At 41.4% G+C, this 58,586-nt stretch overlaps 1 protein-coding gene and 1 long non-coding RNA gene across 9 annotated transcripts in view; one reads left to right on the plus strand and one right to left on the minus strand.

The window, feature by feature from the left end:
- Positions 1-6,709: 6,709 nt before the first annotated feature.
- LOC308596637 lies at positions 6,710-26,589 on the minus strand. Its single transcript, XR_014012591.1, has 3 exons — positions 26,424-26,589; positions 18,565-18,613; positions 6,710-7,472 (listed from the first exon to the last, which is right to left on the minus strand). It is a non-coding gene; the product is annotated as an uncharacterized lncRNA (long non-coding RNA).
- Positions 26,590-55,057: 28,468 nt separating this feature from the next.
- Positions 55,058-58,586, plus strand: part of FOXP2 (forkhead box P2) — a 334,596-nt gene continuing 331,067 nt past the window's right edge. For 3 of the 8 annotated variants that reach the window (XR_014012537.1, XM_081211588.1, XM_081211595.1), the window contains exon 1: positions 55,059-55,310. The gene's annotated coding sequence lies outside the window, so the exon portion shown is untranslated. Of the gene's footprint in view, positions 55,311-58,586 lie in introns of all 8 variants that reach the window. The other 5 variants (XM_081211591.1, XM_081211589.1, XM_081211590.1 and 2 more) reach the window with 3 other exon arrangements.

Below are 58,586 nucleotides of genomic sequence, written 5' to 3' on the forward strand. Positions count from 1 at the left end.
ACACGCATGGATAGGATTGCTCGTGGGTGTTGCCTTTTCTTAAAAAAAAAAAAAAAATCAAAGCAGTCATGAGTTGAATGATTTGGATTGAGGCTGCAGCATTGAGGGATGGAGAATGAACCATTTCTGCTCTGCTGTCCTCCTCCCCATGCTGGTATTTGTCACATTCAGCGCCTCTCCAAACCTCAGCAATCAGAGGGAGCTAAGTGGGGCTGTAGAGTCCTGTATCTCCCCTTGTGGCTGTTTTGCACGCTCTGTTCCTCCCTTTTTGTCACCCAGTGATGAATGCACATGTGTGAAGACACCTTAAATGGTACAAAAGATATGAAGGTTCCCCATCGTCAGTGCAAAGCACAGCAAGAAAAGATTGCAGAAGTCCAATGAACAGGGAATTCAATGCACTGAAAGCACAAACTCTCTGGCCTAATGGAACCCTCTGGGGCGCTTCATGTATCGCAGGTTTCACGCATGCACAGAAAACCAGGGTCATTCATGCAGCAGGCACAGCTTTGCAAGCACACAAATTAAACGTCGACAAGCTGGCATTGGACACAGTTTCCTTGCCACCATGGCATGGACTCATGATGGTAAGCATGTAAAGTCTGCAAAGCAACCCTAATTATGTGGTATTCGGGGGGGCGTATATCTGAACTGTGCACATATGGGAAAACAGTGTGTTTTCATTATTAGTTTCAAAGTGTTTAATTTAAATATTGAGAATGACCTAAAACAGATGCCGTTAAACCAGTTCAATAACCTATTAACCACTAGGTGGCACCAAATAGCTATTATTGATAGAATGTCCTTCAAAGGTTTAAGGTATACATTGTACATACATACATGGTGTCATCCCTGAAGATTCATTTATATTCATATTTCACTTACAATCAAAGCCTACTTTTTATTTTAAAATGCATCAAGTTGGAAACAACTGACAATCACATGAGCACATATTAGTGTAGATATCTGCTTTGAGATTCTTTTCTTAAAAATATGAACTGGTTTAGACATAATAATGACAATAATATTAGCGTGCATTAGTATACATTGCAAAGAAACAGAAGATTATGTGCATTCTATTGTTGAAAATCATATGAGAATAGTTGTGCATCATATTTTTAAAGATAACTTGAAGTCATATATTTTTAAAAAAACACATTCCACAGGCAAATACTGCTCTCCATTATTATTATTATTATTATTATTATTATTATTATTATTATTATTATGCAATTGTAGTATTTTGGTGACTGAAATTAAGGAGTTACATTAAATAAACAAAACAGAAGCTACAAAAAAAGTCCAAAGTCCAATGCCAGCTATATCTACTCAAAAGTAAGTCCCACTGTGTCCAATTGGGCTTACACACTAGTAACTGTCTTTAGGACTGAAGCCTAACAGTGTGGTTTTCTACAGCACTAGTGGGGAAACCTTTCTCAGTGCCCAGAAATTTTGAGAAGTGTTGTGTTGGTGGGGAATATACTTTGAGTGTACTTCAGAGGTATCGTGTGCACACAGCCTAGCCTCTGAATACATGTACATAAAATTGTAGCCTAAATCTGATTGATCTGTTGTAAGTGTTTTCTGCCGTAATTAACTTTGTAATTATTGCAGGTTTCAGCAAAGTTATGGCATGCCATTATATTCAGCAGTTTATAACACAGTTTGCAAATATCAAGTGATCTTTTGGGGGAGGGAGTGGATTATCCTTCTCATTGAAACGGCGGGGGTTGTTTTTAATTGTCATATAGCTTTTATGAAATAAGTAAATAATACATTGGGAAGCATCAGAAAGGAAGGACAAAGCTCTCTGAAACATGAGATACAACATGGTGGGAAGGTTTTAATGTGGCTGTGACATATACATTGTATATTGTAAACTTTGGAAAGTTGGGAAACTTAGAAGAGTGGAACTAAAAAGTGCTGTCACCGAATGACAAGTCAGTTCATAATAAATTCTCTCTTCTCCATGACTTAATGGTGAATGAGGAGGCTTGCCTGACACTGACCTAGGTGAGTTGGTCTCTTCCAGCTGTGCCAATCTGGATGGCCTCTTCAGCACCAGCTTAGACTCAGAAGGAGTAGGTGGATGAAGTCTTTAGGAATTCAATTTGACTGGCGAAGCTGGGATGGCTCAGGACTTCACGGCTTGCCATGGCAACCACAGAGTTGCTCTTGATTTGGTTTACTAGGGAAAAAATAAGTTGGCCTGAAAATAGAGGATTTCACATCTCTTTTCTTGTCATGATTACTCAGAGTGTTTCCTACTGGTGTCTAGGTTCACAGTTACTGTTCTCTCTAAGGATGGAGGACCTATTAGAATGGTCCACCCCTGGAAGCTAGTGGATTTCTGAGGGCTCTGAGGGATTTTCCAGGTGATATGACCATACAATGCAGAAATGACTCCGGCGGTTGACAAGGTTGCATCCAACTGCTCTCACCCACTGAGCAGAGTCCATTCTTCTGTGCTGAGGAAAGTAAACTTAGAATGCAAGCAGAGAAAATCTTGCAATCAGTCTGATCAAAGACACAAGGAATATCATTCTAGTGCCGTGTTTCACTTATTTTGCATTGTGTTTTAAACTGCTATTTCTTTTCTGAGATGGGCCCAGATATATCATTGTTCTAGGGAAGCCTATAAATAGTGTGTGTGTGTGTGTGTGTGTGTGTGTGTGTGTGTGTGTATGAGTGGGGGAGAGGTAAACTTTCGCACGAACCTTTTTTTACTTTCTGTTATATTACTTTACATTTACTGCAACTATAAATCAGAGCCTTTGGGAGTGAGTAGGATTTAAAAACACAAAGAAACGTAAAAAGCTGATTGTGGTATTATTGCCATGCTGCATTCGAGAAATATCTCCAGCTGTTTATGGTCATTTCTCATGTAGCCTTCCTTCATTTTCACCTCACTTGCTCTCTGGTGTTTCTGTGTCTGTCTTGAACCTCTCCAATTCCTTGGGTGCTAATTACTTTTGGTTATGCAGAAGAAGTGGTGGTGCTAATTATGAGCCACTCTGAATGTTCAGAAGAAGCACAGAGGTGGGGGAGCACCAGTGACTCACATTCATTTCTCTCTCTCTCTCTCTCTCTCTCCATTTGAGTGTTATCCAAAACAGGAAGATGCTCAGTTTTCCTTTAGGAGCTGCTAGCATTTGAACGGGCAACCTTCATCTCTGCATGCAATTATCCTGTGTGATAAGGCACTGAAGTATATGTTGCAACATCTTTCTAGGGCTGTTTAGTATCTTCTAGCCCACGAATGGCCCTGCTGGGCATTGGATCCTCTTAGTAAGAAACAGCTATATTAGGGATTTTTGTTCCAGTTAAGCTTTTCTTGACCAACAAGGTCTTCCAGAGTTCTTTTATGTTTGGTTATCCTCCAGTCCTTACTTCTGGCTTTGTTCTACGACTTCTGGCTTACAGCAAGTGGCTTCCTGCAGCACAGTTCTCACATCCAGAGAGAAATACTGGGATTCTCCCACCAAAGGAGATGTGTGCTTCTACCCTTCAGCAGAGGTCTAGAACAGGGGTAGGCAAACTAAGGCCCGGGGGCCGGATCCGGCCCAATGCCTTCTCAATCCGGCCCGCGGACGGTCTGGGAATCAGTGTGTTTTTACATGAGTAGAATGTGTCCTTTTATTTAAAACGCATCTCTGGGTTAATTGTGGGGCATAGGAATTCGTTCATATTTCCCCCCCCCAAAAAAAAAAATATAGTCTGGGCCCCCACAGTGTGGTGTAGTGGTTAAGAGCGATAGTCTTGTAATCTGGGGGACCGGGTTCGCTTCCCTGCTCCTCCACATGCAGCTGCTGGGTGACCTTGGGCCAGTCACACTTCTCTGAAGTCTCTCAGCCCCACTCACCTCACAGAGTGTTTGTTGTGGGGGAGGAAGGGAAAGGAGAATGTTAGCCGCTTTGAGTCTCCTTAGGGTAGTGATAAAGCAGGATATCAAATCCAAACTCCTCCTCCTCCTCCTCCTCCTCCTCCTCTTCTTCTTCTTCACAAGGTCTGAGGGACAGTGGACCGGCCCCCTGCTGAAAAAATTTGCTGACCCCTGGCCTAGAACTACCAGAAAAGGAAGTGCAAGTCACTTGCTCATACTCACTTTTGAAGCTCTGGTGGCCACTAGAAACTACCATTCTCTGCATCTTTGTATACCACCTGGAGACATTTTTTGGTCAAGTGCTTTATAAATCTTTTGAATAAAAATAAGGGAAGCATGCAGAACTTCAAATTTTAAATGATACAAATTCCAGAGAAATTGTGCAGCAAAAGGAAGCATAGCTTTCCTAGGGAGTATTTCACCAGCCATCTATTTCAGATATATGTTTTCTGGGAATTATATGGGAGAATGGCCCAGTGACAGCAATGTAACCCATGTATTTGGGGTGGAGGTTGGGGGGTTAGCCAGCAAGTGCAGCGTTCAGTGAGCAAGACAGCATGTTAATAACAGTAACCATAGTAGTGATCATCCAGAGGAGGCTATTCGGTGTACTGTAGTTCTTCTGAGTTCAATAGGACTAAACCATTTACAGACAACTTTTCTAGGCAAGCTAAATCCTAACATTTAACAAAATAAAATCCCCGTTGGACCACTGCCCCTCATAGTGCCTCCCCTTGTCCATTTTAACACACCAAAGGCACTTAGTTGATCAGTCTGTAAGGCACTGGGGATGCCCTTCTGTGCAAAACACTGTTATATTGGTTACAGATGTCAAACCACTGAAACAGAACACTAATTGATAAAGTGGTAAAGGGAGAGATGTAACATTAGATTTCTGCTTTAAAATGGTATGCAAGCACATTACATACAAACTACCTTTCTGAGATGGCTCATATGAACTTCTGTCTGTCCAAATTCACAGACTCACTTTTTAAACGGGCTTTGCCTCAATAAATACTGGCAGTCTTCAAGCCAGTCTTGTTGAGATTTTTGCTGCCATGGACAAATATGGCTAATATTCCACCATTTGCTGTCAAAGTGAACATCCTCAGGTCACAGAGGATGTAGTAAGTTTAGAAGGTGAATGCCGTGTCATAAACTTTGGCAGCTGCTGACTCCCAGTACTTCCCTGTTGCTTCTTTGCCCAAAAGAACAATTTATAAATTACTTGCTTTCATGGCCCACCTTTTACCATATGTTCCCAGGGTAGGTGACGGAAATATAACAATTAAAACTGTACATTTGAAAATCATTTGGAAATAGAAACCACAAAAACAATCAGTGTCAGAAAAAAAGAAAACAGTAGTACAGAGCTGCAGCACAGAGCAATGGAGAAGAATTAAATTCATCTCACACAGCATTCCAATATCGCCAGACCACTTCATAAGGGACAAATTGCCTCCCTGTGCTTGAGCTACATATTCCGTGGCTCTCAAGCCCCAACATTTAATTTCTGTTTGCTTGCTAAATGGTTCCTGCAGACTATCGCCAGCACATAAAGCCAGTGCTCAAAAATCTGCACTGACTGCCCATTTGCAACCAGGCCAGGTTCAAAGTTCTTGTATTAATTTATGAGGCCCTTAACTATTTGGGTCAGGATTCCTCAAGGATTGTCTTATTCCCTATATCCCTGCCCAATAATTGAGACCTTCAGCAGAATCACTGTTAGCAGCCACCCATGGTCTGAGTGCATCACCCAAATCCACCCAGAGCTCTGTGGGCCCAGTTTTATGGAACTCCCTTCCAGGTGATATCAGACAAACAAAATCTAGCAAATGTGCCCTAACAAACGTCTAGTGTCTACTGAAATGATTGTTGTTGTTGTTCCATCAAGCATTTTAACTGAAGTCTGATTTTATAGTGTAACTGATTTTTATTTTAGGTATTGTATCTCTGTAAACCACATAGAGACAAGTAAAGGTAAAGGGACCCCTGACAGTTAAGTCCAGTCACAAACGACTCTTTACAGGCCGAGGGAGTAGGTGTTTGTCCGCTTCCATGGACAGTTTTTTTAGGTCATGTGGCCAGCAGTGGAACACTGACACCAGAGCAGCGCACGGAAAGGTCGTTTACCTTCCTGCAGGAGTGGTATCTATTGATCTACTTGCACTTTTTGGCGTGCTTTTGAACTGCTAGGTTGGCAGGAGCTGGGACTGAGCAACGGGAGTTCACCCTGTTGCAGGGATTCGAACTGCTGACCTTTTGATCGGCAAGCCCAAGGCTCAGTGGTTTAGACCACAGCGCTACACGCGTCCCAAGAGACAAGTAGTTAAATGATATATATGTTATTCAAATAAAATAATAAAATAAATGCACATGTTCCCTATTCTTTAAAAAGATGAATATAAAACACCAGACATTTTAAACTTTGTTAAAGCCATGCCTGAGGTAGCAGTCACCATCATGCTCAGTTTAAAAATAACTTTCATCATGATGCTAAATTGAATACTAGGAGTACATTCTGGCAGTGGTGGCACCAGAAAAAAATGGGGGGGGAGGACAGAAAGGGTAATGTTTCAGAAATGGGGGACAAGTGAGGAGCTGAACCCCTTGTTTTTTGGGGGGGGGTGCTTTTCCATGAAAACTTTGGGATCTAGCAATGAAATCCCACTTTTAATCCAGTACAGAAGATGATGCGATTCAAGTGCTATTGAAAATTCATTTTGAATATTTGCAATCCTTACCTACTTTAATAGGAGGTTTCCTGCACATTAAGGATTTGTGTGGTTAGGCTTTGGTAAGTATAAAATCCACACACCCCTGAAATATTGCTAACATTTAGGAATGTGTTCAATTTATTTCTCAACTGCAATGATCTTTCACAAGTTCTTGACAGCATAATCTCCCCCTTTCCACAAATACTAAGGCACTATTTTTTTAAAAAAATGCAGCAATATGTTTCCCCAAACTTGCAAAGGCCATGCAGTGCAGGAATACTGGATGTGATGGGTAGAATGAGCTAAAGTGAAGCAGCTCTCAATAAGCTGTACAATTGCAGCTATTAAAACATAAGCCCTTTTTGCCCTAAGCAAACATGCTGAATTCGAAGGGAACAACAAAAAGGCACCCCCTTCCCCAGTCTGTGTGGTTAAATTACATTTATCAAACAAACAAGTCAAGGCTCGCTTTGGTGCCTGTTACCACCCAAAAAGCTCAGCCGGAGGAATCTCCACATTGTGAGAGTTGTTGGACCAAAACGTGGTTTGCTTGAGTCTCACTGAAGTATTTCTGTATCTGGCAGAATAAAGGCTTCCTTCCTGAAGCTGTTAAACCACTTGCTCTTCTGCTCCATCTCTCTGAAGCCCTGGTAAGCCCTGCTGAAGCAGCTCAGCTGGAAGCAATACCTCCCAGCACACGGCATCTGGCAGAACTTCTTCTGCTGATCTTGGAGAGATCAGGCTCACACGGAATTCTATACTGGATGAATACCAACCTAGATGCTGATGGTGGAGGAGTGTGCTTGTGAACTGGAGATGCCCACCTTACAAGAAATCCATCCAATCTCAAAAGCCAGGGCACTTATTTGTTTCTGCAAATCAAAACAAAAATTGCAGTGACAGAAAACTGATAGAAGCTTCAGATTCCCAGATAATGGCAGCCCTAATAGGATGTTTGGAAATCTCTTCTTCCTAGCTACCAGCTCATAACTCACTCGACTCCGATTTTAAATTAATTGTCTTGTGTGTTACTTGTTTTTCTGCATTATAAATTGGCTTGATTGCTAATTTTATTCCAGTTGTTATTATTGTCCTAGAGTGTGTTTTGAATGGGGAGGGCTTGCTATATACATTCAAGAACACTTTCGTTATTGCTGTTCTTGTAAGTGTTACAGAGTTTTAAATGCTTTTTTAAAATGTTATTAATGTCTTTAAATGTTCTGAATATGTTTTATTTTATTTTTAATTGTATTGCTTTTACTTCATTGTTGTTTGCTGCCCTGGGCTCCTTTGGAAGGAAGGTCGTGATATAAATGTAATGGTAGCTAGATTAATGGAAAAAATCAAAGAATACACAGCATTCCATGAAACAGATCATTCAAAACCCTTCCAATAAAACTGACAGAATCCTGTGGATCTTTTTGGTGTCTGCCCTTTCCCACCTTCCCTTTTTGATATGTACTGTCAGCTTAGTTAGTGGGATTATGTCAGCCGAAAGCAGGCATGGCCAAACTTGGGACTACAATTCCCATCATCCTGACCACCACTAGTCCTGTTAGCTAGGGATGATGGGAGTTGTAGTCCCCAAACAACTGGAGGGCCAAGTTTGGGCGTGCCTGGCCTAAAGAGATACATTTGTATTATTGTTCGATGATTTCTTTAAAATGTATGAAAATCCCAAAACAATGTAACACCATTTTGGTGTAACTGTTTTCTGGATTGTGTCCTAACATCTGTTGTTGTTTTTTTAAAAAAGGTAGCCTGCATTAAAGTGTTTTGTTTTTTGCCCGGGGGGGGGGGGACGACACCAAACGGACCACATAGAAGCAAGCAAGCCCAGACCATGGAGTACAGTACCATCAGCTCCTGAAAGAACCATCAATAGCCTGAGAGAACTGTTGGGACACCCTCTCCCTCACCTTCCTGGGGGTCACTAAAGGCAGAACTGTGCCTTGAGAGAAGGCAGAACTGAAGAAGCTAAGGTCAGGAGCACATCCCATCAGCTCCTGAAGAGTTCAACAGTCACCCTGAGAGGACTCCGTTGGACTATATTTTACACCATGGAGCAATGGTATAGTCACCAACTGTAGGCAAGGATGCTCTACACTTTGGGGGCCCTACCCCAAAGAAGGTAACTCAGATTTTGAAGTCAAAATATGCCAAATGCAATATCCCCTTTGTTTTCCTTCTGCCCCCCTGTGATGACCTCCAGCAACTTATAGATACACACACACACAAAGTTGTCTGCAATAACAAAACATAATACAGCTATCAACCAATAAACTCTAATACAATAATTCCTTCTTTTAATGCTTTACATTAGAAGTGAAGTCTCCACAGTAAACAAATAGTGTTATGTGCCAGACCAATACTTATATTCAGTAAAAGCCTGGGAGGCAGAGGTGTAACTTGAATAATATATGGGGGGGGGTAGGTAAGCTCCACCAGGTAAACCCTTTCCCTAGGAGTTGGCTCTTATTGCTGGGACGACAGATTTGTTTTTAAGATATGCCCAAACCTAATGTGGTTAGTGCATGCCTAACTGGGGTGGGCGGGCTCTTCTTTATGGTAGGTGCCACCTCTGTAAAGGCCCTCTGACTACCTGGAGACCCTCGGCTGATCAGAGCACTGAACAGCACTCACAGGTTAGATGTTATATATATCTTCAAGTGACAATGAGAGGTTGGACAGAATGCTGTGGACTATGGAAAAGAGAAGCGGGAAATCCTGCAGGATTGTTGCAACTGCAAACCTTTGCAAAATAATTTTGGAGTAAGGTGCCATAGTTGGACTAACTGCTGAGTTAACATTTTTAGGATTGGATTGTCCATTGTGTATTTGAAGAAAAGTAGTAGGCTGTGTGCACAGCACACATAAAGTGCACCCTTTCCCCAGGAACTCTAGTGTTTATCCCTGGCAGAGTTACAATTCCCAGCACCCTAATAATAATAATAATTTTATTACTTATACCCCAGCTACTCTGGGCGGCTTCCAACAGAATATTAAAAACACAATAAAATATCAAACATTAAAACTTCCCTAAACAGGGCTGCCTTCAGATGTCTTCTAAAAGTAGATAGTTGTTTATTTCCTTGACATCTGATGGGAGGGTGTTCCACAGGGTGGGCACCACTGCCAAGAAGGCCCTCTGCCTGGTTCGCTGTAACCTCACTTCTCAGTGAGGGAACCACCAGAAGGCCCTTGGAGCTGGACCTCAGTGTCCGTGTCCGGGCTGAACGATGGGGGTGGAGATGCTCCTTCAGGTACACTGGGCCAAGGCCGTTTAGGGCTTTAAAGGTCAGCACCAACACTTTGAATTGTGCTCAGAAACTTACTGGGAGCCAATGTACGTCTTTCACGACCGGTGTTATATGGCCTTGGTGGCCACTCCCAGTCACCAGTCTAGCTGATGCATTCTGGATTAATTGTAGTTTCTGGGTCACCTTCAAAGGTAGTCCCACGTAGAAAGTACAGCTCCCGGGATTCTTTGGGGAAGATGTGATTTAATCTCGTGGCATTTCAGATGTTGTTGGACTCCAACTCCCATGAGCTCCAGCCAGCACGGTCAGTGGAGAGGTGTGATGAGAGCCGCAGTCCAGCAACAACCCAGAACAAGCAGGAACAGCTCACAGTCTTGGTGAAGGTGGAAGGGATTTGTGGCAGAAAAAAGATGCCCAGCACCATATGCCCGAAGACGGGGCAGATTGCGTAGTACACAGCTGGAACAGCATCAGAATGTTATTACATGAACACCACTAGGAAGCGGAGTTAGAAGCTGAAACAGAGGCTGCATAGCATGACTTCCCCCCCAAGAATCATGGGAAATGTAGTTTGTCACGGGTGCTGGGAATTGCTCTGTGAAGGGTAAACTGCAGTTCCAAATGTCATGTGCTTTACATGTGAGTCTAATTGTCAGGGAAGCATAAGATGGGTAAAGGGGGGGGGTGCCAGCTCTCATTAAGATTTATTATTACGCGAGTTTTGTAGTCCCGAAGCTTAACGACAGATGGTGGTGTAACTCCACCAATTTAGTCACTCCTTTGCTGTTGTTAAGGAAGATTCCCCTTGATTTGATTTCGGTTTTTCAAAGCCGGCGTGTTCTTCCCTTCCCGAACTATCTCCGTTAACAATTGGGGGCGGGCGGGAGAAGTGTGTGCGTGTGTGCGCGCAGAGAGGAATAATCCCATTTTGAAGAACACCCTGTTTATTGTTTTGTTCCTTGCCTTTACAAACAATCATAATGAAAAATGGCAATCTGATCTACACACAGCCGCAAGGAAAAGACATACATTAAATTAATTAAAAGAAGACGTTTGAAATAGGGTTGTTTGAAGCGAGGAATAGAATGCAACTCGGATTGGACTGAAAATATCAAGCCCAAAACAGGAACAAAGGCGGGCGGGGGAAGGACCCAGTTTGTATTTAAAACAGAAAGTGAAAGGGGTAATTCATGCTTAAAAACCGCTTTGATTTCAAAAGTATAAGGACCTTGGGGTGGGGCGAGGGGGGGAATTGTTTTGTGTGTTTTACTGCGTGGTGCACTTTGCCATGCACAAACAACAACAACAATACACTGTGCTCACTCCCTTTTTAGCAGGTCAACTTCAAAGTAAGTTGTTCCCACTGTAAGGAATCCTTACTCCTAAGAAAATGTACTAAAGATCGACCTCCTAATCCAGTTTCAGGAGAAGACGCGCGCGCGCGCGCGCGCACACACACACACACACACACACACAAGCGCACCTCGTCTCGCCAGGTGGGTAGTATCCCCCTTGAGTACAACAAAGCGATTATCTGCGGGAACTGGAGAGATCTGAAAGCTCTCCTTTGAAACAAAAGGCAGTCTAAAAATTCTGAGTTAAAACTAAGGCGAAACGAGGAACTCCAAGAGGCGCGAGATCTGGGACAGGTTTTGAAGCAAGGGGGACGATTCAGTTTGAGCTCCTCTGTCTTTTCAATGGGGGGCGGGCGAGGGTTGGACTCGGCGGCTGCATGTCAGAAATGCACGCTCGGATCAAGCAGCCAAACGAACTTGGCCGCTGTCTGGGCTCCAGGCTTGGGCAGCTCCTGCGCCTTTTTGTCTGGTCCGCGGGCTTAACTCGTCACACGCACAAAAAGGATGGCGAAAGGAAACGGGTGACTCTCGCCCCGCCGCCGAAACTGTGCTCTGGACGTGCCTGCCGGGAGATCGGGACCTTTGGGGATGACATCCCCACGCTGCCCCGGAGCCTTCTCGCCTGGCCTGGGCGCCGCGCTTGGGAAGGAGAGAGAAAACCACTACCTTGCGCCCCAAGGCTGCCGGCTGCGCGTTGCGAGCGAGCGAGCTGCCTGCTTTCCCTGCTCGGTGAATTATTTCGTTTGAAGGTTCACGGGAGTTGTCTGGAGGCACTTAAGATCTGCCCAGAACGGGAGTATTCGTTCTCCGTTCATCTCGCCCCCAGATTCCTCTTGATGTCTGGCGCCCACACTGCTTAGAGAAACTTTTAATTATTATTGTGGTGTCCTCAACTTCGAGGAACCCCCGAGTCGCAGGACTCACGCCCTGATCCTAAACAAATGAGCTTGGCAGTAAACTAAACTAAACTAAACTATAAGTGCCTGAATGGTTTCACGTAATCCCTACCATGTATGCTTAGCGACGCAGCCTAACGCTCCACGGCACATTTACTCGGAAGCAAGTCACGCTGCAATCGCGGCCGAATAAATGCATTTAGGGACGAGGCGTGGGACTACTTAGAACTCCCTTCTTTGAAGTAACAAATAATCAAAGAGGAGGGAAAACAAAACAGAGAGAAAGTGTCCCATTGAAACCAGTGCGCCTTTCCTCCCAAGTAAACGTGCCTCTTAGGCTCGCGGTGCTAACGAGCCATCAAGGTTTATGAGCAACTCGAACAATTAAAGAAGGCGGAGGTAAGACAAAAAGAGTTGCGAGAGGCAAATGAAGATGTTTTACGACCACCCATCAACAAGCACTCCGCGCCTTGCAGCAGTCAATAGCCTGGAGTGCGCGTGTCCTTGGGCTGAACTTTCACCTCTCGAACCCGGTGGAGCCCTATTGGCTGAGAGTTAGCAATCTGGGTAGGAGAGAGCCCTCGGCTCTCCGCAAAACCTGCGTCCTGCGCACCTCCTGCTTTCTGTTCCCCCGCCTCTCAGACCTGAGCAAGGGAGGGGAAGGGTAGTCTCATCTGCTGCCCAGGCGCCTCCAAACACACTCCGAAAAGTATGCCAGAGGAATGGCGGGAATAGCTGCTTTGCAGAACGCACATTTTTTTTAAACCCCACCAATAATTGTCCAAATACGAGACGCACACGGTTCAAATCTTTGCACCTTTTTGCACTTCTCCGGCAGTGGAGCGACTGCAACCCCACAAAAAGGAAAGTTCAGCAAAGTGTGGCCGAGTCCTTTCCGACTTTTGGTTTTTTTCACCCTCTCCTGTTTCTTGGGGGAAATCTTGAACTGGTGGGGGGGGGGGAAACAACCAGGGCAAATTTGCTTTCATCTTATGAGTAAAGATGTGGGCAACGTCCAAATCCCAAGCGAAAGGAAAAATTTGCATAGTAATTCCTTTCTGTCCTTCCCGATACTCTTCCCCACCACTAACAACCGCGCGCGCGCGCGCTTTCCAACCGGTGGTGGGCAACCTATAATAACTGCGTCGCGAGAAACTTTCCCATTTGTGTAACACGCTAAGCTGAAAACAAACACTTCGCATTATTTTTGAGCGACGGTCGTGTTCCATTCAGATCTTCGGTTAATTTAAAAGAACTTTTTGAATTCTCTTTAAAAGCGCTCAAAAAGTCCCACCAACAAATTAAATCCAAGGCAAGTCCGCGAGATTTTTATGTAGGATTTCCTTTTTTACTTCTTAATAAATCACCAACCAAGCACTAGCCTTGCAAAATGATGCAGAAAGATGAAAGCAAGTTGAACGATTAGAAACTTGCGATGCGGGTATTTCATTTTGTTTTACTGTTTTTAGAAACTTTCTCACAGCCAAAAAAAAGCCGGAATACTTGAATTTATTTATCTCGATTGCGCTTCCATATGCTCACGCGGTTTGAAAAATCTGATGTGCGCATGTATTTAAAATTAAAGTACTGCACTGTTGATCAGGCTTCCCTTCCCCTGCTTTTGGGGTGTGGGGCAACAACTGTTTCAGCTGGAAACGCGATCCGTGGCTGAAAGGTGTTGGGAAGGATATGTGGCGGTTGCCTGGCCGTTTTCATGGCTCTGCAAGGCGTGTGTGTAAAGCGCAGCGGGAAACCCCTGGCCAGACCCGAGCAGAAGTTACAATGCACTTTCGGAGTTGTTCGCGTTGCGTGCAGTAAAGCTAGCTAGAGGTGCCACCACCAGACTCTTTAGGCTTTTGTTGACGTTATTAGCCATTGCAACGCAGGAGATGGATGGGCTTTTAATTGCATCTCGTCCAAAAAGTTTCGTCGTCTTTTCTTGAGGAAGGGCGGGCGGGCGCTCGGTGGGCTTTAGTCGTCAGCCTGGAGGCCAGCAACTATGGCGGAAGGGAAGGGGGTTGTCGGTTCTCTAGTGTGCGAAACTGGAGCTCAGCCAAGGAAGCCAGTTTCGCTCTAGCAGCGAGCTCGAACTGGACAGGCGGCCGCACGCGCAAGGCTTTCATTTGCCACAGGCGCGCTCAGGCTCGGAAAGCGCGGGGTTCCAATTAAAACCAAAGTGCCACCGAGCATGTGCAGTGTGCCTCCCTCACACCCTCATTCTCGGGTATACTTACTCGACAACAGACAGCGCTTTCTGACATGGAGTTACTAAATGTCCTTTACGGGAAGCCCACCCCACTCCACTGAACGAATAACTTCTGAGGAGACACGCACAGGGGGACGTTGTAAGTTTACGGTTCTGTGTGCGTTAGCCTAAGCGTAAGCCCCGCTGTGGGACCTACAAACGGGAGGGGGAAAGGGGGGCATCGGAGCGTAGCTGTCAGCCAGGCGTCAGTTCCATTTACCCCCGTCTTTCTCATTCTTTCCCGCCTTTAGAGGAGGAGGAGAAGGAGGAGGACGCAGCAGGCAACCTGCTGGCGCGGGATTTACCACGCTTTTCTTTGCAAGGAGAGCTGGGCTGGGTGTTTAGTGTAGCACGTGTGGGGCCACCCGCTGCCTTTCGCCTTCCTCGCTGTGGGGTGTGCTTGAAGGTCAGAGTTGAGCTCCTGAGTTTTATTGGCATACTAAACCTCCGGAGAGGGAGAGAGAGGCAGGGCGAGAGAGGAGGAGAGGGAGTCTGAAGCGCGCGCGCTTTGACCAAACTCTGAAAAGCGCGGCCCAAGTCTGAGGAGATTTGCACACATACCCCTCCTCCCCCTCCCCCCGTGCCAACGCTTCAAAGCAGCCTTTCTAAAGGGCTCTTGTAGTCCTTCCTGTCCTTCTTCTGAGAAGTCCCCCCCACTTCGCATAAGCCCCCCCCCCCGCTCCTTTGGAGTACTAGCTGAAAAGCTTCTGTGGCGCAACCAATTTGACACGACGCTTTTGTTTTCCCATCTCCCGTTTGCTAGCCTGGTTGTGGCGCGAGGGTGGAGGTGGGGGGAGAGAGAAAGAGAGCGAGAGAGGAGAGCAAACAACTTCTCGGGTGGTTTGTTTACATAGCAGGTGGACCTGACGTCAAGGAGGACGCTTCACTGCGAATCCGAATAATATCCTGCTCCACTAGCAGGACTCCTTGCTCGGGAGAAGGCTGGCAAGCGGGGAGGCTGCAGCATCGGGGGCGAGGGAACCTTGCTAGATTGACCCCGCCACACTTTTATTGGGGGGGGGGGGAGTGCTGGTGGTGGCGGGAAGAAACTCGCAGCCCCTCCCTGGTTTAGAGGAACACAACTTTAGGAACACAACCTAAAGAGTCGTTGTCACCCCCCAAAAAAAGGGGGGGGAACGTGCGTGCACACGCATTTTTCCCCTCCAAAAAAAAAAAAATCTGAATCTTTCCACAAACACACACACGAGAGGCAGCTGCACCCCCTCCATTCAGAGAGAGGGAGCCAGCCCCACACCCAGGGGGAGGGAGAACGCGAGAAGCAGCGCGAGCCTCTGAGAGAACGCGAGACCCCGCGCAGCTGCTGCTCCTGCCTCAGCTTTGGCGGCGGCGGCGGCTGCTGCTGCTGCTGTTCGGTCGGCGACTCCTTTGCTTTGCTTGCTGCCGCCCAGGCCCCGGGAGCCACAGAGCCAGCGCCGCCTGCGGAGGAATATCCAGCCCATTCAGAGACGCTGCTGCTTCTCTCTCTCTCTCTCTCTTGTTGTTGTTCCGTTCGGATTCCCCCTCCCACCCGGCGGCTCCTCTGGCGCGTCCTGGCAGCAGCGGCGGCGGCAGCAGCTCCTCCTGCAAAACACTTTTCCCTCTCCCTCGGTGTGTTTGTATTTGCGTGTGCGTGCGCGCGGCGAGCGAGTGCACCTCCTGCCTCTCTCTCCCTCTCTCTCTCCCCCGCCGTGCCATCTCCTCGGGACTCTGCTCAGTCAGTGTGCGCTCCTGGTAAGTTTTTTTAAAAAAAATATATATAAATACTATTCCCCTCCCTTCTCTCTCTCTCTCTCTCTCTTTCCCCCCACCCCACCCCACCCCACCCCGTCCCTTCAGTCTGGGGTTTGACTAGTTACTTTCCTCCTGCCCTCGCTCTCGGCTCCCCTCCCCCTCCCGCTTTCTCTCCAGCTGCTCCTGGCTGCAAGAAAAGTTTGCCTGCAAGCCGCCGGGAACATGGCGTGTGCATGTGTCCAGGGTGACATGTGTCAAGGTCTGTTCTTAGCAGGTGGCGAGCGCTGTGGCCCACTCCTGCCCCTCTTTTCTTTCTTTCGCCGAAGCAAACGCCCACACGGAGACTTAATTTTGCATGCATCTTTGTTTTTGCAGGAGGGCTTCTTGGCTATAAATTAATCGAGGCAGGGTGTTAACCCCCCCCTCTCATTTTAACGCGCCCGATCTTCGGCTCGGGTAGCAAACACCCCCCCCCCCAAAAAAAAGAGCCTCGTGGCACCTCAAAGACTTAGCAGACTTAATGTGCTTTGAGTTGTAGTGCATTTGATGCAAGATCTTGAGGTGCCACTAGACTTGTGTGGGTGGGTGTTTGCACCTTTGTGCGCGCTTGAAGTACAGGTGATCTTTGCAAACTCTCGAACTTGGCCTGCGCGGACTTTTAACAGTTGCTCACTGCAAGTAAAAGGTGCATTAAAAATCACCTAATTGCCTGCTGTTTTCATTAGATATTGAGAAAACGTGGCGTGGTATTTCAGAGAGGGTGGTGTTGTTTTCTCCCAGCCTGCTCCTCTTGTGTCACTCTCGGGGAGGTGGAAGCGTAGAGTCATGGGACGGGGAGCACGTGTGCCCTTGGGGAGAGCAGCCAGACACCCCACTTCCCTCCATGCCAGACAGACCCTAATGCATGGAGGGGGAAAGGGAAATTGGCAGCAAGAGGAGGTGGAAAGACGGGCCTAGCTGTGACACTTGGGGGGCTGTAGCAGTATTCATTGACTTCTCTTCCTTCCATCAGTTAGTTGCACGTGCATGGTGTTTCGCCTGTACCCTCTCTGGCCAGGACGAGTTACTGCATTCCTTTCATTTATTTATATATTTAGCTAGTTTGCTGCCGTTTGCTTTGGTCTCCTAACACCACCTTTTTCGTAGTGTTTTTTTTTTAAATTTATTTATATATATTGTGCTTGCTGGAGAGAGTGTGTTCACCTTGAACAACAGCAACAGAAAACGTTAGCCTACAACGCTAGATTAATAAATAATAATGGCAGACCTGTATGGAGCTCCGGAGGCATTCTTGGCTGCCTTTGCTGTGGGAGAGTCTTCTCCTGAATTTCACTCTTGAAATTCAAAACGCAAGAAAGTTGTGAAAGTTTAATTTTAAGAGCTTTCGAGATCAAGTAGGTAAATGGCTCTAAGGCATGTTGAGCTTTGTTTGTGGAGTTGTGAGTGTGAGGACAAGGAAGGTGAGGAATAAAACAAAACGCTAGCTGCCCCCCCTTTTTTTTGCTCGAGTTTCTGAGTGATTACCCAAACATAAAAAGGTCTTAGTGTAAGGATGAATAAAAAATAGGGCAGAGTTCCCGGTGAAACCAAGGTAGCTCTTTGATGTAGATTCTGTGTCTAAGTAACTTTGCACTAAAACGTTTTACCAGGCATTTTAATAACTGGACTTAAATACTGTACAACAGCTTTTGCTCCAAATGAAGTTGTGGTCTGCTTTCATTGTCAGAGTGAATTTTCTGCATCTGGGTACCTGTTCTACTGAAAGCAGTTGATTGTGGGATCAAGTTGAAAAGAACCCATACATTTATAACAGATGGCAACAAATGATTAGGAGTGAAGGTAACTGGGCCTTAAGGAAAAGTTACTAAAGTGACTATTCTGCACTCGCAGTGCATTCATAGTGCAGAAGAGAGAGTTCATTTTTGAAGTAGAAAATGAAATATGTTACACAACTGAGTGTAAGAGATTTCAGTGCTCCAGTGATCTTCCTCTTATATAGATAGTTCAATTCCAATCATTTTTCTCATATACATATATGATTATATATATATATATATATATATATATATGTGTGTGTGTGTGTGTGTGTGTGTGTGTATATATATATATATATATAAATTCCTTTTAAATAGTAATGCAGCCCTATGCATATTTACTCTGAAGTAAGTTCCACTTTATTCAGTGGGACTTACTGATGGGTAAGTATGAATAGAATTGCAGCTTGATGCTTGTGTTACTCCACAACTCAGTTCTTGTGGCATAAGTGTTGACCAATTCCACATTCAGGAGTATAGGATCACAGTGTAAAATAATTCATGCCATATTTTTTGTTGTTCCTTTGCTGTTCTAGATCCAGATATTTGATATATACTTGATATACTTCAGTTGGATGGATCAAGTTATTATTCACTCTATAGTGAAATGGGGAAGTGGAAGAGAGCACACTATTAATTGACGACAAATCACAAAAATATTACCTGTAAAGTATTTTGCTGCTGCTTCTCTTCTGCTTCAGATAAATCAAACCTGTCAAGAAAAAAAGTATTGTGCCTAATAATATTACAGTGCATAAATGTTTAAAGTAGTTTTCCTAATGCTACATTAAACATACAAGTGATCTCTTTTTTATAAAGGAGTGACTCTTTAAGGTTAGACTTTAAGTTGCTATACTAGGTATATTAATTTTAAAGAACATACTATAAACTGTTTGTAGTATGCACACAGTTCTTGCTACTGTATGCGCAACTACCATTTTCAAAAGGATCTTGTGGCATGCAAAATTATAATTGATAGTATTTTGCACAAGCAAATCTAGTTATCTGGAATAACTACTTTGTAAAGACTCATTTTCTTTCCTTCACATATTAAAATTTGACATATCCAAAATATGTGACTGCCAACTAAATTTTTAAAAAATGCTGTCTGTATTCTTACAGATTATCTAATATGGGCCCTTAAAACAATTGGTTGTGGTATTACTATTTTGTATAGTAAGCCTCATCTGTTGAAGATCAGTGCATGCTAATGAGAGCTCTATTTGTATTCTTCATTTTGCGGGTGTGCCATACTGGAATCATATGAAAACACATCGGAAACATTGATTTATTATTTGCCAGTTATTATTATTTACTCAGGTTTTTATGATGGTTGCTACTAAAAAATATTGAGGTGACTTAAAGTAGGAAAAATCCACACAGTGCAAAATTAAAACAACATGCATTTAAAATGATAATATATGGATCATATCCTATTCTGTTGCTTGATTTTTTTGAGAAAAGTAGGGAGTGCTTGGTATTTTTTGGTAAAGTTTTATAAAATATTCCAACAAATGACTTGATCTGTCTCTTGGTTAAACTGGAGTAGTTTATTAGACTACGCTGAGTTAAGTGGAGTGGTTTAATTGGGTCTTGGGAGTTCTTTCACTTGTATTTGTAGACTGCTTATGAAATTGCCACATTGTAGACTGCCTGCTTGGGCTTCCTAAATGTAGTTTCTGGAAATAAAGCCTATTAACTTGCCAAGAAGAAGCGGTTATTATGATGTTATTGGTAACTGAAAGAAAATGAATAAATGTGTGACTTGCAGTGCATGTTTACCTCTTGTTTTTTTAAAAAATATATTTTCCCCATATTTTAAAGTAGATAAGATTGCAGAATAGCCATATGTGTAAACGGTTTGTAACTATGTGTCTAAAAAAATAAATGTTTTGTTAAAACACTTTACAGGATGTTATGTTTTGGAATCTTGGTGCTAATTGTTTATTCTCCTTAATCCTAAATACGTTACCAATGTCTGTGAGGCTTAATATACTTGGAAGTAAACCCCATTGATTGTGGTAGAGTATACTTCAAATTTTTGCCTGAGATGTAGGTGCTAGGTAGAATGTGACCATACTTTAATTACCACAAATAGTGGAGGTAGGTGGAGAAGATAAAAAAGTACTGCTAGGCCCACTGAGTGGCAACCAAGGAAAGAAGGGAGGTGGGGCACTGCTGTTAGGGAAGAACACAAACTAGTGTGCCTGTAGGCAGTACTGTTTCCAAGTTCTTTCTAGGAATGTGATATAAAGCTGGTTTATTTAATTGAAAATGAGACTTACATTCAGATATGGTGCATGTTTTTAGGCAGTGTGAAAACCCTATCCATACGTTTGAAAGATGTATGCTACAAGCACTGTTAAAATGTGATGGGTTGACCAGAGTACAGGACTCCTGATTGTTGTGTTGTTTGTGTATGCTACTTAGGCTTTATAACCAAATTAAGCTAAAGCAATTCAGTTTAAACAAATTTACAGCTGTCTTAAAGCATGTTTACCCTGTTCCAGTGAATGAAACTTGTAAGTAAATGGGGTTAGGATTGCTGCCTTGTAAATATGTTTAGGATCAAAGTGATTCAGATTGTAAGTATTTCATCTTAAAATTATGCTATCTGATTGTTGTTGGGCCTGTTGTTCTCTCTTTTTCGAAATTAAGATAATTGCTTCTCAACTTGCTTCTCTGGCACAGCACAGTTAATTTATTAGCATTTGGGAACTAAGTGTTACTGTTTACTAGGTTAATATTGGGGTAGGTTCTTGGTAAGAATTAAATAATGTATCTTTGTGTGTTGTCTGAGTCAAATTATGAATGTGATGTTTACTTTTGTGAACTGAAAATGATTTAGGACACAGGTCACCGAGAAGTACTTTGGTATGATTGTCAGTGGAGAAAATTGCAAATCATAGTTAAACTTGGAATGCTATCAGTTCCATTACAAATATTGAATACTAATTTTGGGGCACTCAAACTGATTACTCTTCTGAGGCTTTTGTCAGTGGCGTGCTAGAAATAATATAAATGATCTATTGTACGAGTCCTGCGGCATACATCTCAACCGTCCTTAACACAAATACACAACACTGAATAGTTTAGATTTAGATTTAGATTGTATCACTGCATAATTCTTATTTTTCATAGATAGTGGTTATATATAAGCTTTTAAAACTGAAATGGTAGAAGTAAACTCATTCTTAAGCAAAGGCCAACTTCAGTCTTAAGCACACATACTTGGGATAGGGGGAGTAAGTCCCATTGAATTTAATGGGGCTTGCTTCTCATTAAACTTCGAGCTGTTACAGTAATCATTGCATGTAATAGTTCACAGTATGCCTAACATACTGTATTGCTAGTGCACTCTATATTATGCTTTTCCATTCACGTGGCAATAATTTTCATGTATAAAATTCATATTGTTTGAAGAAACCCTTACTTAAAAATATGTTAGGTTGGATACGTAATAAGTTTAGTGCCTCTTGAAATCAGCAGGACAAGTTATGTCATGATCCATTACTTAGGTGGGGCCTAATTTCCACTGACATAGGCTGCCGTACCTGAGTGCAAGTCTCATTGAACTCAGTGGGACTTACTTCTGAGTATATGTGTAGGATTGCATTGTGGATCCAATCTGCTTAGGATCAGAGTTCAGATGGAGCTGTAGCTTGGTGGTAGAGCACATGCTTTAGATGCAGAAAATTGCAGCTTCGGTCTCTGGCATTTCCCAGTAGGGTTGGGAAAGTCTCCTATCTGTAACTCTTTAGAACTGTTATCACCCAATGCAGGCAGTACTGAGCTAGCCAAATCAGTATAACAGCTTCGTCTGTTCCTAATCATTCTGACATTTATCTCTGCTTAAGCCCATTGACTTCAATGGGTCTAAATAGGATTGACATTTGACCCATTTTTAAAAAAGAGAATAAAATGACCAAATGCTTTAAGGCGTCAATTTTTTAGATCAAGTTATGAAAAATAGGATGATGCTGATCACCAAACCTATCACGTAGTAGAAGACTAGAATTCAGCGCTTCCTTGGCGCCTTTACAGAACACTGCGCTAAACTATGCTTAGGCCTTCTTTCTCCCCAAAGTAAATACAAAGGACTCTGTAATAATCCTGACTGCTGGGCACTTGTAATCTGTAGGATACGAGGGTCTGAGCACCTCTGAGTTTGTACTGAGTCCTTGGGCTAATAACTCTTCCTCAGAGTGGTCTGTGATATTCCCAGGGAGCCTCACAATGGTCTATCCATGGGTGTTAACTATGGTCAGTCTTTCAGCTACTCCATTGAGTGCAGATTTCCCTTAAAATATCTGCTGCCATCACCTAGTGAACTTGGAAAGAGCGACAAGATTCTCCCTTTCTATTGTTACTCAAGTACAGACACATGGGGCTAGATATAGTTACCTAAGCATCCACCCACACACCAAGACAGTCAAACATAAGCATAATTTTAATTAAGGAACATAACATTCAGCTCAGTAAGTCTTTTTCTATCCAGATACCTTTTAGTTCTGGTTTCCAGATCTAACATACTGTCTGCCTTAAGTTTCATAATAACGGTTTAAACACAATAACAGAATTGTCAGATTCAACATATGAGTGTGAGTTGCCCAGAAGGTCCAACAATGGTCACATTTCACTTCAGAAGAAGAAACTTCTCAAAGATGAGGGGCTTTGTTAAAAGGAAATTGAAAGGGAGAGTGAAGAGGGCAAAAAATCTTCCGGATGCTTGGAGGTTATTTAAAACCACAATAGCAGCTCAGATAGAATATATAATTTAGATTAGGGAAGGTGCAGGAAAGTCCAAAAGAAAACTGGTGTGGCTAACAAGCAAGAGTCAAGCAAGCTATAAAAGGCAATAAGGCATACTTTAAAAAGTGTAAATCCTGACATGAGGAAAATATAAAAGATCACAAATTCTGCCCAATTTGGTAGGGGTCGTTTAGCAGCTTGAAAGTGTCAATTGTGAGGTTGTTTCAGAATTTATTTTAATTTCTGTATTACAGTGGTACCTCAGGTTAAGAACTTAATTCGTTCTGGAGGTCCGTTCTTAACCTGAAACTGTTCTTAACCTAAGGTATCACTTTAGCTAATGGGGCCTCCCACAGCCACTGCACAATTTCTGTTCTCATCCTGAAGCAAAGTTCTTAACCTGAAGTATTTCTGGGTTAGCGGAGTCTGTAACCTGAAGAGTCTGTAACACGAGATACCACTGTATTTTAAATTGAGATGCTGTTGTTTTGCTTCAGGGGCAAGAATATGGTAACAATAAAAGAATAATATTTTAGAAGCCTTAAAACAAATAGTGTAAGCCTCTAACCATCCCAGGAAGATGTTGGACTAGTCCATAACAAAGGTATGAAAGGATTATTGGAGGATAGGGAGACTGCAGAGAATTTGAACAAATACTTAGCATTAATCTTTGCTATTGAAGATACTGGATCGAGATAGGTGGGTTTGAACTGTGTGTGCTTTCTGGGAGGGTGTCGGAAGAATGGCCAAATTAAAGTGATGAGAGATGAAGTTGTAGGGCAAATAGACAAATTAAAATCATCAAGCCACGCTGTCTGAATGGCATATACCCTAATGTGAAGATCTTCTAACAAAAATATGCAACTTGTCACTAAAATCAGTTTCTGTGCTGGAGGATTGGAAAGTAGCCAGCATAAACACCAATCTTTAAAAAAGGATCCAGGGGGAGCTGGGAAATTACAAGTCCATTAGCATAACATCTGTCTTGGGTAAATTGGTAGAGAAGCATAATTAAAGCCAGAGTTGTTAAACATAGAAGAATAAGGTTGCTGTGGTAGAATTGGTGTGGCTTCTGCAATAGGAAGTTCCGCACATTTGAGAATACTTTTTGAAGGTATTCTCAAATATATACATATATTCTCATAAGCATTATATACTTTAATTTCATGTTATGGACAAATTATCCCTGAATAAACTTAAATGCTCATAGAGTAAGAAGCAGGCCTTTTATGCATTAATGACTGATTAGAGAACAGAAACCTGAGGATATAAATAAATCAAACAGTTTCAAAATAGGGGACATGACTCATAGGGGTACCCAAGGATCTATAATAGGACTAGTTCTGTCTAACTTGTTCATGAGTTGATCTGGAATTAGGCAGTGAGCTGCTCAGGTTTGTGGATAACTTCAAATTATCCATTGTGGTGAAAACCCAAGTAGACTGTGATGAACACCAAAAGTATCCTTCCAAACTGGATGAATGTTGATGAACATGCTAAATGAAGTTCAATTTAAAATTTTAAAGTGGTGCACACCTGGGCAAAAGCTCCTAACTTCAGAAACATTGATAGCACCTGAAGTGATTGTGAATACGCAGGAAATGGGTCTTGGGATTGTGGTGGTAATATTATATGCTACAGCATTGAGGAAGGCTAATACCGTAATCAGGTTTATTGGTTAATTGACTGAAAACAAAATTGCCAATATTATAATGCTGTTGTATAAATCTGTAGTGTGGTTATGAGAGAGCAACCCAAATAATTTGTCTCAAAAAGGATGTAGAGTTGGAGAAGGTGCATAAAAGAGCAACCAAAATGATTGAATTAGGAGCTCTTTCTCTATGGGAAAAGGCTAGCCTGTTTGAGGGCTTTTTGTTTAGTAGAAAAGATAAGAGGGTATGAGATAGATTTATAAAAAACTACATAAGTGGAATTTTTTTCCCCTTTCTGATAATACTAGAATTTGGGGTCAACTACTTTACACAGTAGGGATGCGGGTGGCGCTGTGGTCTAAACCACAGAGCCTAGGGCTTGCCAATCAGAAGATGAGCGGTTCGAATCCCCGCGACGGGGTGAGCTCCCGTTGTTTGGTCCCAGCTCATGCCCACCTAGCAGTTTGAAAGCACTTCAAAGTGCAAGTAGATAAATAGGTACCGCTCTGGCGGGAAGGTAAACAGCGTTTCCATGCGCTGCTCTGGCTCGCCAGAAGTGGCTTAGTCATGCTGGCCACATGACCCGGAAGCTCCCTGTGGACAAACTCCAGCTCCCTCGGTCTATAGAGCAAGATGAGCATGCAACCCCAGATTGGACCTATCGGTCAGTGGTATCTTTATCTTTACCTTTACTTTACATGATGCATGATTGATTTATAGAATTAACTGCCACCGGATGTGTTTATGGCCACGGCCTTTGGTGCCGTTAAAATGGGATTAGACATGGAATATAGGTCTATAAATGGCTATTAGCTATGTGAAACCCCTGGGTTCAGTGGCTGTATTTTTCAGACGATCAGTTGTGGGGTAGAGAATTGATTAATAGAAGAGATTAAGGACTGCTGCCATCATACCCAGCTATGGAAACATGTTTCCAGAAGCATCTGGCTGGCCACTGTTGGATTTGGTAGACTTATGTTCTGACCCAGTAGGATGGTTCTCATGCTATGTTCTTAGTGGATTTTATGTTTTGTCTTGGTGTACCTCTCTACATCTTTATCTTGTTCATTGAGGGGGGCAGTTGCTCAAGGAAAATACATTGCCTGATAAATTGGCTTGGGTGCATTGGTAGCCATTCATTGGACTGAGAGGGAGAAGTTCTGTCTTTGCTCTTGACTGGTAAGCTCCTTCTGCAGAACATGGGAGGCCAACATGGATGGATGAGAACTTGCCAAGTGTAGCCAGCCACTTCCATAGTTCTCTGATTAAGAGTTGGAACTACAGTGGTACCTCGGGTTACATACGCTTCAGGTTACAGACTCCGCTAACCCAGAAATAGTGCTTCAGGTTAAGAACTTTGCTTCAGGATGAGAACAGAAATCGTGTTCCGGTGGCGCGGCAGCAGCAGGAGGCCCCATTAGCTAAAGTGATGCTTCAGGTTAAGAACAGTTTCAGGTTAAAAATGGACCTCCGGAACGAATTAAGTACTTAACCCGAGGTACCACTGTATATGAAATGGCACAATGCGCTTATATGTGTCTCCAGAGCACAAGTCTTTGTAGTGTACACACATGCTATATTATAAATACAACCAACAACGGTTGTAAAATTGTAGCTATTTGGCAATTATTAAACTGTGGATGGAATTAGAAGTAGCTCTAAGGAGATTGCTCCATAATTGCAAGCATTTATGATGGCTTGATGGAGTGATCTTCCCTGTGGTGTGCTGTTCTGGGGTTGTCCTGACTGTCCCATCTGATTGGGGGAGAGGGGGAAAGCCCCATTGCCCTACTGGGAAAAGTTGCAGTGGCTCTGACTAGTGCAACTTTTTAGTTGAATCTGGCCCTGTGCCATTATGATTCCTGTTTTTCATACTTCCTTCTGAAGCCAACATTCCTCTTTTGAGATGGCTGCAAGTTAATTGCCAGTAGGAGAAGTTAGACTATGTACCTTTGTTGCAAAAAGCAGGTGTTTTCTGGAGAGAATGATTGGGCAGCCAGTGCCTGTTCATAAATAAAGGGCGTGTTCATATGTGACCAATACTTCAACCTGTGTAATGTACAAAGCCCTTGCTATCTGATGAGTATGATGTAATATAAAACATTGATGGCCACTTACAGAACGATGTTTTTGATTCATGGGAATATTTCACACTTTGAAACAGGTGCTGTCATTCATTCCTGGAAGGTCCCATCGTTCTGCCTCAAGATGCCACAAAGTTCCATCTTGTGTGTCATGCTTTTTAATACTTTCTGTTAATGCTTTCACAAGATGGACACTCCTGTAATCATCAAATAGTTCATGTGTTAAGTTTCTGCATAAACTCAGTTTTTGACTTAGTTTCCTTGTCTCCCAAACTGTCATGCTGCAGAGGTGGAATTTGCTAGAATAAAGAGAGTGGAGAAGGCTGCATTTTTAGGTTCAGGCCAACTTTTAAAATTCATTTTATTTATTTACTCCTTAGGATAAAAGTGTTGGAGATTAACGTCTGACGCTTGCGTCATTTCACTCAGTTGTTAGGTACTGCTTATAGGTCCCTTGTGGTTATATTTGTTCCATTGGCTCTGTCAAATTCAGTGTTCACTGCTTTTGGTCAATGGACAGTTGCATTTGTGCTGTCAGGCTAGTCCTGTTGAGGTCTGTGCAGGTGCCTGTAGAGCTAGATTCCTTCAGAGGAGGTATACAGTTCTTATGTGATGGTTATAGAAGGTGAACCAGAAGCTGTTGGTTTCATTTCTTTAACTACCAGCTCTTTCTGTTGCTTCAGTTGTTTTCTTGCCTTAATTTGCCTGGATAGCTCAGTTGGTTAGAGCATGGTGCTGATAACACGAAGGTTGCAGGTTCGATCCCTATATGGGACAGCTGCATATTCCTTTATTGCAGGGGTTTGGACTAGATGATTCTCAGGGTCTCTTCCAGTGCTTCAGTTCTATGATTCTGTTATTCTGTCTTGTGTGCTTTATTGGCTGACTGCATTCTATTCAACATAGTGACATCATGTAATGTTCTAGATCAGGGGTAGCCAACTCCCAAGAGACTGCGATCTACTCACAGAGTTAAAAACAGGCAGTGATCTATCCCCTTTTTAGGGGTTCAGGTCAAAGTTGTTTAGCTTTTTTTAGGGGAGCCAAACTTGTTGAGCTTCGTTGAGGGGAGCCAATGATCTACCAGAGATCTACCACAGATGTCCAGTGATCTACAGGTAGATCACAATCTACCTGTTGGGCGTGCCTGTTCTAGATGGGCAAGTTAAATCAAAAGCTTGATTTTGATACACTGCTAGTGCAGCATACCTCTTTGAAGACTGTTGACATTTTGACATTGGGGAGTTAAAAAATATACTGATTTTTGCCTTCTCGCTATAAAGGTATGGAATATATTTTCTCCCCTCTAGACACTCTTCTTTCTTGGCACTGTCTCTGTTAAAAGTTTAGAAGTAACATTGCGTTCTTATGGTTTTAGTCCCAAGACTTGGAAAAGCAAGCATTTGTAATAACATTTGTTTCATAACTAAATTAGAAACATTTCAACACAAATAATTGAAGGAAAACAGAGATGTGCAGGTTGCTAGAATCAGCTGGAAATTTGAAAGGATAAGACTTTTGTGGAAAGTGGCCAAACAAAGCTTGGGATTGGATAAGAAGCTGAGAAAGGTATAAAATATTTGAACGGTATGGAAGTGACAAATGATGTTATTTTTAAAAAGTCTATATGTGTGGTAAGAGAAATTGGCTTTTATTTTTACCTAATAATAACTGTTTGCTCCGGGGGCTGGAAGAGAAGTTGTGGAGGGAAACCTTTCCAAAATATTGTTTTTATTTTTATCTTAGTAATTCAATTTGAGTTGCCTAATAAAAATATTCCCTAGGCAATTCTATTGGACATCATTCTGGGTCTATGGGTGGACAGACATTATGTCGACAGTTTGTGATGTTTCTCACATGTACACAACCTAATGAACAGCAATGTGGGCAGTATTTTCTGGGCAAAATAGTGGTAACCTGTTTAGACAAGCATTATTTGACCTCTTTTGCTCATATACATAAGAAATGATCATCCTGAACAGATTTCATTTCATCAGCACAATTAGGCATATTAGTAATGACTGATTTATTGTATATTTAAATACATGTTAGGAAATGGAAGAAGCAGCTGATAACATGCTTTTAGCGTTGAATGAGCCAGAGAGGAATAGAACTATTGGAAATTGGTGAGCAATTTTGTTACAAGCATATGGCCCCAGGATATGGTATTAAGGCACATAGAGTCACCACCTTGCTGAAGCTAAGCAGATCTAGGGCCTGGTTTTTGCCTGGATGGGAGATTGCCTGAACATCATGTGTACTCTACCTTGGGTTCCATGATGGAGGAAAGGGGGGGTATAAATATAAGAAAAACACACAGGTGTGATTCTTGAAAATGCTAGTTGGAGAGTTTCTGTTTCAAGAGATGCTAATAGATGCAAATATGGAAAAGAAATACAATCAGTTGTTGCATTAAAATGGGCATTAAGTTTGAACTTAAGTAGGTCTAACATAAACCTTGTTATGCGTAAATTTCAGACATAGAATCTGCAGGAGAAGAAATAATGTAAGCAAACCATAGCAGGATAGGAGGGAGGTCAGGATGCGGGTTAACGCAATGTAAATAAGTGGATGATACTTAACATTGATTTATAAGAGTGTTTATTTTTATTTTTTTTGTTTGTCTTTTTTCCTTTTGTTATATGCTTTTTGTTTTCTGTGGAAAATTTCAATAAAAAGCAAATTAAAAAAAAAGTTTGAACTTAAGAAAAGTGTTTGGATTTTTGTATCTTGCCACTGAGTTACAGTGGTACCTCGGGTTACATACGCTTCGGGTTACATACGCTTCAGGTTACAGACTCTGCTAACCCAGAAATATTACCTCGGGTTAAGAACTTTGCTTCAGGATGAGAACAGAAAACATGCTCTGGCGGTGCGGCAGGAGGCCCCATTAGCTAAAGTGGTGCTTCAGGTTAAGAACAGTTTCAGGTTAAGAACGGACCTCCGGAATGAATTAAGTACTTAACCTCAGGTACCACTGTATATGTAAAAGACTTTGCTCTTGGTGACTATACAGCTCTTTCACAAAGGAGTTACCAGTTCATAGCTACCTTATACTGAGCCAGACCATTTGTCTACTTATCTCAGTATTGTCTACACTGACTGGTAGCAGCTATCTAGGGTTTTAGACAATGGTCTTTCCTAACCCTTCATGCCAAGGATTGCACCTGGGGCCTTCCGACTTCAAAGCAGATGCCCAGCTGCTGAGTTGCAGCTCTTTCTTGTTCAGTATGAGCAAATATAGAGTGGGTATTCTACTTCTTGCAGTTACTGTAATATGGAAATGTGATTATTCTGAAGTAATAGATGGCTCTAAAAAGAAGGGGCAACTTGGATTCATTAGTACCTTTTTGAAAGCTCTTGATGGCATCCATTATGTGTTGTTCCTCCACTCATTGCATCCCCAAATATAAGTTTGTTTTTTTAAAAAAAAGTTTTTCTCAAAGTAATGGGAAAATAAGAGTTCATAGAAAACACAAACATAAAGTTTTCTGGAGTTAAAAATAGGAATTAAAATATTTATGATGGCGCACAGTGTTGTATGTGAAAGCACAGATAAGGCTGTGGTTACATTACAGTACTTACAGTATTTTCATGACCTAAAATTTAAAGTGCAAAAGACCTAATGCAGTCAGGTATAAAGAGTCTGCCAAGATTGTTGATAAATAGTTATGCTTCCCCCTCCCCTTCAATATTGACATTCTTGTAATATTTTTGTAAGAACATATCTAAACTTAATGAGGGAATAGTGTTGGGGGAAACATACTGATGGTCTTGTGTACTGTACAGTTAGCGTAGCACAGAAGATATGGAGTATTGCTGGGCATATTGTAAGGATAATTTTTCAATTGAAAACCAATTAGCATAGTGTATGAGCACAAAGAGTGCAGGAATATGATGTTAGTTTTGGAAACGATCATGAAATGCTTTCACCCAGAAAATTCATTCAGACTTGCTTGTTATCAGTCTGAATGAATTTAAATTACTTTTAAGGTTGTGATGATGCCAGTAAATTGTTCTTAGTGCACAATAACTGTCTAAGTACACCATGTAATATGTATGGTCAATAGTTCACAAAATGGTTATAATTTACAGAAAGAGCAATAAAGTCTTGAAAACATATCTGTTCAGAAAAGAGAAATCAAGGTTTATTGAGATATAAATTAGCAAAGAAACATTTGTTGTTTGCTTATGTTTTAGGTGACTAATGCCTTGTATTGCAAAAGGTTAGTTTGGTGAATAAAGTTGTAACCCAACTTTTTTCCTTCTGAAAGCTTTCTAGTGATGTTGCCCAGAAAAGGACATAAAAGAAATCTAAATAGGTTTTAAATATATATAACTTATAAAACCCCTGTAAAGTTTATTTAAAGATATTTTGGCATTCTTTTTAACTAGGAATCAGATGATAATATCAGCATCCCAGCTGGAATATGCAGCTTAACAAGAGTGCATAAGGAGTCACTTTTGAAGGGAAAAATACTGAAGTTAGTGTGGCACTGCAAAAACTTTTCATTTAAAAGGGGATTTTGTGCCCTTTCTTTTTATCCATTGTCCCTGAAGTGGCTCTTTAATATTAAGGAGCTATTTCCCCCCCTCCCCCCTGAGTTGAAAATTTGGATTTGAGGCTCAATGATCACTTAGAATACCGACTTTCTCTCATTCTCATTGCATTTTGAAGCACACTTGCTTTGACCCATCCTCTAGTTTCTCCACATTTGGTCCCCACCCTGTACTCAGCTCTCGCCTGTGGCTCCTAGAAGCTGTCAGCATTCGCATTGGCCTCACCAGGTACCTAAACCAGGTCTCAAACTCTCATTGATTTAGAGACTTAGTCTCCATGTGAAGACACGCTACAGTGAATTGAGCAGACGATACCAATAGTGGGTTCAACAATCGAGAAGGCGGTTTGTACACTGCCTTCTGGCAACTCCTGCAGCCAAGCTCTATTGCTCTACTTTCCTTTAGACCACATCAGTGAGGCTGAGAGGGGGGTCTTGTTGTCTGGGCAGCCCAGGACCTCCATACATACTGCCCATGCTTGTGCCCCAGGGAGGTCACTTCAGCGCTACAATTTTAGCAGTTTGACTTCACCCCTGGAAGTGCAGTCTATTGTTTGTCTGTTGAGACAGACGGATGCTAACAACTGTTGCCCCTGGATGCAGAAGTACATTTCCAGTCTGCCTCAGTATAATAATTAATAATAATTCATTATTTATACCCTGCCCATCTGGCTGGATTTCCCCAGCCACTCTGAGCGGCTTCCAACAAAATATTAAAAATACAATAAAACATCAACCATTAAAAACTGCCCTAAACAGGGCTGCCTTCAGATGTCTTCTAAAAGTCAGATAGTTGTTTATTTCCTTGACATCTGATGGGAGGGCATTAGGCCCTCTTCCTGGTTCCCTGTAACTTCGCTTCTTGCAGTGAGGGAAGCGCCAGAAGGCCCTCGGAGCTGGACCTCATTGTCCGGGCATGCATCCCTGAAGTTCAATGCTGTCCAGCTTGGCATGTGATGTTAATACGCATCTGCATTAATTGTATGCATGGATTTCCATTACTGTATACCTTACTCTATAATAAACAAAATCTATTATATGAATGCCATTAACTGCAGAATAAACCTCTGAAGTTCAGACTACTATTTCTTTGGTTAAAGAAGAAGAAATGTTTTGCTTTTAATGGATTTGTCTTTGCCTTTTTGCAAAATGTGTTTGCATATGTTAATATTAGCAAAATTTTAATTGTAAATAAGTAGTTTATCCCCAGTATTGAGAACCCTTTTCTGTTCCTCCACTTTGTAGGTTTTCGATCGCTTCCCTGGGTCTGTATGTTTTGGAGCTGCGTTTCTGCTTGAGTTTTAAGTGTCTGTATTGCATTAGTTGATCAGTATGGAGTTCATGTATGGGGCCTGTTCTTTTGACTGGGGCTTAGGTTGTACTTGCTGCATTTGGATGATCAAATCCTGTCTTAATAAACAAGATTATGCATGAGCTTCATGTACCTGCACTCAACCCTTGTGCTACTGTGGGCAAAGAAACCAGGGACTGCAGTAAATGATAGCTTGCTGTTTGGTGTGAACGGTGAGCTGTGGCTAATATAATAATAATAATAATAATGACTTTTTAAAAAGCCAGAGTTTGGAAGCCAATTTTTAAACCATAGTTTGACATTCTCAGAAGAGATGTGGGAAGGGGCTGCATGCATAGGCCCAAATTTGTTTACTCTTTTTATGTCTGTTTATTCCTTGCTCAAACATTTCAACTATATTTGTACGTTAAATTTGATAACTAAGGCTCAGCTGTTCGTGTTTACTTTTGTTTTTGCAAGTTGCTGAGAGCTCATCTATATTAGGAGGACATACAGCCTCTTAAACAAAGGCGATCACCATCACAAAAATATTTAAAAATGCCTCTAATATTTATTGAACAATAAACACCTGTACTTTTCATTGTTAACTTTAATGTTTATGGGAACTCATTTTGGGTGCTTTAACTTTTGCTCAAAAGATGTAATCTCCCATTTCAGAGACCACTTTTATGGGTCTAAGGTTTTGAAGCAAGTCTCTAGGTAACAGTATACTCGGTCATGAACTCTTTTCCCAAGAAAGCAAGGCTCCTCAGCCACAGAAAGTCACCAGTTGTGCAGACGTCGAAGAACCCCAAAATAAAAAGATAAGTTTCAATAAGTAAGTTTAAGTGAAGTCTTGATCCTGGTTTGTGTGCTTTTATGGCATTAAGCAGTTGCATTTTTGAACTTTCTTTGTAAATACCGGCACTAGAAACCGTCTTTATAAGGCAAAACAGGAGAGCTTCAAGACTGAATTGACAGTCTGTTGATCTGAGAATTAACAAACTCCTAAAATTACACGAGTTGGCAACCCTGGGATAAACATGTCAGCGAGTCTTTCCCACCTTTAATTTGTCATCAGCTGGTACTGTAAATGGAACATGCTCCTTTTGTGATCGCAGAATAGGACTATTAATTGAAAGTACCGTTTTCAGGCTATTTTGGTGATACCTTAGTGAATTGCAAAGTTCAGCCATAAACCAGATTACCCAGGTTCCCTCCCATGCTATTATGGCCAGGTTGAACTTTGCTGAAGTCTGTGAGAAACAGACATGTCATCTACAGTGGTGCCTCGCAAGACGAAAAGTATCCGTTCTGTGATTCTCTTCGTCTAGCGGTTTTTTCGTCTTGCGAAGCAAGCCCATTGACGGATTAGCGCTATTAGCGCTATTAGCGGCTTTTAGCGGCTTAGCTTATCGGATCAGCTGATAAGCGGCTTAGCGGCTTAGAAAAGGGGGGGGAGAAAAAAACCCAGCAGGAACTCGCAAGACATTGTCGTCTTGTGAAGCAAGCCCATAGGAGATTCGTTTTGCGAAGCACCTCCAAAACGGAAAACTCTTTTGTCTAGCGAGTTTTCCGTCTTGCGAGGCATTCGTCTTGCGGGGCACCACTGTACTTGATTTCATGACTCTGAACATAGGAAGAGCCTGCTGGATCAGGCCAATGGCCCATCTAGTCCAGCATCCTTTACTCACAGTGGCTGGTCAAATGCCTGTGGGAAACTGCAAACAGAATTTGAGCACGCCCTCCTCTTGTTGTTTCTGGTAATTGTTATTTGGAAGCATTGCTTCCTCCAGATGTGGAGGCGGAGCACAGCCCTCTCCTCTGGTTTTATATTTTAGCCTAGCCATAGGAATTAGAACAGCAGCATGGAAAGGTGAACAGGCAAGTCCTTAAAATGTTTACCCGATTGAAGGGAGGGGAGTTGTTAGAACAGTTCAACCACCAAGAAAGATAGTTCAGTTCTTCAGATGCTGAAGAAGGAATCATGTGTAAGGTAACAAATAGACCTTGGTTTTAAAAACTGCAAACGTTGTGTTAAGATGGCTAGGTTTAAAAGAAACAAACAAACATAGCGGGCTTTTCCTCTTGGACTTGCTGTTTTGGAAAAGGAGGAGACTCATATAATTGGAAGGGACTTCATGGTTTATGTTGCTTCAGATTACGTCTGTACATCCTTTTGAAGCCAAAGACAGATTTAGATAATCTTCCAGGGCATTTACTGTGGTCAGAAAAAGTGAGATACTGGATTAAAGCACAGTATAGGTGGATTTGTGAAAAATATTGGATTTGCCAAATGGAACAGGGAAATGTAGGAGGTGACATATCAGATGTACTCCTAAGTACAGGATACTTCCCCATTGGTGACGACCTGGTTGGACTGGAAATGAATATACTCTCTTCTTGTTGATGTCAGCTGCCCTAGTTGCCTTCTTCCAGTGTGTCTCAGACTATGCTGTTGCAAAAGATGCATGAGTGAGCAGCTTTAGGGGCAGCCAGCCCTAGACACACATTCCCATTTGTCCGCTAACATGATCTTATGTGTGCCAATGCTGCTGTGTCAACATTTATTTGAGGGTGCAGCAAGCAGATGAAACACATAGCAGTGAGTGAGTAGCAGTAGTAGGTGTTGGAAGGCAGAGTTGTATATGCTGAGCAGCTTGCTTTGTGCCCCATGAGCGAGCTAGCTTGCTGCCTTTGGATGCAGTGAGGATGGCATCTGGTTGCCAGTGCTGAAGCAAAATCCACCTGTCAGTCTGGATGCCTTCTGTGTGCCGAAGTGTGAGGTGGGAGAGGCATCCTCTTGCCCTCCTCTGCAAAAAAATAAAAAAATTGTATTGGGTAAGCACTATAACATCTTAACGTATGGGCAATAGATTGTCTATAACATGGGTGGCGCTATGGTCTAAACCACTGAGCCTCTTGGGCTTGCTGATCAGAAGGTCGGCAGTTCAAATCTCTGTGACAGGGTGAGCTCCTGTTCTGTCCCAGTTTCTCCCAACCTAGCAGTTAGAAAGCACACCAGTGCAAGTAGATAAATAGGTACCACTGCGGTGGGAAAGTAAATGGCGTTTCTGTGTGCTCTGACTTTGGTCATGGTGTTCTGTTGCACCAGAAGTAGTTTAGTCATGCTGGCCACATGACCCGGAAAGCTGTACGTTGACAAATGCTGGCTCCCTCTTCCTGAAAGTGTGATGAGCGCCACAACCCCATAATCGCCTTTGACTGGACTTAACTTACCTTTTTTAAAAAAAACAACCTATAAATACAGTCTCATGCTGAGGTTTCTGTAGCAAAGGACAATCCTGTTGTAGATGGATATATTTAGTTAGTTTTACAACTGCTGCTGCTGAATTGATCTGCATGCATTTTGCAGTGGACTACAAGATTGTCATGGCAGATGTTCCTGGTACATTTATGTTAGGTATGGCCATGTCTTGACATTTTTTACAAGGAGATTACTATTTGCAGAAATGAATGTCTACAGGTTAATTATTCAAGATTGCCTCGTTACCTTTCGCTCATTAGAAATCTTTTTGTGAAGTTCTGTAGAGATATTTCTTTGATTGATTTTTATACAGTGGTACCTCAGGTTACAGACGCTTCAGGTTACAGACTCCGATAACCCAGAAATGGTACCTCGGGTTAAGAACTTTGCTTCAGGATGAGAACAGAAATTGCACGGTGGCGGTGCAGTGGCAGCGGGAGGCTCCATTAGCTAAAGTGGTACCTCAGGTTATTTTTTTTTTTCAAAATTCTTTTTATTTTATTCCATACAGACAAAACACACACAAAAGATCACCAAAACACCAACATACAAGAAAAAAAAACACAAAAATTCTCAATCGCAACAAAAAAAAAGAAAAAGCGTGCAAAGTTCTTATTTCCATAGTTTTTTCATAACATATTTCTTTCTTTTGGGACTTCCTTCAGCCTGGCCGCGAATCATGCGGAGTAAATAAATAAAGTCACACGTTTCATCTTTTATATTGTCATTGTGTCAAATTTTGTTCTCTGTTTTCCTTATACAATAACCTTGGTCTATCACAATACATCTCTAAACCCCCTTAGCGTTATTTGTCCATCGCTGATATTTTTCAGATAATTTGCATATTTTCCCCAGTCCCTGATAAATACTTGGTCTTTTATATATCTGATCTTTCCCGTTAATTTATCCAGCTCTGCATATTCTGTTAGTTTGCATCTCCACTCCTCTATTGTAGGAGTTTCTTCCTGTTTCCATCTTTGAGCTATTAAGATCCTTGCTGCCGTAGCCGCATAGTATACCATTCTGCAATCCTCCTTTCTTATCTCTCGTTGTAATATTCCTAATAAGAAAATTTCTGATTTTTTTATAAACGTGTACTTTAGTATCTTTTTTAATTCTGTATATACCTTTTCCCAGAATTGTTTTACCTTTCCGCACTCCCACCACATATGGTAGAAAGTGCCCTCTACGTCTTTACATCTCCAACACTTGTTGTTCACCTTGTACATTTTTGAGAGTTTTACAGGTGTCAGATGCCACCTATAAAACATCTTCATAACATTTTCTTTTAACGCCGTACACGCTGTGAAATTCAATCCGTCTTTCCATAATTTTTCCCAATCCTCATATTGTATACTGTGGCCTACGTCTATTGCCCAACGAATCATCACTGATTTCACCTCCTCGTCTCCCAGATTCCAGTCTAACAGCATCCTGTATGCTTTGGATATGTTTTTCACCTTGTTGTTTATTATTTCCGTCTGAAATTTTGAGTCTTTATCTGCATACCCTCTTTCTTTAATGTCTCTACTAAGCATCTGGTTGATCTGTTGGTGACTAAACCAATCATACACATATTCTCTAATCGTCTCGTAGGGTTTGATTCTCCATTTCCCCTCCACTTTAATTACTAGTTGGTTGTATGTTGCCCAATTTCCTCCCATATTGATAGTTTTTCTATTTATTATTTCGAGTGGTGCAAGCCAGTGAGGTGTTTTCGGTTCCAATATATTTTTGTATCTTTCCCACACTTCTATTATCGGTCCTCTAAAGATATGATTGCTAAATCCCTTATGTACTTTCGTTTTATTCTTCCACAGGTAGGCATGCCAGCCGAAGTGGTTATCGAAACCCTCTAGATCTAATAACTCCGTATTTTCTAAGTTGACCCAGTCTTTTAGCCAACTTAAGCATGTCGCCTCATAGTATAGCATAAAATCTGGCAGCGCAAACCCCCCCCTTTCTTTTACATCTGTAAGTAGCTTGAATTGGATTCTGGGTTTTTTACCCTGCCATATGAACCTCGAGACTACCCTCTGCCATTCTTTTAAGGTCTTACTCCCTTTTATTATAGGTATAGACTGAAATAGAAACATCAGTCTTGGTAAAACGTTCATCTTTATCATGTTTATTCTTCCCCATAATGATAATTTTAGTCGTCCCCATTTCTCAAAGTCTTTCCTTATTTCCCTCCATACCGGCTCATAGTTATTTTTATAAAGGTCCATATTCTTAGATGTTATCCAAATGCCGAGATATTTGACTTTCTTTACCGTTCCTATCTGCCATTGCTGTTGAATTGTTTCTATTGTTTTGGGGTCTACATTCTTATATATCATTTTTGTTTTTGTCTTATTTAATTTAAATCCAGCCACCTTTCCAAATGATTCTATTTCTCTCATTATCTCTCCTGTTGATGTTAATGGATCTTCCGTCATCTTGGTACCTCAGGTTAAAAACAGTTTCAGGTTAAGAATGAACCTCTGGAACGAATTAAGTTCTTAACCAGAAGTACCACTGTATACTGGTGTAGTGGTAAATTTTGAAGTGCAGCTCATAATGGCAGCTCCATAGCATCTCCTACTGTGCAGATATGTGTGTGATATATATATATTACAAACAGACCTCCCCTCCCCTCAAGAGCAGAAGTACATAGTATAATACGCAGTTTACTGGGATCAGTGTCCTTGAATAGTGATCAGACAGTAAAGGTGGTGTAGTGGGTTTCATGTTGGACTTGAGCTCAGGAGATGGGGATTCACACCACAGATCAGCTATGAAGTTTTCATAGGTTCAACTTGCAAAACACACTGACCTTTAACAAGGGATCTTCACTGGAAATGCAACCTTTTAGGCAGAAAATATCGTAAAGAAAGTATGTTGCTTAAATTGCTAGTATAAAGTTGGAATCTCACAAAAAAGGAAAGAAGTATCTAGTCTCCACATGATTTTCCTCAACTCTCTGAATCCACTGTGCTAAACTGTAACAAGCAATACAGTGGTACCTCAGGTTAGGAACTTAATTTGTTCTGGAGGTCCGTTCTTAACCTGAAACTGTTCTTAACCTGAAGCACCACTTTAGCTAATGGGGCCTCCCGCTACAGCCGCGCCGCTGGAGCACAGTTTCTGTTCTCATCCTGAAGCAAAGTTCTTAACCTGACGTACTATTTCTGGGTTAGTGGAGTCTGTAACCTGAAGCGTCTGTAACCTGAGCTACCACTGTAGTAAAATCTGAAAGCATTGTTATGACCTCATCCAAAGCAAGAAAAATATGTGAATTATTCCTTCCCCGCCTCCACCTGATCTTAGAAATAGTCCTGGAGATGCATTCCTCTCCCACAACACTAATTTTATGGTTACCCAAAGCTTTCCTTTTGAAGTAAATATTGGAATACTAAAGTACTGTATGCTTTTTAGAAAATAATTCAGTCATATACAATGTTTTATCAGAACTTGTAATGACTGTAGTTTCCATGTAAGCACATTTATCTACTTTCTTTCTGTGCTCATAAAACGCATGTTGGAGTTTTGTGTTTAGCTGATTTGAAGAGAGAGAAAAATAAGGCAGTTGTAATTACCTGCTAGACATGTGTTTTAATCCCACAAAATCAAAATTATAGTGTTCTCATATTCACTGAGATATACTTTTATATAATTCACCATTGCTTCATTTATATTCTTTGTGTCTACTTCCATTCGTAGCCATTGGGAATTTTGCTACCAGCAATAAAAGACAACCACCATGTTATACTGTACAGTATAGATATTGCAAATTTTGGTCTTGCTTCCCATTGATCTCAATCGCCATGTGGGAATCACTTTCAGCTGATTTTTATTTCCTGAGTCAGAAATTCTGTTTTACCGATCTTTCGGGCTTTCAGCAGTTATTCTCTGTGGGCTATCAAGTATTGCACATGAAAGAAAAGGTTCAAAGGCGTATAAAGAAGGCTGAGGTCTGAAATGTTTACTTAACAGTGCATTTCTTCTCTTTCTTAATGCTTTTTCAAAACATTTTCCAGACTAAGGGAATAGAAGGAAGGCTTAATAAATTTATGCTTTCTATATTCTATTGTCATTCTTACACACACACACACACACACACACACACACACACACACTCCCTCTGCCTGGTATTCATCAATGTAAACTTGATAGTGCAACAGCTTGTTTGCATCTGTTTTGCCAGTGAGATGGATTAACAGCTTTGCAATTAGTTTGTTGTAAGTGTATTTGTATCATCAGGTTTATTTCTGTCCTTGTGAGGCTTTTTTTTTAAAAAAAAAACACCAAAACCAAAACAAGACAGTGAGCCTAGTGAAAATACACTTATCAGAGTTTGATGTAGTAGATAGGTAGCCGTGTTGGTCTGCCATAGTCAAAATAAAAAAATTCCTTCCAGTAGCACCTTAAAGACCAACTAAGTTAGTTCTTGGTATGAGCTTTCGTGTGCATGCACACTTCTTCAGATACAGATGGTTAGCATAATATGAATGTTTCTGTTTTTGTTTAAGTAATGTTGGGGATGGAGCCCATAGTGGACCAGCAACTAACACTCGGGATCTCTTGAAGGTGGGACATACAATAATGTTCTCACACCCATTTAATCTGTGGCGCAAGTCCCCACTTCTGCCCTTCTCTAGTAGGGTCAGGTGAGAACAGATGGAAGAAAGTACTTCTCATAATCCATAATTGACTCTGCTTTCTTGAGTCAATCCCAGTGAATTTAGTGTGCCTTACTTTTGAGTAGACATGTATAGGATTGCACTGCAACTTCGCTATCATAGTATGTGGTTTCAAAGGAGATGGGGAAGCAAGGCATATTCATGGAGGGAAGGTATATTTACATCTCTTAGCCATGATAACTCTAGATCAGGAGCAGCCAACATGGCACCCTCAATAAATTGTTGGACTCCCAACATCTGTCAGCCTGTCTAATACTCTTGGGGTGGGAGCTTTAGGGCTCTGTACTGTTTACCCCTGCATGGAATCCATTTTCAGAAACAGAAACCAGGCTGCAGGGACAAGTGAGTTAATCTGTTGTCGTCTTCTTGTGACTACCAGCAAGATCAGGCTCACTACTTTTTTATGAAGTAGTTCAGTTCATACGCAATGACAAACCATGGTTTGACCCTTCCTTTTCCTTCTCACTTGTTCTTCTCTCGCTTTCTGGTTTGCAATGACATCCAGATTCTGTAAACAGTGCTTGGATTATTGGTATATGTAAATCAAGACAAATCTGGACTAAATGAAACTTCAGGTTTGATCCAGCAAAATTACCTTCCCTGCCCCTTTCAAAAATGGATATTTAATATTTTTATCTTCCATATAATATTCTTAAAGAGTGGCTCCCAACATAAAATTGAAACAACAATTAAAAAAAACTAATAATAAAATAAAAAAACAAATTAGTCTCAGGATCATGGGTTTGAGCCTCATGTTGGGCAAAGGATTTCTGCATTGCAGGGGGTTTGGACAAGATGACCTTCTTCGACCCTTCCAGCTCTTCAATTCTATGGAACACATGCAAAAGCAAAATACCTATGTGACCTGATAATTATTGAGTTAAAAAGGAGAGATCTAAAAGGCCTAATAAAAAGATATAATCTGGTGCCTAAATGATAGTAAACTAGGCAGACCTCTTTCTTGAGAGTTCCACAGTTGTGGTACTACTACACAAGAGGCTCGACTGCAGTCATCTTTTGCCTCTCGAGTGCTGGCGAGTCATGTGTAGATTGATGTGGTGATGAAGTTGTCCGTGGTGTCTTTACACTTAAGAAAACTAGGGCAGGATGGAAATTTTACTATGTTAATACAAAAAAACTGGGTCTAGTTTAGCAGTTAGCTTCCATACTTTGAGTGCTTCTTAATGGTGTCACAATGATGCTAAAAAGACTACACAAAATTCACTGAATTAAAGTTAGGCATAATTTCGATAGGGCATAGTCATTTAATTGGACTCATGTATACGTCCAGTTAATGAATATTATCAATATAGTTCCTTACTTTAAGGACTTTCTGTTTTTGTTCAAAAAACTACATGCTGGCAAAAAGACTAAGTAGCTTAAGAGACAATTGTGTTATAAAAGTTTGTGAATTTTCCTGTATTTTTATTTTTCCTTGTTTGTTCCTTTTGAAATCTCATCCTTGGATTTGTTATGGTAGATCATCAGGGGCTTCTACTCTCTACTGCATTTTATCATAATGCGCTTTGAGTATAAATAAACTGTGGTATGCTAAACCTAATAGCAATTAAACTGGAAGTGTTTGTGTTTCATCACTGTGAACTTCGCAGAAATGTTTCCATGACAACCTCCATGCTAGTTAAGGCAACCAGAGGTGATCAACAGTTTATATCCCCCCCCCCTTGTAAGAATGGAATTTGTGTTGACAGTTTTGGCCTTTAATGGCACTGTTGTACTGTGTGAAAGTATTTGTTTACTAGATCATATGCTGTTAACTGTCAGGCTGAGATAGAATGACTGCTTTTGATAAAAGACTGCATTTTGTTTCTTAAGTCTGTGAAGCTTTTGCAGTTTAATTATCCACATCAGTGCAAAAGTCTCTATTCATTTTGCAGTTTAGAGTTTGATTTTTGAGACACAATGCATTAATGGTGAGGCTTTTTTGTTTTGGATATTGCTTTAAATAACAAATTTTGAAAATAAATGATAAGGGCCTTTTCTGTAGTGGCACCCAGCCTTTAGAATTACTTCCCCAAGGAAGCTGCCCAGGAGCACCACTGTCATGTAAGTGCCAGGCTATCCCTGAGCTTTAAAGTAACATCAGTGGTTCTGTTTGCTTGTTTTATAAATACTCTGCTTTTCTTTTCTTTTTTTACTAGTTTTTGAATGTTTTATTGTTTATAATAGGCGAGCAAACTGCAGGCTTGTTTTTCACTAGAATCTGAAGATCTACCAAACAAAGTCAGGTGCAAACAACATACAAAGAACAATACCAGTACTCTGAAAACATTGTAAACCTAGGCATTTGTTTTCAGTGCTAGAACTCAGTTGAGCTCACAGTCCTTTCCCATAAAGGTCCACCACTCCCGCTTAGCTTTCCTCATTTCAGCAACTTAATTATATGGGGGAAAGTGTTTTTGTTGTTGTTAAATAACTGGGACTTAGAACCTTTGCTAATCACTCTGAAATCTACTAGTAAATTCTGATCTATCTTTTTTCCAACCCATGCCTTATAAGGTGTATTGACTGTTCCGTCATAATGCTAAAACATGGCTTAGTGAAAATGAACCCAGTCATACTTGGGTTTCATGCAATCCCAGAACTATGGTTTATTTTAACCATGGTTAGTGAAAACAAGCCAGGTTCATGGATTTTATAGATTAAAGATGGCTTGTTTCCACTAACCCAAGTTAAAAGTAACCTGATTTTTGGAGTACAGTGACATGGCAAGCTGTGAATAGGGTATCTTTTGTTAACAAGAGTCAAACCAGTTGATCAGTTGTGCCCTCTCACTCATTGAATCTGTGTCACACAGTTTTGTTTTTCCTTCTCTTCTGATTGCAGGTCAGAATTGAGTAGGTGCAGGATAGCAGGTTGTAGATGAATCAGCATAATACTGAACTAAGAGTGTCCTGTCTCCCATTCATAGTGGCTGCCTTCCCGGGCAATAGATATGTCCAACCTTTGTTTGCTCCTGGATCTGTGACTACAGTAAGGTCATCAAATGATGGCAATATGGAAGGTGCTCCCCCCCCCCCCAGGCTCACTTTTTGAATCTGAAAGTGGTAAATGCAGTTTTTGCATTTGTAACCTCAAGACTTCTCTGTGGTAATGTTCTGTACCCAGGTGATTCCTCACCAGGCTGTAGGTGGCTCTGAATGAAGTGACCATATACTAAAATTCTAAATCCTTAAACATCTTGGGTTCCCTGTGCCGCAGCACTTTGGATTTCTGTTTCTTTTAGAATGAGGAAGATATATCCTCTTTGAAGAGTTCCTACAGCTCAACAGTTATAAGGACTCTTGCTCTTGGGGGAGTTGTCAAATCCAGAACCTCTTCTAAATAATTCCAGAGCTGCTGTTTACACTATAGTCATTTTGAGCAGGCACCTGGTGGCTAGAATTTAAACAATAAGGATAATTAATTTGATTCATGACATAATATTTTAATCTCCTTTGAAATAGGTTGAAATGAAGATGGGATACAATTTGAAATAAATAAAAATGTCTGGAGAGATTTCTTGTCCATTTATATTTATACATGTTCAGTTCTGTTGCACTTAAGCTTTGCCAGCTTAACTAATTCGTTTCCTCAGATTTCTCCATATGATTTGAAAAGATAGAATTCTATTTTCCAATAGACATTGTTTTACCCAAGCTTTCTGTTAATTCTTTTAAGGTCTCTTCTCCGGCCTGCTGTTCATTTACTCTTGCCTTTGACTTTCTTCCATCTTAGCTCTGGGTTGTTTTTTTAATTTTGAAAGTGAACAGAGCTCCCAACCCCGCCAAATAATGCACTAATTAGCATTAGTTCATGACTTGATTGCAATATTGCTTATTTATGGCAATCCTTTATCATTACTTTTCTCAAGTTGTTTATGCCCATGTTACAATGTGTGCAGGAAGCTCTTTCATACAAGTGATGTTCCTTCCTATACATAACAAGAGAGTGCAAAACCATCGAATCGTCTTGATGTTTATAAATATACCATAATCTGGGGGAAAGTCATCACTTTTAGAAAACAAATGTTTTGGTTTATGTATTCACCGATACGTTTCAGAAAATAAAACATTGTAATATACTTCTGTAGACTCTTGTTTGCAGTAGAGTAATATTGGAGACTGAATGCATTAAGCCAAAATAATTGTGAAATAGGTTTAGGCTGCCTGTCAGTTGATGCAGAAATGTAGTAATTTGAACAAAGAATACTCCACCCAAAAGCAGGAATAAAGCAAGGTATCTAGCTAATAGCATTCAGGAAAACATAAAATGTTTATAATATACAAATGAAAATAAAATCATTCTTTAAACAAATCATTATCCCAGAGAGAGAAGCATATTAAGCAAAATGGTATGCTGCCTTTTAGCGATTTAGTGCCAAATCTGAAGCATCGATAACAGAAGTTTGTGTCCCTCCTAGATAGAAGTAGAGTTTCCCTATGTGGCTGGGAATGGTATATAGCCTGGGGGCCATCATGTATTTTTTGGATTTGATTTTTGATTCCGCTCCCCAACTCCCCAAATGGGAGGCACTGTCTTCCCCCATTGTGAGCTTTCCTGAATGTATGCAAGATGGGGGGGGGAGTGTGTGCGTGTGTTTGCACGCGTGCATGCTTTGGAGAGAGAGACACAGATACATGTGTGTCTGTGATCAGTGTGTGCATATAGTATGCACCTTTCATCTTTTCTTGGACTGGGGAATGCTTCCTGTTATTGACACGCAGTAACAACATCATTCTTTGTGATCACTATTTTGCAATCTGCATAATTGGGACCAGCAGGACATAAGTGTCTTGCCATGACAAGCATGAGGTTGTTCATGGGGGTGGGGAGCAGCACTGACTGTTCTCAGATTTTTTAAATGCCACATCCCCATGACAGCTATTTTGTGATGGCTGCCTATAGCACTTCCTCTTCATTCCAATCATGCCTGCAGGTCCAAAAAGTTTGACAACCCTTGGCATATAGGTGGTCTTACACTTGTTCCTGCTTTCTAAATATTGCATTGCTGCGAGACAAAATCTCACCAAAACAAGAAAGAAGCTTGCAGGTTGTATATGTGCATTGTATATGTGCACTTTCATGTGCATTGGTGTGTTACTGTAAGGAGATACATGTGCTATTTCGATATTAATCTTATGCACTCCTGTAATAGGCTGTCATAAATGGCTTCACTGCAAAATGCTATCAGCATACTGTGTATTTGCTTTCATAAAGTATTTAACTCTTAAGTATTAAACTTAAGGCAGACAGGTAACTTTAATCTTCCAGAGTCCTGGGAGAATCTCTCTCTTTTTGTCATGCCCACATGAATTAGTTATGATTTCCTAATTTGAACTATTTTCCTTGCTTTTGTGTTGTTGATCGTTACCCCAGATGGTGGATTAGGTCCACATAATGAGTCTATCATATTTGTAATTAACAGCTTGTTTGGACATCTTTCACAAATTTGTTATTCTGTTTTGTGGCATCTGTGTAATAAAATGTAGGTTCTGATCCCTGGAAAGAAAAAAGTCTAGGTGTGAGGTCATGAGAAACTCTATCTCCTAAGAGAACAGAAAAGTTGTGTAATAATGACATCTCTCTCAAAGCTACTCAGTACATATGGAATATGTATTGTTAACAATTGACTTTTAAAACAGAAAAGCCCATTTTTGGTGAGAAGCCCATCTCAAATACTTTAAAATGTCTTTTAAAGCAGACATTTGTAGTACAAAAAATGTCTCTAGAGAACTATTCTTCCCACTTTTTTTTTACAAAGTCTAAAAATCTATGTAATTTTGTTCCCTCACTCAACTAATGCTGCTTTTTTAACCTTGCGTATTGAATTCAATAGGACTTACCGGTACTTCTGAGTAGACATTATGTTATTTTGATGGCCATAGTTAAACTGATTTGGCCACTGGGAATATGTTGTGGGCTTGTCCTCTCCCTCTTTCCATCCTCTTCTGGCCCCAATTCCCTTCCCGACTTTCTGGCTTAAAATAGCCATGGTTTTCCTGATTCAGACTTACTGATTTGTGGTAACCATAACACTGTGAAGTCCACATTGGAATTGGTACTCAGCAGGATAAAGGAAACATGCAACCTACAGCACTTTTATTTAGCCATAATGCCTAAACTGAGCCAGGGTACCGCTTCTTGATGTATTTGTATACATGTATTCAAAATAAATACGTGTTGCAAGCTGTACATGTCATTGGTGGCCTGATTCTTTCTTGGTTGCTGCTCACTTTTATCTTGAAAAGTATGTGATTCATACACATTCTTAATCACCGAGGCAATACATATACAGGCAGCCTCCCATTTACGTGTGTTCAAAATGTTCACGATCGAGCATTTGTGCATTGTGCCGAACCCAGAAGGCAGATCTGTTGCAAGGCAACAGTAGTGTTAAGTAGGGAAAAAGTAAAGAGCTTCATGATATGAAAGGTTTCATGGGGCCTGTGGGAGAATGCACCGGTTTGGGGGGTGGGGGTGGGATAAACTATTCTAGGTGAAAATGTGCTAATTACTGTAACTGAATGAGTCAGTTGGGGCTGTTACTTTCATGATAGTCCTCTTCCTTGTTCAGGTAATGCCACCTTGTTTCAGGGCTGGGGATGGAGGCAGCTGCAATATTCCCTTTACTTCACCACCACACCCTATGCTAGAGGCTTGAAGAATCCTGCCAGTCTCAGCACATCCCAGATTGCCTCTCTTTGGGTGCCTGAAGGCTAACCAAACCTATGGGATTCCCCCACTTATTTTGCAGTCATTCTAGCTCTGAGATTGCAGTCTTGTTTTCAAGGAAGAAACATCTCAGGTTATTCACTAACTTGCTATTCAGCCAGTGGCAGAACAGACTGCTTTCCCGCAAGCTTGGGAAGGGTTAATTAAAAAAAATAAATCACACAAAAAATTATTATAAGCCTATTCCGTTATGAACTTTCCTCTTGTGTGAACCATGGTGTGTCTTCCCAGTTGGGAGGAAAGGGATGTGTCAGAGCAAAGCATGCTTCAGCCTACGGATGCAACCATCGCATTGCAACATAAACCATTAAATACATCATACCTATTTAGAAGAAGAAAAATAACACAGTAGGCAAAATTGAGAAAAATGTGGACTGATACAATATACTATAAAGGTTTTGGAAGCTGGCTTTTCATCAAAGATATGTCAGTTTTCTCCTTTACACCTAATTCATCTTGCTTTCTAAGCAATTATGAAAATGCTTAATTCATACTGCACATGCTAATTTAAGACAGCAGTGATCACAGCTTTCTGAGCTCATGTGTTCTAATTAATTGAACTTGACCATCTCTGCTTACAGTACAGGTGAAATCATGCCACAGTATCAATTCAGGGTTTGTGTCTGTGTGTTTGTGCAGAATGAATTGCAGTTTGTTTTTATTTTTCCAAGTTAATCTTTGAATAACTGCTAAATTGCCATGTATTCGTTACCAAATGTGCTCAGTGCTGTGATCTTTTGAAATCTACTTAACTTGTTCCACATGTGTACCAGGTTCTCATAAAAGTTATTACAATTGCTTAAATGTAGTCAGTTTTTGAAAAGCAATACTTCTGGTACACGTACACACACACACACACACACACACACCTCTCTCTCTCTCTCTCTCTCTCTCTCTCTCTCTCTGTAAAAACAAAATAACATTTCATTTAGTGTATTTTAAATGTTTAAGGTGATTTCTACATGTAGAAATTACAGCCGCTCTTGAGCTATTGGTGCTTCTGTTTCGGATGATAACAACTTTGCCTTTGTAAATACCCTTTTGTAAGGCATTCATAACTCACAGGCAAATGATAGATACTCATGGATGGGCTTTGGAGCAGATGGGAGGAAAGGGCATGGAGAACAGACATAGGGTAGCATTGCTAAGTGTTGACAGTGCTAGGAGGCAGATTTAGCCTTGCCGAACCTGCAGTCATGGGAGGAGAGGAAGGTCACACACTGGTATACTCCCAAGTCATGTAAAGTAAACTAAGCAATTTGACCACTAGTGACAGCAGTGTTGTCTTCCAGATTCCCTTGGTTATCTCTTTTTGGCTTTTTGTTTCCACCCAGCTTGATGTTAATGTACAACATATATGGTTGTAGCATTAAAGGATGGGAACGAAAAAGGTAAAAGAGCAAGGGAACTGCAGGATATGCTGTTAGCAGACAGACAAGAGAAAAGGCCTACTTTAGATCACACTTTTTTGTATGACTGTTTTTTGTCAGTTGGGTAAATATTAACAGACTAGATTATGACTGTAGTCATAAGAGAGATTTTGTTTTCTCTAGATAGCTGGAGAGGTGTTAAGGCTGTTTTTTTTTTAATTATAAATTTAAATTTCAGTTTCAAAAATTACAGTTTCAAGAATATTTTTTAAAACCTATTTGAAATACCTTTATATGCGTAAGAAAGGATAAGAAAGATTTTAATGTAACTTGAGTAGTGTTCTAATACTGTAGAAAGAGATCTGACAGGTTTGTATTAAAGGCTTTTTAAAAATATTTTCATCAACAACTAAAAGGCTAATTTTGGTTTTACTTTAAACATATTGTTTGCCCGTCTTCTAAATTTCAAGGGAGAACACTAATCTGTGCTCATTTATTAAGAAATTAAGAAAATAGTTTATATAATATTGAGTGAATTAGTGATTCATTTTTTTAACTACCTCTCCCCTAATATGCATAATCTCACTAAAGTTCTTAACAAAACACAATGGCTTTTTGATAAGATGTTTTGATGAGACATTCATCGCTTTAGAGAGAGGATCTCTGATTCCTCTAGGCAGTTCCACAAACTATACTGATCCTGAGAGGAAATCTGTGGAGCTCATTAGGATCACCCCCAATTAAAAAGAATTACCCTAAATCATACTTATTTTGTTTAATTATTCATGAAATCTGATCTAGCTGAGTTTTTGTTATTACAGCAGCAGCAAAATACAGTTTGCAGAATCATACAACATGACATCAGTGATGTGCTAGCATTCACATTTGACGTGGATATTACACATTTATTTTATAGTTTCTGAACCTATAGAGACACTCCCACATTTAATATAAACTTGTGGACTTTCTCTCCATTCCAGAAAAAGCAATTGAAATAGCTATCATTTTGAATGCAGATTTAGTAAATTACTGCATTACATAACATTTTCAGCTGGACGTTAAGGCCACATTCAAGCAACAGTTACCGTATTTTTCGCCCTATAGGACACACTTTTTCCCCTCCAAAAATGAAGGGGAAATCTGGGTGCGTCCTATGGGGCGAATGCAGGCTTTTGCTGAAGCTTGGAGAGCAAGAGGGGTCGGCGCGCACCGACCCCTCTCGCTCTCCAGGCTTCAGGAAGACATCCGCAGCCTAGGCAGCCCTGCGGGAGTTCCCACAGGGCTGTCTAGGCTGCGGATAGTAGCCTGCTTCCCGGAGCGCCGGGCACGCTGAAAGCAGAATGCCCGGCGCTTCGAGAACACATCCGCAGCCTAGGCAGCCCTGCGGGAGGTCCTACAGTGCTGTCTAGGCTGCGGATAGCAGCCTGCTTCCCGGAGCGTCGGGCGCCCTGAAAGCAGAGCGCTCGGCGCTTTGGGAACACATCCTCCCCACGCTACGGATAGCAGCCTGCCGCCTGGCGGGCGGGGCGCCCTGAAACAGAGCGCCCCTCGTGCCGGGCATACATCCACAGCGTGGGGAGCCCTGCAGGAGTTCCCCGCAGGGCTCCCCACGCTGCGGATAGCAGCCTGCTGCCCGGCGCGCAAGGCACCCTGAAGCAGAGTGCCCCGCGTGCCGGACAGACATCCGCAGCCTGGGGAGCCCTGCAGGAGTTCCCCGCAGGGCTCCCCACGCTGCTGATAGCAGCCTGCCGCCCGGTGGGCGGGACGCCCTGAAGCAGAGCGCCCCTCGCACCGGGCAGACATCGCCCAGCCCTACAAGCTCGGGGGACAGCAGGTAGGCGCAGCGCTGCCATCCCACTGTTCCTCGACCTGGTTCGGTTTCCCCGACCTGCTTTTGGGGGGGAAATAAAGGAAAACATTTTTTCCTTTATTTCCCCCCCCCCAAAAAAAAAACTAGGTGCGTCCTATGGGACGGAGCGTCCTATGGGACGAAAAATACGGTAAGCACTTTTTAAGACCCATTAATTTTAGAAGCATGTGTTTTTGTAGGTTGGCCTGCTAAAGAATGATAATGAAGAACTAGTAATTTGAAGACCAAATTTAGATTAGGTTTGATATTACAGTTGATGGCAATATTTTTATTAAATAATTCCATTTGTTTATAGGACAACCACAACAGGGCCAGACTTCATACAAGTGACCCCATGCTCTCTAAGAACAACTTGCTAATATTTCTAATGTTTCTGTAGTGGTATATTTCTAGTGGCCCTAGTCATGTTATGACAAGTTTGGAAACATTCTCATAAAGAAATAAATAGGTAAAATAGAGAGAACATTTTAAAATAACAGACTGTAAACCTTTCCTATCTGAATGCTACCCATAGACCTTTTGAAGCTTTTTCTTATTAATTGCCTTGCTGTTGCAGATTGAACTAACCTAGGAATGAGGGTCTTTGAGAGCATGAAAGAATAGGATTTATGGTAATAAAATATGCTGATGCCATGGTAGGTCCTGTGTAGATAGACAGCCGTAATCTCTGTTGAACAATACTGTATGAATCTGCATGTCTAAGCACAGTAAGGTTGTGCAGCATTCACAACACACAAAAACAGATACAAGGTAAGTGTGTGTGAGAAAATCTTATAAACTTATTAGTAGTAAACAAAACCAATAAAACATTTATATAAAAACACAGGTTGAAATTTGGAAGGGGAGGGTGAAAGATGTTTTTATATCTGCAAAATTATGTAATTGCCCAGCTCTTAATAACAGTTAACTGTTATAAGTGCAGTGTGTTTTAAAATTTAGTATCATTGGCCATAATCCACTATGGCTGCAACTGTGGACAGGAAAGGAGCATGCTCATAGCCTGAAGTGCTTTGCGAAAGTTGAATCAGCAAACCAATGAAAAAGCAGTTTATCAATTCCTTTGGATGCTTGGCTGCTATAAAAGCTTTTTTTAAAAAAGCCCTCTTGCAAATTTCTGTTCTGCCCATGTCTAGCAGGTAGCATTAATGACAGAACTATAAAACCCAAATAAGTTTTAGAGAGGCTGTGAGGGCCTAGGATGCACAGGTATGCACCAATGTGTACCTGCAAATGCATTAGCGCTGGGGTAGTGAAATGCCTTCCTTAGGGCCTACAGTTTGTCTGAAAAACATCTTTTTCTGCCATTCAGAACTTGGTAGCTATTTGCTAAAGATATAAGTAGACACTTTAACCTTGTCTTACAATGGATTATCTGAAGGAGTGTCTCCACCCCCATCGTTCTACCCAGACACTGAGGTCCAGCACCGAGGGCCTTCTGGCGGTTCCCTCACTGTGAGAAGCCAAGTTACAGGGAACCAGGCAGAGGGCCTTCTCGGTAGTGGCACCCGCCCTGTGGAATGCCCTCCCACCAGATGTCAAAGAGAACAACTACCAAACTTTTAGAAGACATCTGAAGGCAGCCCTGTTTAGGGAAGCTTTTAATGTTTGATGTATGACGGTATTTTAAAAATTTTTGGGAAGCTGCCCAGAGTGGCTGGGGAAGCCCAGCCAGATGGGTGGGGTATTAATAATAATAATAATAATAATAATAATAATAATAATAATAATAATAATAATAATAATTCATAAATGCATCGGGTGTAAAAGGAGTTCACTGATTTGTGCATGTGACAGCTAGCACCTCAGTGTTCAGTGTTTTAAGTGGATGCCACAAACCATCATAGTGCTCCTTCATGTGTTACCTTTGGCTGTTTTCTTCATGCACAAGAGTAGTAAATGAATCTCTAATACATGTATATCTAGGCCAGTGTTCACACGTACATGAAGCTATTGACTAGGAGCTAAGAGAATGAGTCCTGTGTCAGAACTCCCTCCTACTCCCCAAGTTGTGTATTTTGCTTAATTAGTTACTCTCTAATTTGTGGCCAAGCATAGTTTGTACATGCCTTGCAGATGAATAGGTTTGGGTAGGTGCCCAACTCTAGTAGCTTCCATGGAGCTACTTGCCTAATCTCTGTAGATAAGGGCTGCATGCCTGAAAATTAGTGTGGACTGCATTGCTTGCAGTAAAATGTGCATATGATGTGCACTTGGATGGAAATGCCTATCAAAACGTACATTCGGTTGAAAGTAAGGATGAAATAATATGTCATTTTCAAATTCACACATGCAATCCATCAAATGATATTGCAGACAAATACTGAAGCAGGTCTAAAATAAGGGAAGCTTCCACCCATTGCCCTGACCCTCCTGTCTCTCTACAGTATCCCCGCCACCCAAGGCTTTACATTTCAGTACAAAATTGTTTTAAATTTTAAATATTAAGCTGTAAAAGGAAAAGTGGAGGGGGCATGGGAGAATGTTACCAAAAAGGTAGGAGTAAATTGCGCAATCTGCGTTTTTTTTTTTCTTTCAGTTCTGTGCCTGTAGAAATTAACTTGAGTTTTATTACAAAATCTTGTGGCCGTAGGGTTGATTTACAAAGTAATTCCCAGTTCCGTGTAATCTGTCCTAACCTGTGACTGGGCTCATATTCACGAAGAAAAGGGTGTGTTAACTAGCCAGTACATTACTACAGCTGCAGCAAGGTCCCCATGGAAATTGCATCCACGTGCAGCTTCATTTCATGTTTCTTGGTTGTAGAGGAAAAACATTATTAACTGACCCTCAGATTGGAGTACGTATGGCTAGATGAAGAAGGTTCTTAGGCAAACCTGAGTACCAGGATATGTCCCTCTTCATGTTCCTCTCAGCTCTCTTTATAGGAGAAGCAAATGGGGAGTTTTTGAACCTTTTTTGTTCTCCAACAGAATTCGAACTCACTCCCCTTCTCAGTGGTCATCTCTCCTGTAGAAAAATACAGATTGGGAAGCATAGACAGTCCCTGGAATGTTTCAGCCACTTTTCGCAGTCACTTGGCCTTCCTCTTAGCTGTGACTCCCACTGAAAGGGTTTGAAATGCACAGGCAAACATCTAGCAAACTGCAAAATGAAGTCATATGTTACTTGTGCCTCAGTTATTTAACCTTCGTGCAAGCACCCTACAGTTCTCCAATTTGAAGAACCGAGGTGTTAAATGCTAGGAAAATGACACAAATATGCACACACTGTAAATTTATGAGCAAATGTAATGCTGTAGCATTTAAAACTTAACTATACATGTTTGAAAATATTCCTAATAGTGTTTGTAGCATGAGTGCAGATGGTGTAAGAAAATGTTCATTTTTTTTATTACTCCTCCCTAGATACTATGATGAACCAGAATGAACAATTATTACAATTGAGAGTTTTGCCGGCAGATCTTAAAAAAAAAAAAAATTTACACAATATATTGCAGCTGCCTTTTCAGAGCTGCCACAATCCCACAATGAATACACATTTAGCTGAATTTAAAGTGTGTTTTGTACACGCATCTGAATGTATTCACATGCAAGATGATGCTGAACCTGATAAACACACGGCACACACAAACATGCCAAGTGTGCATATATTGGCAGAGGAACAGGGATATTATTATCACAACCATTGAAATCTGTAGTAGAACCCATATTAGATTGTGTTAAAAAGAAACTATACATGACTTTAAAAAAATGTCAGGATTATATTTGTATCTCCCACGTGTAGGCTCATCCTTACTTTTTAGTTGCCTCTGCCTTTAGAAATGTGCAGAAGAAGTGTTCTAATCTAGAACCAGTGTTTCAGTTTTGTGCTTTTATGTAGGCAATGGGCTTGTTCGTGTGCTAGGCCAAACTAGGGCTTGGTGGTACTGGAATGAAACTCATGCTTGCATTCTCCCTTCTCCCCTGGGCACTTCTTAAATGCTTCGCTTCATTCCGCAAAGGGACCATGGTGGGTCTCCCTAGACCAGGGGTCAGCAAACTTTTTCAGCAGGGGGCCAGTCCACTGTCCCTCAGACCTTGTGGGGGGCCGGACTATATTTTTTTGGGGGGGATGATGAAAGAGTACCACGAGCCCCGGTGGCTGCTTACCTGTGTCTTGTCAGCGGCAGGGGCTGGCGGTGGTGGCGGAAGGCTGATGAGTGGCGCGCGAAAGGGCTCTGGAGATGGGCTGCTTAAAATGGTGGCCGCTCGAGCGCTGCTGCTGCTGTCACCAACAAAGCCCAGCCCCTTTCCTCCTCTAGGTAGGGCAGGGAGAAGCCAAGAGGGAGGAGGCACTGCCGCCGTGTGAGGGAGAAGGAGGGAGCGGGAAAGAATGTGTGCACTGGTGATCCACGCGGCGATTCCCGGACCATCTGTGGGCCAAATCCAGAAGGCAATTGGGCCTGATCTGGCCCACGGACCCTAGTTTGCCTACCCATGCCCTACATTGCTGAAGTTCAGGGGAGAACCATCGCCGTAGCTACCCATATAATCTAGTCTGGCAGCACCTGTCTCAAGAAGAGAAGTTGCTGTGTTGGTTCGGCAACCTCCTAACTCCCAGACCTAGCCAACGGAGACCTAGTGCCATGCTCTTTGCTACCAACAGTTAGAGGGCGGCACACATACATAACCATTTGTGACGGCCAATTCTGGGATGGGCAGGGAGGATTCTGGGAATATTAAAATACGATGCAAGATTCCCCAGCATATTTTAAGAGGTGTGTGTGTGTTAAGGATAATTGTTTACTTTCCTGAAATGGGAATGTTTGCTTATGTTAAATTACTGTGTACTTTCAACATGGTTCCACACCCCCTTTGTCAGTAGCTCTCATGTGATTGGATGACCGTGAGTCATGTGAGAGAGGCATTCCATTCTCTTGTGACTGTTATTCCAGTAACTTGTTTTGTAACTGTCTTTCTGCTTCTCTCTATCTGTGAGGGAGAATGGCTGCTGAGAGAGGTTTCTCTAGGATACTACTGTGTGTCAGTGTGATCTGTCTGAAGTGAGACAGACAGAGGAAGATTCCTAAAAGTTAATAGGGAGAAACCTGTTCAGGAGCTCTCTGTAAGGAACAGAGAGAATACTGCTGAGGTGAAAGTAAAAACTGTTCATAAGAAACTGTAAGGCCTGAGTGAGATCTACAATTCAAGTGAGAATGTACGCTTGTTTGAATAAGCATGCTGTTGTAAATATATTCTCCTCAGTTATATGTTTATGAAAGTAAAGTTCTTTTGAATATAAAGTCTTCACAAAGAAGCTACCAATCACCTAGAAGAGGAGTTAACTTCCTAGCTGTAAGCTACTCTGTTACTTTGCGTATCACCAACATTTATACACCCCGGCCACACACCAGTGTGTATGTGACCTGTTGGTATACAAAGACACATTCCTGGCTTGCTTTTGATACCAGCATATCTGTGGGAAACCAGCTTCACTGACAGAGAGGGCAATTGGGTTTTCACTCCAGAAGTGTTTCTGATGGAGAGGTGCTTCCTAATGTATAATTTAAATATTTCTTTTTGTAAGAAGAAATGCACCAAAGCATAAGTAATATATTAATTTATTTGTAATAATACTAATAACTACATTAGGTTTAGCTTTTTATTAGTGAGTGTAGGAGAGGGGAATTATTTTGGCAGTGGTCGTGTGCCTTACTTTGCTGTTTTTTAAAATTAAAAAAACTATATAATGGTGTATCAAAAATAGTATCAACGATAGCAATGAGAATTTGATATTAAGCCGAGTAGATTGCATTTTAAAATTCTGTCACTTATTTCTATACGTAAATCAAATTTGGATGAAGATGCTTTATGTCTTTGTTTGTACAAGGAAAAAAGAAAATATTTTTCCTTGTAGAGTAATGAAGTATTTCTAGACAAAGTGGATTTATGATTGTAACATCTTTTGACAAGCACATTGGACTGTAGAAAGAGCATCCAACTTGGGGCTTGGGGCATATGTTGCTACCTTCTGCTAGCATAGCTCCAAAGCAAGTCACTGTTCGCTAAGGGTCAGGTTCATGCTTTCAGATCAGAGAAAAGTAAATATATGGTTTCGTTTTCAGAAGTGATAATTTGTAATATATAATGTAAATAGGTTTGTATGTAAAGATGCTCTGACCTATTTATGTCATGGACTGATGGGATCGATGTATTCAAGCCTAGTCTATAAAAGTAATTATGTAAAAGTGTTCAGATCTGAGCCCATATGGTTTAAAAGGTATGGTGGGCTGGAGACCTGAACTATCACTGCTGATAAACATTCAGGGGCAGTAACCTACTCTTTTGTCTGTCCACTTAGGGCAGGGCAGAATGAACAGTCACTCCTTACTACTTAAATTAAATGGTATTCTGGCTAATATGGGCGGGGGTCACTAACCTTTTGGGACCTGTGGTCACATTGGCAAACCAGAGAAACTGCTGTTAACACCACAACTAAACACACTGCACTTGGGTACAACAGAACACTTCTTTCAAGCCTACTTCCAGCATGGGGAGGGGACTTTGTGATTGCCAGAGAATGCCTCTGTGAGCTCATTGGTGACCCCTACTTTAGATGAAAAGATCCCAGGGTATGTAGAGCTTTAAAGGATAAAACCAGCACTTTTAAATTGAACCTTGAGGCAGTCAGGTGGATAGTGTCATACCTTAGGTTACAGACGCTTCAGGTTGCACGATTTTGGGTTGCGCACCGTGCCCAACCTGGAAGTACCGGAATGGGTTACTTCTGGGTTTCGGCACATGCACAGAAGCGCCAAATCAAGACCTGTGCAGACGCAGCGCTGCAGGTTGCGAACGTGCTTCCCGCACGGATCACGTTTGCAACCCCGAGCATCCACTGTAGTGGTGAACTTTTAACATGGGTCATTCCTAGTTGATAATCTGGCCACTGCATACTGTACCATTTGTAGTTTTTCAATGCTCTTTGAACACAGTTGAATTGATAATTTGAAGGCAATAGAATACCTCTGCAGGTGTTCTCAGTATGGTTGTAATGGTATGGAAGAGAACAGAGGTGTGCAAGATGTGCCTGCCCTTCACCATCCATGCATTGGGGGAGATGTTGGAAGCAAGGAGCTTGGGTCTTTGCGCATAGACCCCCCACCTGCCCACTTCCCACACATGAGAAAATCAGCCCAGCTCTCAACCTTTTAATCCTTTTCCCTATTGAAAGCCAATCTGAGTATTGCAACTGAACTGAATATTTGTTTCCCTCTCCTTTTGTCCAATGTTACGTTATGAGTACCTTGGCCCTGGGTCCTGTTGCATATATTGATGACATTTATATAAGTGCTAATAATAATGTGTTTTTATGATTAGACCACCAACCTGCTGAAAATGACCGTAAGTGTATGGATTAATAAATAACTGTTTTACGCATGATTGAGATTTGCTTACACTTTGAATGATGAGTGTCTTTAAGAGTGGATCTGATGATGAGCATGGTAGGAATAAATAGATTTTTAAAAGGTGGATTCTGTGAGGCAAAATAGAAATTTAGTTCAACCATATGTAGAGCAAAAGTATTAATATCCTTAGTTTTAGTTACTTATTTTATAGTTATTTTGTTATTTCATCTGGCTTGTTGGATCATAAATTATTACCATCATTACCATCATTATTACTGTCATCATCAACAACTTTTGTACCTCACCCCTTGAGTCATGGTGGGATTCCCACTTTATTGAGGTAGACCATGCTTAGAGAAAGTAACAGCCCCAAGCTCACCTAATGAGCTTTATGACTGATTGGGAATTTAAATACACAGGTCCCTGATCAAAACCCAACAGTCTAATCACTACACCACCCTGGCCTGTAGCACACCAAAGACTATGGATTTGCTTCTACTTTCCCAGATGTGTTAACTTTCTGCTGTAAATCTGTGATCTAATAATTACAAATGCATGCCCTGAAAGAGCAGCAGTAAGGGGGCTTTTCTGTGTAATGGCATCTTTGCATGTTACTGAAAGTTTCCTGCTGCACATACACCTTGGTGTGAGTTCACACGCAGGAACAACTGTGAACTTTATTGTAATTGAATAGGTCAACTTGCCCCCAAACAAAACAATTTGCTGAGGCAGTGTTACAATAAGGCATGCATGAATTCAAGAATTCACCAAACTAATTTACGTCTTTTGGGGTGGGTGGGGGGAATTGATATGGTGACAAAATTACCAAATGTCTATTGAAACATTCTGTGCCACACAACCTTTTGACCATTCGTTAACAGCTTTGTTGTTTTTTAAATGATTCATAACTCACCATTAAAAATCAATCTCAGAGCAGGATACGGCATAACAATATAGAATAAACAACCAAATCACTGTAACTGTACATTAGGAGCTATATCGCAGCACTATGAGAGCAGGAAAAAAAACCTTAATCAAACTTCGGAGTAAGTAAATATGTATTTACAAGACGTATAA

This window comes from Podarcis bocagei (genome assembly GCF_964188305.1).
Source record: "Podarcis bocagei genome assembly, chromosome: 10".
In the NCBI taxonomy this organism is placed as follows: domain Eukaryota; kingdom Metazoa; phylum Chordata; class Lepidosauria; order Squamata; family Lacertidae; genus Podarcis; species Podarcis bocagei.